Source organism: Gavia stellata, chromosome 20, assembly GCF_030936135.1.
Source record: "Gavia stellata isolate bGavSte3 chromosome 20, bGavSte3.hap2, whole genome shotgun sequence".
Lineage (NCBI taxonomy): Eukaryota > Metazoa > Chordata > Aves > Gaviiformes > Gaviidae > Gavia > Gavia stellata.
In genome coordinates, this window is record NC_082613.1 from 16,460,587 (window position 1) to 16,529,863 (window position 69,277).

Consider the following 69,277-nt stretch of genomic DNA (forward strand, 5'->3'; position numbering starts at 1 on the left):
GACCATGGCAATGGGGCTGTGGATATGGGGTGGGGACCACTGGGCGATAGGAGCATCTGTATGGCATGGGCGGGGGGCATGAGGGTATGGCTATGGGTTGGGGACCATGGCAATGGGGCTGTGGATATGGGGTGGGGACCACTGGGCGATAGGAGCATCTGTATGGCATGGGCGGGGGGCATGAGGGTATGGCTATGGGTTGGGGACCATGGCAATGGGGCTGTGGATATGGGGTGGGGACTACTGGGCGATAGGAGCATCTGTATGGCATGGGTGGGGGGCATGAGGGTATGGCTATGGGTTGGGGACCATGGCAATGGGGCTGTGGATATGGGGTGGGGACCATTGGGCGATAGGAGCATCTGTATGGCATGGGCGGGGGGCATGAGGGTATGGCTATGGGTTGGGGACCATGGCAATGGGGCTGTGGATATGGGGTGGGGACCACTGGGCGATAGGAGCATCTGTATGGCATGGGCAGGGGGCATGAGGGTATGGCTATGGGTTGGGGACCATGGCAATGGGGCTGTGGATATGGGGTGGGGACCACTGGGCGATAGGAGCATCTGTATGGCATGGGCAGGGGGCATGAGGGTATGGCTATGGGTTGGGGACCATGGCAATGGGGCTGTGGATATGGGGTGGGGACCACTGGGCGATAGGAGCATCTGTATGGCATGGGCAGGGGGCATGAGGGTATGGCTATGGGTTGGGGACCATGGCAATGGGGCTGTGGATATGGGGTGGGGACCACTGGGCGATAGGAGCATCTGTATGGCATGGGCGGGGGGCATGAGGGTATGGCTATGGGTTGGGGACCATGGCAATGGGGCTGTGGATATGGGGTGGGGACCATTGGGCGATAGGAGCATCTGTATAGCATGGGCGGGGGGCATGAGGGTATGGCTATGGGTTGGGGACCATGGCAATGGGGCTGTGGATATGGGGTGGGGACCATTGGGCGATAGGAGCATCTGTATGGCATGGGCAGGGGGCATGAGGGTATGGCTATGGGTTGGGGACCATGGCAATGGGGCTGTGGATATGGGGTGGGGACCATTGGGTGATAGGAGCATCTGTATGGCATGGGCGGGGGGCATGAGGGTATGGCTATGGGTTGGGGACCATGGCAATGGGGCTGTGGATATGGGGTGGGGACCACTGGGCGATAGGAGCATCTGTATGGCATGGGCAGGGGGCATGAGGGTATGGCTATGGGTTGGGGACCATGGCAATGGGGCTGTGGATATGGGGTGGGGACCACTGGGCGATAGGAGCATCTGTATGGCATGGGCGGGGGGCATGAGGGTATGGCTATGGGTTGGGGACCATGGCAATGGGGCTGTGGATATGGGGTGGGGACCATTGGGCGATAGGAGCATCTGTATGGCATGGGCGGGGGGCATGAGGGTATGGCTATGGGTTGGGGACCATGGCAATGGGGCTGTGGATATGGGGTGGGGACCACTGGGCGATAGGAGCATCTGTATGGCATGGGCGGGGGGCATGAGGGTATGGCTATGGGTTGGGGACCATGGCAATGGGGCAGGGGGGGCATGGGGATATGGCTATAGGGATGGGGCCCCTGGGGTATGGTAATGGGTCAGAGATACATGGGAATACGGCTATGGGGCAGAGTACCTTGGGACTATGGCTATGGGGCTGGGGCCATGGCCATGGGACAAGGGCCTTGGGGCTGTGGCTGTGGGGCAGGGGCCATAGGGATATGGCTATGGGTCAGGGCCTGCAAGACCATGGCAGTGGGATGGGGTCTATGGGGGTATGGCAGTGGGACAAGGGCCATGGGGATATGGCTATGGGGCAGGTAGCCATGGGGCCATGGCAATGGGGTGGGAGCCATAGGTATACAGCTATGGGGTGATGGAGTTACATGGGACATAGCTATGAGGTGGGATTGCTGTGAGCAGAGACACATCACTATGGCATGTGGGGACATAGGTGTGGGGTGGAATTGCTGTGGGTCAGGGACACATTGGGATGTGGCTAGGGGCATGAAGGACATGGCAGTGGAGTAGGGAGAACATGGAGACCTGGAAACGGGGTAGGAAGGATGTGGAGCATGTATACAGAGTGATGGGTACATGTGGGACATAGCTATGGGGTAAGGGGGTACTTTGGGACATGTCTGTGGGATGGGATTGCTGTGGGGTCGGGGGGACATGGCCATGGGTTGAAGGGCTGTGGTGGGATTGATTAGAGGGAAGGCTTAGCAGGTCTCTTCCAACTCCCCATGCCCCTGGTCAAAAGGAGACTCTGGGTGACCATGAGCACACCTGACTCCTTCAGAAAGGTCACCTCTTAGAGGGGTGTCCCTGCCTGGTGGACGTGGTAGATCCCATGCGGCACGTCCCCGTGGACAGGCAGCCGAGGACATCCCCCAGTCATAAGAACTGTGTGGGGATAGAGGGAATGGGAGGATACGAGGACCTGGAGGGCACTGAGAAAGACATCTCCAGGGACATGGGGAACAAAGGACATGGGCTGTCCCTGTCCTGCAGAGTCCCTGAGCCCAGGGATGGTCAGGGACAGAGGGCCTGGTGAGGTATGGGGCCAGCAAGGATCCATGTTGTGGACTCATCTGGGCACAGACTTGGACCTATGGCCATCCATAGGGGTTTCTGGGGTGAGGTAGGACCAGGACATGTGTCCAGGTGGGGAATATGGGACAATACGTGTGTTAAGGGTGGGGAGGAGCCAAGACATATCTGGGGGCAACACGTGGGAGCCAGACATGCATCCAGGAAGATGTGGGACCAGGATGTGCATTTGTGGAGGGCAACTATTGCAGACCAGGGCCTCACAGACCCTCTTTGTCCGTCCGTCCATCCATCCATCCATCCATCCATCCATCCATCCATCCATCTGTCTCTCTGTCTCTTACCATCTCACTACAGGGTGCTGGCTGCTCAGGCAGGGCAGCACACCAGTGAGTGTCCACAGATTCCTTGGGGAGAGGTTACAGGGGGACATCAGTGCTAAGGACAAGGCTGGGAGGGAGGGACAGGGACCCCAGAGGGGCTAGTTTCTGGTCTCCTGCCCATGACTGGCCTTCAGAATCATCTGAACTGTCCTGGTTGAAGGGGCTGTATCAAATGGATCATGGGGATCATATGGAGATCACTTGCACTGTATAGATCACATGAGACCAATTTAGACCACATGGACTGTTACAGACCATGTGGAGACCGCAGGAAATGACATGGCCTGCATAGACCACATCAGAACAAGGACACCACGGACTACAGATGACATAGACTGTATGAAGACCACAAAGACATGGAGACCACTTTGAACATGTGAGATAAGAACACCTGTAGGACACGCTGCCTTGGGGCGAGTGTAGGACAAATTTCAGGGGATGCAGTGGGACGCCTCTTCAGGAAAGCTTCCTCACCTTCTTCCTTCTGTCACCTTGCTCCTGACCACAATGGTGTGCAGGTCATTGTTTCATGGCTTCACTCCCTCTCCATGCAGATTCACAGTCTCCCAAGTTCTTCATCCCTGTGAGCCTCAGAGCTGTGGTGGGACTGGGGACAGCCATGAGCATCTGCTACACGTGCCAGTGCTGGGATGTGATGTTCCTCCTCTGCAGGGATGGAGATGGGGGCCCCCAGCAGTGCCAGGACCCACTGGCCAGCCAGGTGGACAGTGGGCCACATGCCTGCTGCTGCAGCAGAAAGATGGAGCCAGCTGTCCCACTGGAGTCCAATGGCCCCTAGAACTGGCAATCGTTACGTTATGTGATAAAAAGCTCATCTGCAGACACATGGAGCATAGACAAACCATGGCAGGTGAAGGTGCAACTGCTCAGCGATGGTAATTTGTGACTAAGGAATGATCTGGCATGGAAGGTGAGGATGCCCAACTGCAGAAAGGGTTAAAGTGGCTGGGAGCAGGAATGCTGGGGACACTGACTCCTGTCAGGGAGTGAAATTTCCCTTGCTGATGAGGTAAGGAGTGCAGCAGCTTTGTCTTGTAGCCATCATGCAATGCAGTTGCTGAGGGGCCACCTTTGGCCAGCGGAGCTGACGCTGGGGGATGAACCTGCGCTTACAGGATTGGTGCTTCGGTGCTGGTGCAAGTGTGTGTAAGGGACTGGCTCATGCCACATCTCTTCAGACTCCTTGTAGAACTACTTATGGTGGTAGGACTCTGCCCAATGAATTGCTCATTAAAGCTTTTTATATTTAAGGTCAAATTCGGCTCAAGTGGTACAATAAGGGGTACATCCTGATCAGCCAGAGAGGGGAGCAGGATGAGGCTGGTGGTGCTGTTTGTTCGTGTGAGTGCTCTGCGTGCCTGCATTGATCTGTATGGCTGACCATATATATGTGTGCATGCATGTATCGTATAAGCGTGCCTGCGCATCTGCCTGCTGGAAATACACACCGTCGGCTCCACAGTTGGTTGGACCTGGGGGTGTGGAGCCGTGGCAGCCTTGTCTCTCTCAGGCTGCTGGATGCAGCAACCCCTAACAGTGGTGACGGAGGGCAAAGCTCTTCCCATGGTCCCACGCCATGGACTTGCACCCAGAGGTAGGTCTCCAGCTGGGGGATGTGAGAAAAGGCTCTGCAAAGGAGGGCCCAGGAGTCCAACGCGCCCATGGATGGGTCCGGTGGCAATGCCACCAGCTCTGTCCTGCGTTGCGTCAGCCCGGGCAGAGCCAGCAGGGTGAGCCCAGGGTTGGTCTCCGCTGGGCACTGGGGGGGCCAGAGCGGTTTGGTGTCCCTCGGTCCAGTGAGGACAGTGGAGGCTGTAGAGATGAATGGGCCTGAAGGGAGGCTGTCCAAGGAGATGCCGAGAATTGGTCGAGCCTGGGGGAGGCAAAGGGGCGGTTAGACAGGAGATGGGGCCAGAAGAGGTGCACCAAAAAAGGAGAAGGCCATAGGGCACCCTGCCGCAAAACTTCTCCTACCCCATGATATCGCCAAGGGAGACCAAAAGGGCTGAACGGGGAAGAAAGAAAAGGATAGAGAGGGTCTAGGGGGGACCACATGGGGCAGCCGGGAGCCCTGGAGGAGTCCAGCGGCCGCTTTGCCTTTTCCCCCTAGATTACAGCCATCTGCCTAGCCCTGAGCACTGCGGTTTTGTTCCTGCTGGGGCCAACTGTGGTGGAGACTGTGCGCAGTCCGAGGAGGGCAGGACGTGCCTGCCTGCAGCTTGCAGGAGGGCAGGGAGCTACAGATGCTGCAGCCTTCAGCAGCGTGGGATCCCTGGACAAGCTGCCACCCATCCTACACAGCTCCAGTCCCGCAATCCATCCTTTTCCTGCTCTCCTCCATCCCACATCGCCCAAAGGTGCAAGCAACTTCCCCTCTTTAATTAACCCTTCGTTATCACCAAAGGGAGCTCTGTCTGCATCACTGGCCGACCCAGATTAGATGGCAGCTTCAGGAGGCTGGAGGCCGGGCTCCAGGTGTGGTGGGAGTGAGCAGTTATTTGGAGTAAGGACCTTGCTGTTGCTCCAGCATAAGACAGGGGAGGCCTGGACGGCTAAGGAACGGGGCCAGCCCTGCGTGGTGGATCCAGACCTACAGGTAGGAGATATTGCTGTCCCTCCACCAGTGAAAGACACTATAGGCCAGATGGGACAAAACAGCCCCGCAGGAGACCAAAAGGGAAGCCAAGTTACTTCCCTCCTATTCCACTCTGTGGAGCCACCAAACCTGCCCCGCAGCCGTGGGGAAGAGCACCGCCTGGACAAAGCCTATGGCTGGACCCAGCGTCCTTTCCCCCTCCACCACCCGGTCTGCACAGCAGCGGGGGCCACCGTGCAGGGTTTCTGGGCGTGACAAGGGGGCATGACGTGGTGCAGAGGTCTTCCCGGACCTCGGTGACAAAGGCCTGACAACAAATGGAGTAATAAAATATCTGTTTTAATGGCATAGAATAAAAAAGAGGAGTATAGATCACAAGTAAATCTTAGCACCTCTTCAGATGCTGGGCACATTCTCACAGATGGGATTTGCGCAGCATGCCGAGGGAAAAATCTATCCGGGGTTCATCAATGCTGCAGGAAAATGGGGTGCCCTGCCCCCGAAGGGATGTAAGGTTTACTTGCTATCTATAGTCCCCTTTTTATTCTGTCTTGTTAAAACAGTTATTTTATGATGCCACTTGTTGGAGCTTTCTCACCAAGATTCAGAAAAAGTCCTGGGCTGCCTCTTTTCCCCGCCCCGGTTGCAGAATATCACCCTATTTCGCAAGGGCTGAGAGGAAGTCATTTCCCCATCAAGTGACCAGAGCCAAGAAAGAAACCAAAAGCCCTCATAGTGTCTCTCCTAATGTCCACAGGGACTTAAGACCAGATCATCACGGGTGCCCAGCCCTGAGCAGGTGACTGGGACATTTCTGGTTTCAGTTCAACCACCCCAGCCCCGCGATTGTCTCTGCAGAAACCCAAGCCGTGGGACAGAAGGTGGCTTGTGGCAAGGAGGGCGTATCAGGATCCACAGGAAGCCACAATTGTTCAGTGCCTCCGGCCAAAGCATTCCTCTGAAGCAGCCCTGCTTGAGCAGAGGACGGAGGAAGCCAAGAGGGACATGATGCTGCCTGTGACCCTTGTGCTAGCCTTGGGTGAGTGCCAGGGGCTGTGTGGGCTCCCAGAAGACGACATGAGGCATCCGGAGACTCCACAGAGATGTTACATGGCTGTTTCTTTTGCAGGTGCTTGGCTGGTGGCACAGAGCAAGGCTACACCAAGTGAGTATCACGAGGAGGTAGACGGGGAGTTTGGACACACGTCTGTCTGGTCCCCCACGCATCTCCCAGGGCTCTTCCCCAGCCCCACAGAACAAAACTCGCCCTTGTGTGGAGATGGGGCCTGGAGCCAGCTCCGGGCTCACCGCAGGGCAGCCAGGCGCTGGGGACTCCCTGTCTGTCTGGCAGCATCTCTCTCCCTGTGCAGGTGCCCCCACAATCTCCATCTTCCTGAAGCCGCCTGGGGTGATCCCACCAGGAGGCTCCACCACCATCTGCTGCAGTTGCCAGTGTGACAATGGGAACTTCGTGCTGTACAAGAAAGGCCTCCCGCTCCCTATCGTGGGGCAGCGTGGCAGCAGGGCCGAGTTCTCCATCTCTAATGCCACCCAAGAGGACACAGGTCCCTACAGCTGCCATTACCTGGATGGAGGCACTGTGCTGGCTCGCAGTGAAACCCTGGATGTCATGGTGCAAGGTGAGGGATGTGCTTTTACACCTTTGCATGCGGTCCGGCACCACATGGGCAGACCGGGATGCACGTAAACACTTGGCTTCCCCATCTACATGATGGGCAGGGTTTTTCCCCTCTTCCCTGGCTTGGAGAGGTGGGGACCACTTCACTTCTGCCTGAGCCAAGTGGTGGGGTCATGGAGATCCTAGTGGCTCCCAGCACCGTGTCAAAGCCCTGCACAACTTCTCATGCCCTCTCCTCTCCCCACAGAGTTCCGTCTCCCCAGACCTGTCCTCTCTGTCCTACCTGGGCGTGAGGTAGCTGCAGGAGCGTACGTGATTTTCCGTTGCACCATCGCAAACTCCAGTGCTGCCTGTTTCCTGTACCTGGAGGGCCGGCTCAACACCCTCGACTTACTCACAAACGAACAAGATGATTTCAGCCTCTCCCATGTGCATAAAGGCGATGGGGGCCGCTACAGCTGCCAGTGTTTCACCAGGGGTTCTCCATTCGCATGGTCTGCTGTCAGCAAGAGCCTGGATTTGGTGGTGCGAGGTGAGACATCCCCCCAGCCACATCCTACTCTTCACTTCCTCCCCCCGTGGCATCTGCCACGTCCTGGGGGAATTAGAAAAGAGGATGTACAGGAAGAAAGCAGGAATTACAGCTTCCTACAGCTTCCTCCTGTGTTTGAACCTTGCCAGCTCCTGAGAGACCCTGCAGATGACCTGTAGACCCTGTAGGGTTGCTAGGCTACTAGTTGGGGTGGCAAGCATCAGGGGACACCTTTGCCTGCACCTACCAGCCCCAGGGACAGTCATCCGGCTCGTCGCAGCCCAGTGGCACCATCCAGCTGGCAGTGGCAAGTGAGGGCCAGCTCCATGTCCCTGCTTTGGTGTCGCTGGGCGGGGTGACAGGTCAGAGACTGTGGGTCGGGGTGTCCCGGGGGCAGGGATGTGGAGGTAGGGCCGACAGGAGCCCTTGGGGCTCCCTTCCCTTTATCCCTCTTTAGCCCAGGAGCTCCCCAGTGTGTCCCCTTGTCCCCATGTGTCTGTTTGCCTTAGGAGCCCCGTGTGTACCCCTTCTGTCCCCTTGGGTCCCCTGGTGTCCCCATGGGAGTCCTTTGGTCTGGGAGCTCCCGGGGGGGGGGGTGTCCTCCCAGGGGCCCCCAGTCACTGTCCCTTCCTGTCCCCTGCAGATTACACCAGGAGCAACGCGATACGCCTAGCCCTGGGGGCCGGCGTCCTGGTCCTGCTGGGGCTGATCGTGGCGGAGGCCACGTACAGCCACCGGCGCGGGCCGAAGCCCCGCTAGGACGGGGTGCAGTCCCCTCTGCCCCTGCGGGAGGGACGGCCCTGCCGCCCCAGCCACCGGAGGGGCCAGCACGCTCCCGGCAGGCAGAGCTCCCCGGGACCGGGACCGGGACCGGGACCGGGACCAGTAAGGGAACACTGGGATTCCCCTCCAGCACCTCACAGTGGGATAAATAAACCGCCTCCCCCCGCCATCCGGCTGCCTGCGGAGTCACTGTGCGGCACGGGCGGGGACCGGGGGGGCTCCGGGCGGGGACCGGGAGGCTCCGGGAACTGCATGGCCCGCTGCCCGCCGTGGCAGGGGCGGGGCTCCAGGCTGCGGGTGGGGCCCCGGCGGGGGGCGGAGCGCCGAGCTGGGGCGGGGCCTACAGAAGGGACAGGGCTCTGGGGTGGGGCCCTGGGGAAGGGGCGGGGCCTACAGAAGGGACTGGGCTCTGGGGTGGGGCCCGGGGGAAGGGGCGGGGCCTACAGAAGGGACAGGGCTCTGGGGTGGGGCCGTGGGGAAGGGGCGGGGCCTACAGAAGGGACAGGGCTCTGGGGTGGGGCCGTGGGGAAGGGGCGGGGCCTACAGAAGGGACAGGGCTCTGGGGTGGGGCCCGGGGGAAGGGGCGGGGCCTACAGAAGGGACAGGGCTCTGGGGTGGGGCCCGGGGGAAGGGGCGGGGCCTACAGAAGGGACAGGGCTCTGGGGTGGGGCCCGGGGGAAGGGGCGGGGCCTACAGAAGGGACAGGGCTCTGGGGTGGGGCCGTGGGGAAGGGGCGGGGCCTACAGAAGGGACAGGGCTCTGGGGTGGGGCCGTGGGGAAGGGGCGGGGCCTACAGAAGGGACTGGGCCCTGGGGAAGGGGCGGGGCTCTGGCCGGGGGGCGGGGCCCGGGGCACAGCAGCCCGCCCCCGCCGTGTCTGTGTGTCCCGCGTGGGGACAAGCGCCTTTCCCAGGGAGGCAGCAGGGCTGAATAACCGGTCTCCAGCTGCACAGACTTCCACTGCTCACATTCGTTTATTATTTTAAAACACTGACGAAACACACCACACCATGATCTATATATATAAATTTACTTTTATAGAGATATAAATTTATATATATAGGACCTTTAAACCTCTCTATACTCAGGACACAAAGTTCCAGAATAGCTTCACTGGCTACAACAGAAGTATTTTTGTTATGAAAACACAAAGAGGAGGTGCGAATATCAAAAACGCGGAAAAAAAGAAATTAAAAACAAGTGCAAAATGAATGAAAGTGCAAAAAAGCTGCCATCATCATAATCGCCCTCCTTCCAAAATACGCCCCCTCCTTCCAAGGAGGAGCGAGCCTCTGGCCCCAGAGGGAAGGGGCGGATTGGAGGAAGGGAGCTAGGCTGCAGCCCTCCCATCTTGCCCTCTCTGCACCCAGGGGTCCCCTCCCAGAGGTTAAGGAGGGAGGAACAGAGGAGCAGAAGCAGCCAAGTCCCATCCCTCGCACGGCTCCCTCTTCTCCAAGGCCCCTCACTGCCTCTGCAGGCGGCAGCTGCCCTCAGCCCTCAGAGATGATTTGGAGGGTTTCTTTCTTTCCTAAAAGTGCTTGTGATTGACATGGACATCACTGGAGGAAGGCAGAGGCAGGCAGCCATGCTCTGGGGAGGGAGGCATGGCCACCCTCCTCCCCGAGCTTCAGGCTGGCTGATCTCACGGAACTGGAGACCTCGGCCTCGCACCGTCATGATGCTGTCCATTTCCATGAGGTGGGAGAAACACCTTCCTGAGAGGCTCCAACTGCTCCCACGCACCCGGAGTCACCTGCAGACCAGCCGCCCCAGAAGACACCCTGTGCCCAAGGCTGGAGCACGTGGTGGAACATCTCCCATAGCTCCAGCTGAGCCCTGCCAACACAATCAGCTGCAGCAGCAGGGCAGGAATGCCAGGAGCACAGGCTTGGGAGCCTCCACTCAAAAAAAACCATTTGACTTCAAAAATTCTTCATTCACTTAGAAATTTTGGCTGCAGTCACATCTCTCAGAAAGACCCCAGAGAGGAACCTGTGGGCCAGACTCAGCCCCATTGTCCTCTCCGGCTCCTTAGTGACACGGCAGTGGACATCCCTGTGAGCAGTTTGGTCAGGCAACAGGGGAAGGATGAAAAACTTTGGTGCTTCTGCCTTGGTCACAGCTGCCCTTGATGCTCCCCAAGGGGGGACTCCCAATCACTGCTCTGCGGAGATGGAGGACCTGCCAAGGCCAGGGGTGCAGCAAACCTTCCTTCTCCTGGCTTCCCTGCTGGGACCAGAGACAACTTCTGCTCATGGAGGACACATCGCCCGAGACCCTGGGACCAGAGCCTGCCACCTCCACAGCCACAGAGACCACCACATTAAAACAGCGACACACCAACAGTAGGGGAAATGGCATCGTGGTACTTCCACAAACACCCATCCACACATACACACACAATGCTTTGGGTTTGGTTGTAAAGGAAACAAGAAGAAAGTTGTAAGTTTTAACAGTAAATAGCCCTTGACCACCTACAAACCCTGTAACTCTCTCACCCAGATGAATCCAGAGGCTTTGTACCCAAACAGGCTGATGAACTGATGCTCCAGACAGCAGGTAGGTGTGTGTGACACAGACCCTCGTGTCTCACATCACCCTTCTAGTGGGGCTGGTTTCCCTGGCAGCTGCTCCCCACGCAGAGCTCAGACCCAGCAGAGACCTGGGGTCCAGCTGCACAGCCAGACCCCACAGCCAAGGAGGAGCACCTTGGCACTCCTGTCCAGTTTGCATCTGCTCTCTTAGAGGGACGTCAAAAGAGCCCAGGTAAGGCAGTACCCCGTGGGCACAGCATCCTGCTGATGCCCAAGGCTGGCATGGTCTGGAGCACGCACCTCTGCCTATTTTGCTGGAGCCCAGGCAGAGCATGGCTTGATTGCGCCCAACAGCAGAACACGAGTTGATGGTGTTGGTTGTACCGTCTCGTGGGCCAGGCATGACTTGGCTCATGGCTCCTCTTCCTCTTCAGCAGGGATCTTCTGAGCTCACCACCACCTCTGCTCTCCCGGGCAGCCCTGTGAGAGGCAAGGCTCTCCATCCTTCATGCTAGTTTCAGATCTGACACCTCGGTAGCAACTCCTCTCCCAGCACCCAGGAACAGTGCTTAGTCCCTTCCCCAACAGGAGGAATGACAGCATGAGGGAATGGAGCAGATGAAAATAGGATGCTTTCATAAGATGTTTCCTTATAAGCTCAATAACCATGTCCTGTACAAGGGAGCTGTTCTGTTCCAGATCACACCTGGAGAGGTCTCAGCGCTGTTCGCACAGTGAGTCCCACAGCTGAAGGTCCCAGGGCTCCTCTTCTCCCCAGCATACAGCGGCCCAGAAAGAGACTCCCCATCAACTGAAGAGACCAACTTCAGGACCATTTACTGCGGATCATGGGTGATTTGAGGCATGACTATGGGACCCATGGACGCGGTTGGTCGTTTCCACTCCCCCTCTCTCCACAGCTGGCCACACCGCAGTGCTTGAAGAGATGGAAGAAAATAAAAAAGGAAAGGAAAGGGAGAGCTGCCTAAATCAAACCCAAGCATTGACAAAACAAATACACGGACCAGTTGCAAGCCCTGCGTGAAGAGCAAGCAGCAGACGTTTCAAGAGCAGGTCAAATGTGACCCCAACTATTCAATAACAAAGAGTCAAAATGCTACATTTCCATGGGAAGCCTAGAACAGATTAACCCAGGTGTGACAGCGGCTCCCAAGGCAGCGCTGCTCCAAGACACATTGCTGGTGCGCTTGCTAAGATCCCTTCATCCCTGTCTTTGGGCACTGGGAAAGAGGGAAAAATTGTTTTGCTACTGATATGTCATTCTTGGGAATGGGAAAGAAAGTGGACGTGGGACTCGGGTAACATCACTGCGGACTATGGAGAGCCCTTGGGGCAGGTGGCCGCCCTCCAGCCCTGCACTGCCACACCACTGCTCCAACAGCACCCACAGCAGGCGCGCGCAGGATGACAGACCACAGCGAGAGCAGCGTGGGTGCTGCCAGGGGACACAGGGACTATCAGAAGCTGCCTGGGACTCTGCCAGGACCCCCCGGGCATGCTGGCTTTCCTGGCTCTGGAGTCCTAGCCTACTCAGCTTCTCCTCCATCACAAGGGACAGTGTTACATGGGCATTCCCAAAGTGCCTGCACCCTTATTGAAAAGGTGCTATGTTACTAAAAGGACAGAAAAAAACCACTTAACTGCTGAATTTCTTTTAGCTCTGCAGGTATGGAATCCAGAGACAGCAGAAGATCCTGCTCTTAACACAGCAAAACCTGGGGGCCTCGCGAGGGCATAAAAGGGGGAGAAGGCAACTTGGCAAGACTGAGTCAGCCAACTCGGGAACACCTTCAGAAGCCAGCCGTGGATCTGCATACAGAGGAATGGATGCTTCTTGTCCTTGGCAGCTGTCTCCACTCTAGGAAGGGCCTTGCTCCTAATATGTGGACCAAAGAGGGCCTGACTCTCCTTTGCAGAGGATTTTTTAATTGCTACAAGGGGAACAAGTTAACCAAGCATCCTTTCACCCAGAGTCGTGCTGGCCAAGACAGCCTGAAGCGCAAGAGGAAATGGAGCTTGTTCTGCACCCACCCAGCCCTGGCCCGTGGGGCCCTGGGGCTGCTGTGTTACAGTAAAGAGGAATAAAACACAGACGCTGGTCGTGTGCAGAGCAGCAGCCAGGACACACTGCTCCCTGAAAGGGGCAAGAGGTGAGCCACTGGTTCCCAGTGTGGTGAAGCTGCAAAGCAAAGTCATCATCTGGCCTTAAAAGGGAAAGTCAAAGGAATTCAGAGAAAAGTGAGCAGAAGCTCCTTGAGAGCGTCCCTTGGAAATGATGTTAGCACAAGCCCCCCCAGAGGAACACATTGGGGGGGGGGGGGCGGGGGGGGAATCTCTCTCAGCTGCTGAGCAAAGCTAAGACCAGCCTTTGAACGGGTGCAAGCACGTATGCAGGCAGTCAGTCCCTTCCTTTATCTGGGTGACTTGAGTAGCGGTGTCAGCCTCCAGCTGCTACACCCTCTGCACTGATCCCCCGTCCCTCAACACACCCCTCCCTGAATCGGTGCAGTCACAGCAGGACGTGGGGGGCAGCTGTCACGCTAAGACAGGCTAGTCCCACATCCACCCTCCGTCCCTGCAGCCGCCCCCGAGGCTTGGGGTCAGTCTGTACCCAGCGCTGGAGGAGAAAGGCAGTGTGGAGTGGATGGGAGAGGATGGGAGATGGACTGGTGGGAAAGTGGAGATGCAGCATCCGAGAGGACATGAGCAGGACATGACAAGCTGCGGTCAGTCGGGGGGAATCTCTGTCCTGACCAGACAGTTTGGCAGCACCGGTGCTGAGGGAGGGTCCTGATCGGGCCAAGAAAAGTCACTTTAAGGTGTCATCAGCGTTCTTGAACATGAGGATGGCATTGTAGATCTTGAGTGCTGGGCCCAGCTTGACACTCATAATCTTGACGATGTCAGCCTGCGTCAGCAAGAGGAACGCCTCGCCATCGATCATCTGAAGAGGAGAGCAGGGACAAAGGCACTCACCGAAAACCCAGGCTGTGACTTCCTAGGGACAGCCAGCACGGGCACGACCTGGGGACGTGCACAGTCACACTCACCCTCAGCCAGGTGCCACAGACGATCCCCAGGGAGTAGGGCAGGGGCCACCCACAGCACTCCCACGCTGTCCCAGATAAGCCAGAGCTGGGAGCTCGTGCACCCAGGAACACGAAGGAGAGGGGGAAAGGCCCTTCCAGGGGCCGCCCCAGGAGGTCACACTGCAGCCAGCCCAGGCTTCTGCGCCAGAGTGCAACGGGCACAGCACACAGCTGGCAGGCAACCTGCTCTGGGCAAACACCCGTCCATCCACGCATGGAGGCTGCCCCCAGCTCAGCTTTGCGTGCCTGAGCACCCTTAAAGCACAGGGGCCATTTACTAGCAGGCTGGGACACTTGCTGTACCCAGCACGTCCAGGATCAGCCTGCCCTGGGTGTACCGCGCATGCCGGAAAGCGGCCCCTCTGCACATCTGTCCACAGAGGGGTCTAAAAACGATGAACCTGGCTGACAGACAGCAAGGCCACTGAACTGCTGTGCTGGTGAGAGGATGCAGGTGGGAAAGGATGAATGGGTGAGGAGTAAGCAGCTTCCCACAGGAGGTGATGGTACTATTAAGGCTGCACCATCCTCCTTCTGCTCCCCCATCCTAGCCTCCTCAGAGGGGCCCTCCCTCACCCATGCTGTGAGAACAAGGCAGCACAGCTCCTTTGGGGGTCAGCATCTCCCCTCCTGCCCCCGTATCTGCATGGGCAGACAGCTGCAAACTTGAATGCAGTGGGGCTGCTGTCCCCAGGGCTGCAGGGTGGGATCACTGCCAGGTGCTGGATGTGCTCTCAGCATTCAGCAGCAATCCGTTGCAGGAAAGCCACTGACCAATTCCTCCCTGCCCTGTTGGCAAACAGCTGTCCTTGGCCACCTGCACTCATCCTCCAGCCCTTCTCACCTCATCCTTGAAGAGCTTGGCTTGGTCCTCGCAACCCGTCAGAGTCTGAACAAAGCTAAAGACCTTGGAATAAAAGAGAAAAATGTCAAGACAGAAGCAATGTTTCTGGCTGGAGACCCTCCATGAGCCCACATCCTGACTTCTGCAGCTGCAGCATCCTCCCATACCTAGAGATCACCCTTGGACCGGGGCACAGGTGCCAGCCTCCTCCAGCCCCAAAGTAGCAAATGCTACAGCAGCTTCATCCCCAACAACATCCCCATCTGCAGCACAGCGAGACGATTCCCACTGAGGGGTGGGGGCAGGAGAGGGGCACACAGGAAGGTAATGGGGAAATCAGGCAGGGCTGGCTGCTGGGGCTGGTGCCAGAGTTCCAGCTACCCAGGCCTTAAGAGGGGCCACCGCAGATGCCCAAGAAAGTGAATGAAGGTGACGATGAAGCATCTGCAGTTAAGATTTCTTTTTCAGAGAAACAGGGAAGTGACTTCTTATCTGCAGTCTGTTGTTTAATTTATTAACTTGGTAAAGATGAAACTAATTTCTTTGGAAAACTGTAACACGCTAAATGAAGAGACTGCTGTTTGCCTCCACCTGCCTGCCCTGGACTAGTGTCACATTCAAGCCAAGTGAGAGGCTGGTAGTCCTGCATGTGCTTCCCAGAAGCTGCCATCGGGGCTCATGTATGGCAGTTGTCCACACAGTACCCCACACATGTGTCCAGTGGACTGCTTTCTCACTAGCCTGGGGAAGTGGCTGCTGAAGCACCTCTGTGCCTGGTGCATGTACCATGGTGCTGCACAGCCAGGTAGAGTGCTCCCAGCCATGCCAGTGGGTTAGAAGCCAGCATGCAGACTCCAAAACCATCTTACCTCATCAATGGTCCACTTGGCCACTGTAGTTGCTGTGATGCCAGCCACCCCCGGCAGGAGTTTGCAGTGCTGCTCCCAGCAGAGTGACAGGGAGCGGTCGGGGTGGGCAGACAGGGCAGACATGAAGAGCGACTGGTGCATATTGTCTGAAGATATAGCTGGCAATAAAAATGCAAGATGTGGTACAAGGTAGAAGGATGAGAACATCCCATCCCATCCTATCCTACAAGCCTTGGGGAGGGCCCTGTTCAGGGGCAGGCCCAGGGCTGGCAGCAGATGGTCTCATGGATCCAGGTGTCAAGAGCTAGTGGTTGTCCCTTGAATTAATAGGATATCAGTGTATCCAAGTGTTCAGTTTGGTGGGATTGGGATGGTGGGGGAAGAAGTTTAAAAGACAAGCTTGGCTTTGCCTTGTTCTCACCACCTTCAATCATTAATTTTCCATACTGAACTAGATGTCAAATTTCACACCAGAATGCCATCCCATATCATTCAGTTCATTTTACGTTTTTAACAAAGCTTTTCCCTTGCTCTCTGCTCCCAAGGAGCCAAGGATGGCTCCCAAGAAGAGATCTTCTTCATTCACCCCCAGCACTAGGGTAGGCAGCAGGACAGCCCATGGTAAAATGGATACTTGCTGGAATAAATGTCAGTCATTGTCTTATGTTAGTCATCACAACTAAATGCCAAGCAAAGTGTTCAGCATCAGTTTCTGTGCTACAGCAGTAATTTGGCACTTCACAACCACACTGATATTTTGGGGTATGGCAGCCACAGGATGAAGGCACAGCATCCCTGTCTGAAGAGGACAAAGCGCCGGGGAAAATGCATTGCCATAGAAAGAGGATCCTAATTCCCCGCCCTAAAACACTCAAAGATTCACATACATAAACCAAGAGACATAACGAGGGACCTAGCAGAGCTCTGGTAAGAGGCAGGGACACTCCTTGTCAGATGGTCAACTTTGGCAGACAAGCTCCTTTGACCACAAGCTCCTCGCTGGCGCTGACCTGCGTGAGGTCTGACTGAGTGAGCCAAGGGACACCCGCCTCCAACAGCCACCACCCCAGCTCCTCGAGCCTTGCCCCTGCGATGACACCATGGCAGAGGATGGCACTTACTCTGGAAGTCTTCCTGCTGGATCTTCCGGTACTTTGGAGGTCGCCCTCTAAAGAGACAGGAAGACTGATTTCCAACTGGGTTGGGACTGGCCCAAGGGCCCTCCTCCACACCACACAGAGCAATGCCTTGGCAGTGGGAGCAAGGATTACCTCTTGGACCCTGACCCAAAGGGTTGACAGCTAAAGACACAAAACGTGGGAACAAAAACCAAGAGAGGTGCCCAACAGAGCTGGAAGGACAAACGCCAGCTGCCAGCAACCATGCTCCCCCGCGGTCAAGGAGCCTCTCCGGCTTGGCCATCCCCTCTCAGGGATGGCAGTCGTGGCACAGTGGCCCTGCACTGCTGCACGGGGCTCACCGGACTTGCCCGTACCTCCCGTGGTGCCGAGATTTCTTTCGCTGAGGGAAGCCAATCAGGTTCCTCTTGCGACTTGAAGCCTCGGTGTCGGACAAGTCTGCCTTAAGCCTGCCCTGGTTCTTCTCTGCCAGCGGGCACCCTGAGAGGCAGTAATGGGCTGTGAATCTCCCAGTCACGTGTCCTGACCCGTCGCAACCCGGCGTGGGGCACTTCCTAGAGAACAGAGGGGAGGCAAGCGTTGGACCGGGCTCACAGCAGCATGGGGGGGCAAGCCAGCAGGGCCGCCCCTCCGCCCCCAAGCATGGGAAGCTGTAGCCCTGGCCATGGAAAGCAGAGTAAAGACATGCCGAACAAATTCCCGGGGGGAGGGCGCTGGGTGCACGGGCAGGGCACACCCAGTCCCTCCAGGTACAAACACCGGCCCCACCTTCTCCGCTGCTGTCACAGTGACCCTGTGCAAGTCACCACAGTGCTGATCAAGCAGGTCATTGCGGTTCACAGAGTCTCCATCTTCCCTTTCTTGCCCCCACAGGCATCCAGACTAGCCTCACAGTGAGGAGGAAGGAAGTGTCACAAGTGTGACAAGTAAATAAACCCCTGGGAGCCAGATCTGCCTTCCCCATCCTCACAGATGCTCCATCATACTCGCTTCTCTTGACGCCAGCCTGCCATGCTGGGGTCAGCACTACACCGTGCCTGGTTTCCCCTGGAAAAGGTCATGCAAGCGACTGACTGAGCTGAAGGAGATGCACTGTTCCTTCTCAGGACTTCCCAGCTCACAACCTCACAGTGAAAGGCATCCATGAGGGGCGGGAGGAACATCATCCTCGAAGCTGGTATCAGTGAACAGCATCTTAGAGGCACTGTCCCCTATGTAGCCCATACATCCCCACAGGTAGATGGGCATGTAGGGCACCCCCAGGGGCTCTGGGTGCCGCAGAACAGGCGCAGAGTAGGAGCTCACAGGAGTTAGACTAACTGCGGGCTCCGGGCTGCCTTGGGGCCTGGCCTGGGCAGAGCAGGAGCTGCCCCTAAGCAGGAGGCAGAGCCAGAGGTAGAGTGGGTGCAGGAAAGGGCTTGTTGCTGGTGCAGGTGCGGAGGAGCGGAGAAAGGGCCGGTGCAGGCCGGCAGGTAAGCTGTGCTCCACTGAGGTGCGCTGGGGAACTCACCTGTGGTGAAAGCTGTACTTGGAGCTCTTGGTGTGAGGGATGCTCTTGCAGCCCAGGGTTGGGCAGCCCCCGTGGGCAGAGGAGGCTGGTTCCTTTGGCCCTAGACCAGGAGGAGAAACAGGAGAGAGACTGTCACAGCTGCAGCCCCAGGCAGAGCCAGGGCTCTGGGTTCCCTGCCTGCGCCAAACAGGAAGGACTTTTCCAACTGACATCTCCATGGAAAAGCCCTTCTTCCCTGCCATCCTCAGCCAGCACCTGCCCTCCCATTTCTGTGCATGGGCAGGTGGCGATGACAGTGGGGATCTGGCACGCTTGGGCCCTGGTATGAGGGACTGACCCAGGCACAGGACTTACTGAGAGGAGGCTGCAGCGGGTGTCCAGTTTTTGAGCACCAGCCTATGGGGTGGATGTCCGGATGATCTGCATCAATCCAGAAATCATAGATGTGGCTCCAGCCATCAAAATGGATCTGGGGAGACAAGTAGAGAAGTCACCCTTCAAACTTCAGGGCACCTCCCTGAGGAGCTCTGGAGCCCTCCTAGCTGACAGCAAGCAGCAGGGTGGAGCTGAACTGCAGCACAAGGCTCTCCTCCACTCCTGGAGCCAGGCACTGGGACCTGCCATCTTCCACATGGTGTGCTTCCACAGACCTCCGCACACTTTGCCACTGCAACTAGCAGAGTTGGGAAGGACAGGAGCAAGCCAACATAGCGCCTGGACACAGGCTCAGCACCAAGACTCCAGCACCCACCTTTATCCTGTGATCTTCCACGTCCTCCACAGTGGCCACTCGGATGAAGGAAGGAGTCCTCCTGTCCACTGCCTCCAGCTTCATGTTGACCAGGAAGCCGTGGGGTGGGCGCTGGGGCCAGGAAGAACCCAGGTCAGCGGGGAGCAGGGCCGTGCTTCGGGCTCCCGCGCCCCTCGGCAGCTTTCCCAGCAGCGTGCAGCTCCTCAAGCCCAGCTCCCAGCCCTGGCCTGTCCAGGTAAGAGCCATCCCAGCTCACAGTAGCAACTGGAGAGAGTGGGGACAGGCCTCTCGGATCTGAGCTGTGTTTTAACAAGACGGGAAAGCTGTGCCCAAAGGAAGAAGGTCTCTAAGAGACACATTTTGGGGATCTGTATTGCAGCCACACATGGCTGGACACAGCTGCTCTTGCTGCAGCTGGAGACAACTATCAAGCAAGCCTAAACGATTTCCCATCACCCGGCTCCTGTCTAGCCGAGGGGATGGTCATACTTCCCATTTTTTCCCAGTTTTGAACTATTTGCCAAAGATAGCCCTGACTTCTGAACCTTGAGTGTAGATCTGAACCCCAGGTCTGTGGCAGGAGCATACTGAACATCACTTGAGTTTTCATAAAAGCAAAGACCTGACAATGGAGAAAACCCAAATTCCTGCCCAGGCACAGTGGAACAGATGATGTGGCACTCACCACTTTAAAGGCCCAAGCTGGGACAGCAGATGCTCCGGTTTCCTTTAAGTACTTTTCCCAGGTGAAGTTGTCAGGGTCAGGATAATCTAGAAGGGGGAAGATGCAGAAGGTGAGACATGCCTGCAGGAAGACAGCAAGTACCCCAGAATGTCCTACTGCCTTGAAGGACCAACCAAATCTGTGCCAGGCACACGGGAACCTGAAAGGTATCAAGAAGTGCTACTATTTTCTCATGGACCATGAAATCCAGGGTACAAGGAAGCAGAAACGTCTGGGCCTGCACAGACAGCTTGGGTCCTCCTCATGTCTCCACTCGGCCGGACACAACCACCATGCTGCACCTGAACACGTGAACAGGAGCCTTGGCAGGAGCACGCCATCTCCCTGGCTGTGGCCTTGCTAAAGGAAACTGCCTGTGCCTGCAGACAAGCAAGGGCCATGGGGTTTGCACCCCCAGGCTCCCCATGCCACCCTAGGAAGCCTGTCCCCGGAGGGATGCGCCACGGAAGGCTGTGCTCCCGGGCCACTGACTCACCTTGAGGAGGTGTGAGGGGTTTGCCATGCTCCTGACACCATCCAACTGGGTGGATGTATGGACTGCTGGGGTCACACCTAGAAAACACACCCAAACTTTTACACAGGACTGAGATAACCAGCTTATCACCACCAGACAGCATGGGCTGCAGGGGCTCAGGACAGGCCACTTGGTGGCACACCCCAGGCCTGCAACACCAGCAAAAGTCCCTGCAGAAGCCGATGTCTTCTACAGCACCCTTGTCCCTGAGTGATCCAGGGAACCACGCGTCCTGGCAAGGCAAGGGCTAGAGCAAGGGGACTCCAGCTCAGAGGGACAGGACACAAACACGCGCCGGGTGCAAGCCCTGCTGCAGACCTGCCCAGGGAACAGCAACCCTTTGCTGCGAGCGGGGAGACAGGCCATGCCTTTCAGAGCAGTGAGACCTGAGCAATCGGGGGGGCTCATGTCCTGGTCATGGCTCCCAGTACGTCACAGCACACTCAGGTGCTGCTGCTCGCAGGTCTGCCCTGGGACAGAGCAGGTAGTTGCCCAGCACCAGCGAGTGAGGAGCAGCCAGGGACAGAAACCACTGCAGCCCCATGGCTCCTTGGGGCGAGAAGTAAGAGACGGTCAGAGAGATCCAGCCACAAAGGAAACAGAGTTGCTTTCAGGACCCTAATTGTGCTAACTGGTCATTTTAATTGGCCTTAACCAGCTTCAGCTGGGACACTTCCCTGCCCCGACCACAACCCCTGCCTACAGACGCGGGAGCTCCTTTTAAGACCAGGCCTTCAGTCTCTGCATTGCAGGTGGCCCCATCTCCCAAGTGGGTTTCAAGGCAAGCCCACAGCATATGATCACGCCTGTCTTTGCGCCACATTATCTACAGGGCCATGGCAATGTCCCAGGAGGTGACATGGAACAGGTAAACGTTTGTCCCCCAGCACAGGGGGGTGAGCCTCTGCCTCACTGGACCACTGGTGGCCTGTCTGCAGCAGCGTGCTGGGATTGTCCCACGCTTTCCCGAGCACCTCGTCACTCTTGCTGAAGCGGTGGCAGGGTGTCTCCCCAACACTGGCACCCCAGGAACCTCTGTGCACTTACCAGTAGTCATAAGTATCATCCCAGTTGTCAAAGTGCACCAAAAAGCGATTGTCCACCACGTCAGTCACTGTGGCAACACAGATCAGGGAAGGGTTCATGCGGTCCACAGCTTCAAGCTTCATGCCCACCTCGAAGCCCGGAGAAGCCTCGTGCTGGGAGGAGAGAGGGGCAGGATTCTTTCAGAGCCACGGTCCCAGCGCCCTCCTCACCACTTCCCTTGCCTGCTGCAAGGAGGCACCTGCCCAAACCCTCCCAAAACCAGACCCTCCCTGGCCTCCAGGCAGGCCCAGGAGCACTCAGGATCCCAGAAGGGCAGTGCCCTGCTGTGCGTGCAAGAAAAGAGGCAGAGGGTAAGTAACTCAGCTTGGCCACACAAAGAAAGAGGAAAAGAAATCTTCAGACCCTCAGGATCTTCTATAAGCAGTAACCTCCAAGAGAAACACAGCCTCCAGCTTACACCGATTCAGATTTTGTCACAAAACACTTGTTTGCGGTCACGCTCCTCCAGTGTTAGCAGTGACCAATGCCCTAGGCTTGGCAGGAGGAGCCGGGACAGGGCCCTTCATCCTATCTTGCCTTTATTTCTTGGATCCAAAATCTGTGCAAAATGCTGTGTCACACATGCTATTGCAATTGTTGCAGCAATGAGCAGGAGGGTTTAGACACAATAAATAACTTGGAAAGGCTGATTTATCAGTAGGTTGAGTTTCCTCTGCAGCTGACAAAGGAATCATCAGCATTTTGCACTCCACTATATTCCCACTTTCCCTACCCAAGCTGCCATATGAAAAATAAAGGCAGAGACAGAAACAACGAAGACACAAAACAGAGACAAAAGAATTATACTTATGAAACATTATGAAACTGAGGGGTTTTGGCAAAATAATTGTTGACAGTAGCGGTTACTTCTCCTCACCAGTACTTTTGCAATAGATTTAACTCTCCCTGAGACTGACCTGGATGAAACAGTGAATCAGACCAACATCAATTTTGGGCACACCAAACTAGTGTCCAAGCTACAGATCCTCAGCAGCAAAGTGTGCCACATCTCATTAAGCAACACAGCCGTACACTCTCTTGGCCCTCTGCACTGTGGGCTTGAAAAGCGTGGGGTGAGCAGAGAAAAGCCCAGCACTGGCAGAGGCATTCTGCTCAGCTAGAGGGGAAGAAGTCACACCTGAACCTGCAGGCTCTGGCAGGAAGGAGAAGCTGCTACTCACAGTGTCTCGGACCATGAAGAGGTGCTTAGGAGCTGCCTGAGCCTTTGTTATCTTCAGGTAGTTTGTCCAGCTGAATTCTTCTTCCTTATAACCTACAACCCCTCAGGAAGAGAAATGAGAGCAGCAAGTTCACAGAGAGCAGCCAAGAGGTCGTGAGGCCAAGCCCGGCCAGCCCCGACCAGCCCTCACCCTGCCAGGCATGCCCTGCTGTGGGCAGATGGGGTCTACAGCAGCCCTGGGAAACCCAAAACCTGTAACTTAGGCCCAGTGGCTGATTTTGAAGGGGTGCTAGGAAACGTTAGCAGTGGAGTGGAAATCCAGAGCTCAGCTCCCCCGCAGAAAGCATCAGTCCCACCTGCCCTGGGGCACAGCTGCTGGCTTCAGCTTGGCACTGGGACATCCAGGGTGACAGGGTTCTGCCCCAAAATGGGATCGAGCAGAGATCTTTAGCATGATGGGTGCCTGAAAGGTTGTCCTGTGGAACCCTCCCAGCACAGCAGCATCCCTTCCTGGGCCCCATGGAGCCACCCTGTCCCCATCTCCAGTTCTACATTTGGGGGCCCACTACTTGTCCCCCTCCTTCAACAGGACCCAACAACTGAGATTCACTAACTCCTTACCTTTCGGGGGCTGGAGTTTGTGCCCCGTCTCCTCAAACCAGCCAGCGGGGTGGATGTCGGGGGAGTCAGCATTCAGCCAGAAATCATGGCACTCAGAGTAGCCATCAAAGTGGAGGCGCATCCGATAACCACACACCTACCAGCAGGAAGGGCAGGAAAAGGAAAGGACCATGGAAACCTCCTCCTGTCCCCGGCTGAGCATCGCACACACCTCCCCTCCTGCACGCAATCTCAGCATATCACTTAGGGAAACCAAGCGTTGATCATAGGCCAGTGCCCAAATTGGGAAGCACATGCCAGTCCCAAAAGGTGTCCAGCACGGAACAAGGTAAGTGCAAGGCCACCAAGAAGGGAGGTTCAGGCTGGTACATGAGATGCCATGGTGGGGCACCTTGCTGGGTCCAGTAAGTGGAAGGATTCCCTTTTCTGCACCCAGGAGAGATGCTGGCACAGGGATTTTGGCCAAATGCCACGCTGCTTTGGTGAACTCTCTCCAGCAGCAAGAACAGCAGCCACTGTTGTATGGCTATCTCCCTGGCTGCCTGGGGAGCACTGCGAGGCAAGGCCAGTTTGGCTGCCACATGGCTGAGCGGAGGGCCCCACAGACAGCAGGCCTCCATGCACACGAGGAAGAGCAATGGGATGTGTCCACACCCTCCGTCTCAAGGGCTCAGACCTGTCTGAGGGGCATAAGCTCGAAGATAAGAAGCTGTTGTCATCACCACAGTCTCTCCCCGCATGGCAGTGCTGTGTCAAGGTGATGGAGAGACCAGCTAGACTGGGGCATGACAGCTGCTCTGCAGCACTGTCTTCTGCCTCTACAATCTGGAAGGAAACTCCCCATTTGCTTGACCGAGGTGCTGGAGCACTAGCTCATCTCATGCAGTGACATGCAGGTGAGGGCCCAAAGCCTGTCTCCTCCCCGGGCCAGCCGGCAGCACCTCCCCTCCCACAGAGCCTCCCACTGCGCGGGTGCGAGGAGGAACCAAGGAACATGGGAACCGGAGGCGCCTTACCTCAGCCACCGTCAGGATAAAGTACATAGATGGGTGCTGCGGATCGATCCCCTCCAGCTTCATCCCCACTTTAAAGCCATTCTTGTGCTGGGAAGCTACTTGGTACTGGAAACAAAAAATGAAACTACAATGTAAAAAACGACACAGGTAGTTGGGTCTAGAACCATCCCAAGGAGCAACCATCAGGCAATGCGAGCTGCTGGGACCAGGAGATTGTGGGCCACAGGTTATGTTGTCGTCCAAATTTTAATTCTTTTCCCGTAGAAAAACACATTCTTCCACCTCCTTGTGGGTTTGCATCTCTTGCTACTGGCAGGGCAGGGTGTCCCTGGGCTAACAACTGCAGCCAGGGAGAGTAGGGCATGGGCCTGGATGCTCTTGCACCCTGGCAATCGGACGCGTGGGAGAAGGGGTGCAGCGCAGCAGCGTGGCCTCAGGAGAGCCCACACCTGGCTTCAAGGAAGGGCTGGAAAGGCTCCACCAGCCTGCTAGAGCCACCGGGATGTCCTAGGCAAATGTGGGGTGCTTGGGATGGGGGACAGCACCCTGCTGGGGAGTGGGACTCGGGGCAAATCAAAACTGGAGGCTGACTGGTCACCTCCAGGTGAAGATGGGAGCTTGCTTATCGCTCAGAGTCCCGCAAAATAGGGAAGCAAGGAAGAGAGGAGAAGGAGGAGGGGTGGGAAAAAAAAGGGAAAGAAAAGAGAAGATGAAAGAGGGAAAAAGACAGGAAAATCCCAACTCACATCCTGGAAGAGATCTAAAGGGGCAGCGACAGCTTTCTGCTCCTCCAAGTAGGACGCCCAAGACCAGCCTTCTTTCTTCTCCTCACTGGCACCTGAGCGCAGCACAAACGCACACACAAGAGGCGCTGCTGAGGGTCCGCTCCAGCCTCCGTCCCTGCCTGCCTCGGGGCAGTGCGGAGAGCAGGCCAGCGCCTGGGTCCCGCTGGGGCTGCATCCCGCTCTCACGCACAGTCCTGCATCCCTGCAAAGCTCAGCACCATCCTACCAGAGCCCCTCCTCCAGTAAACCTGGCCGGCTGTCCGAGAAGAGACAGAGCTAAAAGTGCCCTTCTCACACAGGTCCCCACGACCCAAATGTCCTCTGTCGCTGTACAATGCTCTAGTAAGGCACCTAAGGAGCCTGAGGGACAAGCCGTCCTGTGCAAAGCATCGGGACACCTCTGCAACCAGTCCTCCTCCAGCCAGTACATCTGAAATGGCCACAGCACTGATGGATTTGGGACAGCCAGCAAGATCAATCCAGAGGTCTGGGAATCACTCCCAGCTGCAAGGGGCTCCCAGCCACTCAAACCAGCAGCAGGCTCACCTCCCGCCGCTGCTCCAAAGGCAGCAGCTCTGCTATCCTCTGCTCTGAGACAACCACCTGAGGCCCCTTGGCACACCAGGGCCACCCTGATGCCCTAGAGATGCATTTACCCTTATGGTATTCGCGAAAAGACGACAGCATCATCTCTTCATAGGCAGGGAGGTGATCCTTCATGCCTTCGACCCCTTTGGGAAGGCCACAAAGGCCTTGCTCAAGGCACACGAGACACAACCCAAGTCTCTTGCTCTCCAGCCACTTTCTCTCCCTGCTTCGTAGCACCTGAAGGGACTCCAGGAGTGCTGTACCTATTGCAGCACTGAGTAATTCACAACTACAGGTCAGCCATGGCAGATAGCCTTGGGTAGGGCAGGCCAGAAGTGCAGGAGACAAACAGACCAACTCCTTCCTCCCTTGGGCTTAGGGGAGGTGGAGATGGAAAAAATAGGAACTTGTGGAAGAAATTAAAGCTGAGCTTCAGTAAGCAAGGTTACTAACCTAGATGCTTCGCTAATAGTTAAGAGTGACGAACACCTTTATTATTCTTTAGGACATAGAAAAAAGTGGCAGGCACGTTTGGGGAATCTCTAAGTACAAGCTCTGCACTTCTGGAGAACAACAAATACACCTGGAGACAGAGCATACACCAACTCTGCTGCACTGAAGCATCCAGGTGTGTATTTTGTTTGCTGATGTACTTCTAAAATAAGAGAAAATAAAATGCTGAAATAACAAGGCTCAGCACTGCTAACTTGTATGCAGCAGGGAAGGCTACACGCTCAGGGCTCAGACTGTAGAGAAAAGGACCTGGCAAGCAAGTATGAGATCCTTTTTTAATAGTGGTTAACTCAGAGTAACATCAGGGGTTAATGACATCTGGCCCCTGCTACTGTCCCTACATTCGGCTATGGAGAGGAGTATGAAGCTGGAATAGTTTAATTTTAAAATTACTTTGAGCATGACCTTTCACTATTCAAAGACAAAAGGTTTCCCATAAAGTTTATTTTCAGTATTTTCCCAAGTTTTCCTTCCCCCTCGCCCCCAATGGCACTGCAGGGAAAAAAACAAACAAGCAAACACTGCATCCCTCAGCTTGTCTCCCTTCCCTCTGTGTCGACAGCTCTGCGTTTGAGATCTCCTCTGATATGGTCCAGGAATAGATCCCCACAAGATGAGACAACCCCAAATCATCTGGCTTCAGCAGCACCAAACCTACAGGAGCAGCTCCCAAACTTGTGAGCTTCCAATCACGTGAGTGAAGCTCCCCATAAGACCGTCCAAAGTGGGGGGCAAACCCAGACATGGGGCAGAGTCATGTTATTGCTCAGGATAGTGCCTCTCGGAGCAAACACGGTATCCAAGAGCAAGTAATAAATTCAGCTCCCAAGGGGAGGGACCAGAAAGCACTTGTACAGTACAGCCCAATGCCTGAAGAAGACACAGCCGTATCTGTAAGGGTGCACCCTTCCCGTGGAGAGAGAGAGAGGAAAGGAGAGAAATGGAAAGAGACAGAGAGAGCAGGATCAAGCAAGCAGAGGAGCTTACAAGCCTTCAGGAACATGTACCAGCACGTTGCACTGGGTTTTTGACTCTGCTGGAGCACCAAAATGCTAGCCCAGCCCCCGCAGCACTGCAGCGGGACCCCACAGCCGTGGCGGGAGCGCTCACCCCACCACCCGCCCGGCCCTCCATACCGTGCTGGCTCCCGTTCCACACATCAGCCTCTGGATTGCTGATGGCAGAATCTCCCGCAGAGTTTTTCCTCTCTTCCTGCTTTTCCTCCTAGACATGAGAGCAGACAAAACAGAAATCCACCATGTTGGAGGTCTGCACAGATGTTTATGCTGTGTGTTGTACCCTCATACCGGTGCCAAGGGCCATACTGTGCCTCTGCAACATCCATGATTTGACTGATGCTTGGCCCGGAAATGGGTGGCTAAGAGGATCTGATGATGGGAGCCTGAGGGGGATTTTGGTGCTGAGTGGCAGCAATCACACCTGGAGTGGATTTGCTACAGTCAGGGCTGGCAAGCAGAGCTTCCTTGCCTTGTCAAAGTCACTCTCCCTTCCCCAGGATACACATCACGCAGATAGACACTCTCTTAATTCAACACTTAAGTTTGGCAGCCCAGACTCAAGAAAGCAGTTGAGAGTGCTTGATACCTACAGCCCAATCAGGACGTGTCTAGCACTGCCAAATCCAAGGTGCTCCGCATGCCAAACAGCCAGACAAAGCATCTAGAAGCCCTGATGCTCCACGCATTCAAGTCTTTTTGGCATTAACAGCCAACAGTTTACCCCTTTGACATATAGCTGACACAACACTGGAAAGCACCGATGAGAACTGCACACACCTGCAGTGCAATCAGGGGTGGCCCATGGCCCACCCCTGACATCAGCACACGTGCACACACGCCCTCCCTACCATTTGTTCAGATTCATATTCTTCCTCTGAAGGGCTCTGGTAGTCCTTCCTCTTTCGTTTCTTCACCGGCTTGAGGATTTCGGTGGCATTGGTGCTGCTGGCAGAGTTTTCCACAATAACGGACCTGCATGGAGGAAGGGAGAATAAACCACTGCGGCACGGTACGTCACAATGGCTGGGGTGTCGGTAAGGGAGTGGCTGCTGGAGAATCACTGTCACCACTTTTCTTACTCACACATGCTCCCATCCCTCCTGACTAATGTATGCGCTCTTCTTAGTGCACAAGTTGGCAAGAGGTTAGAAGCAGGGTACAGACCAGAATCACCCTCACACACTTGGGTATCAGAAGCCTGAACCCAGGGATGGATCAAAAGCAATCTAGTTTTGTAGCAGGGCTCTAAGCTGCATCAGAGTCACACAGAGATCCTGGAAAACAAGTCCCAGGAGTCACACACTAATAAGCAGAGGAGCTGGAAATGCCCTTGTGACCCACGCCTCCCACTGCTGCTCAGCCTGGAAGCACCCACTGCAGCAACCTCCTGCTGCAGCCCTGCTCCAGCAGATATGTGTTCATGAGGCCACAAATTGGGCAGGAGAAAATCTGGCTCCTGTGCTTCCTGCCATCCCCTGGGACAAGTCTTCATCCCCCCACACTGCAGCCAGGGCACTCTGCCTACAGGAAAGAGGGAAACAAGTGGGGTCTCCAGCACCTCCCAGAGACAGATCCACTTGCATCCCTTGCTGGAGTATGTGGACCAGGGGAGGGAGGGCAGACAGACAGATGGATATAGCTCTGCAGTGAGCAGACTCCCCTTCCTTTACCTTTCTTTGAACTGCTGGTGACAGTGCTCACTGCAGAAGCCCCTGCCTTCCCGGGCTCCGTCCGACACGTGTCTCCGGCCACAGGTATCACAGTGGCACATGCTTTCTGCTGTTGGCAGCTTGGTCTGCTCCGGTGCATCTGAGTCAGAGAGAAGAGGAGGAGTGAGGCACAAGCTGCAGCAACGGAAGGAGAGCAGGAAGCAGGAGACATTTGCCTCGCTCAGGGCCTACGCCAGACAGCACCTGCTGATTGATGGTACCCACCCCAGATGTGCCACCATGGTTCCCTTACCCTGAGCCACAGTAGGATTGTCCCTGCTGGCGGGTGAAACCTCTGAGTCCCCATCTTTCTCTGTGTGACCCTCCTTTATAGCTTCCACTGGAGGCATCTTATCAGCACTCACCACCTTCAGCGTCCCATACTCATTTATTCGAAACTATGTCATTGAACCAAAAACAAGGAAAAATAGTTAACATGGAGGATAGAAATGTAACTTGATAGCTAATGGGTGCATGTGAGCTCTGAGAATGAGAGGGACATGGTTCGGTCATTAGTGCGTCCAACAAGAGGACAGCTTTTCCGATGCTAAAGGTGAGCATAGCACCAAAGTCACCTGTCCTGCTGCCCCTCCCTGCAGTCTGTGCTGGCCGCTGAGCCTGCCAGGGCAAGCACGCTGCCTGCACTTGGGTGACACCAGCACCAGCTGGCAGCACGAGGGACAGGGTGATGGCTGGAGGATGTGGTGCCCTGAGGCTGAGTACCAGCTGAGAAACTGCATTTTGTGCAAGCTATTTCATGTACCGAGGGGTACACTTAAAGGCACCCACTGTCTGATGAGTGCGAGGCCACCATTTCCAGGGTGAGCGCAGGAGTTTGGCGAGAACCAACTCCACGGCACAGCTTAGAAAGGAAAGATGCCCTCCACAGCACGTAGCATCCCTCTGCCTCCCTGTGCAGGGCAGACCTGCTGCAGCCCCCCAGGCACCATGTGTGTGCTCTCTCTACTAAGGTGACAAGATGGGAGGGGCACAGGGATGGGGCACAAGAAGAGCCTTGCAGAGCCGAAACAGCCGAGGGATCCTCCAGCTGGCGTGCGGGTACTGCCAGGGACCATGTCACATCCCGGTGGGCCCTGCCTGGCACAGGCTGGGGGACTGCCACTTACAAGGGCAAGCAGCTGCGGAGAGTGGCGGGGCGGGGGCAAACACGGTGGCCCAGGGCTACACTTACCCGCAGGTTACTCCCAGGCAAAGTAGCCACCCCATCTTTCCACTCCAGCACACGGACTGTGCTGCAGGTCTGCACCCCACTGATCTGGGGAATGACAGTAGCTGTGATGGGCTCAGTCCCTGCTCCCCTCTCTGGCCTCTCGGCCCCTGTGCTTCTCTGTGGTTCCCGGGGGAATCGCTGAATTTCTAAGGTGCTCGTGGGAAGGTTGATGGTAGTGGCATTTGCTTGAGAAGGGAAGAAAGGAAACAAACAACCAGAGGCATACACAGAACACTTAACTGATGCAAACAAGGCTCAAAGGCAGCACAAAATGACAGAGAGGACATAGTCTCCCAGGCAAGGGCTCAGGGCTGTGGGCTAAAGCACCCACAAGCAGGCAGCGTGACCCAACAAGATCCGCAGCCAGCAATGGCTTGTGCTGGGAGGTGGCACGGACACTATCCACATCCAAGGGTTCCTACTTCAGCCTAACCTCAGACTGTTCCCATGACCAGGATGCCCTGATGTGGCAGGATTGTGCTGGCGAGCTCCTGGACTGTATCTTCCAGTTTAGTTTCATTTCAAAGGAACACACTGTGCAGCCTAGGGCCCCTCCACAATGGGAACTGAGGCACCGGGAACAGGAAAAATGATGAGATTTGGTTCTAAAGAACACCCCTGATCTCACCTAACACACATCCTTGCTTTGCTCGCACACCTCCTGAAAGACACTGGTCAGCTGAGCTGAAAATTGTTGTTCCAATTTTCAAGAAGGGTAAGAAGGACGACTCTGGTAATTACAGGCCTGTCAGTCTCACTTCAGTGCCTGGTAAAATTATGGAGAAGGTTATTTTGGGAGTTATTGAAAAATACCTGAGAGACAATGCAGTCATTGGTCATAGCCAACACAGGTTCACGAGGGGAAAGTCCTGCTTAACTAAATTTCCTTTTACGAAAAGGTAACCTATCAAGTTGACCAAGGGAAGTCAGAATATGTGGTTTTTTTGGATTTTAGCAAAGCTTTTGGACAAAAGGTCCAGCACACAGCTAGACAAGTCCATAATGCGTTGGATGAACAATTGGCTGACGGGTTGGGCTCAAAGACTTACAGTAAATGGGGTTACATCAGGCTGGTGGACAGTCACCAGTGGGGTTCCACAGGGCTCAATTTTAGGGCCAGTGCTCTTGAATGTTTTTATAAATGATTTGGATGCAGGAGTCGAATGTACATTAAGTTTGCCGACGACACTAAATTAGGAGGAGCTGTGGACTCCTTTGAGGATAGAGAGGTCTTACAGAGAGATCTGGATAAGCTAGAGAGGTGGGCAGTCACCAACTGTATGAAATTTAACAAGAGCAAGTGTCGGATTCTGCACCTGGGACAGGGTAATCCTGGTTATACGTACAAACTGAGGGACGAGAGGCTGCAGAGCAGCCCCTCGGAAAGAGATCTGGGGGTTGGGTTGATGGCAAGTGGAATGTGAGTCAACAGTGAGCCCTGGCAGCCAAAAGGGCCAGCCGTGACCTCGGGTGCGTCAAGCACAGCATCGCTAGCCGGTCGAGGGAGGTGATTGTCCCACCCTACACTGCACTGGTGCGGCCCCACCTCGAGTACTGGGTGCAGTTTTGGGCGCCTCGATATACGAAGGACATCAGACTATGAGAGTGTGTCCAGAGGAGGGTGACCAAGATGGTGAAGGGTCTCGAGGGCAAGACTTACGAGGAGCGGCTGAGGTCACTTGGCTTGTTGAGCTTGGAGAAGAGAAGGCTGAGGGGTGACCTCATCGCAGTCTACACCTTCCTCAAGGGGGGCCGCGGAGGGGGAGGTGCTGATCTCCTCTCTCTGGTGACCAGCGATAGGACACGAGGAAATGGAATGAAGCTGCGTCAGGGGAAGTTCAGATTGGACATTAGGAAAAGGTTCTTCACTGAGAGGGTGGTGGGTCCCTGGAACAGGCTCCCCAGGGAGGTGGTCACGGCACCAAGCCTGTCAGAGTTCAAGGGGCGTCTGGACGACGCTCTTAGTCATACGATTTAGTTTTAGGCAGTCCTGCGAAGAGCAGGGAGTTGGACTCGATGATCCTTATGGGTCCCTTCCAACTTGATATATTCCATGATTCTATGATAACGCAGCAACGCAGGAGCCCACATGCCCTGCAGAGGAGGCACCCAGCACATTGTGCTGCACTGGCACAGGGCCCCAGACATCAGGGCTTTGGTTTAAAACTCAAGAGGTTTTGATCGGCCACAAATTGTCCAAGTGATGTGGGATAGCCACACAGAACCTCTAAGATGGCAACAGCAGCACGGCTTTGCCTCACAAGGTTTGGGAGGAACACAGATATACAAGGAGTGTGAGGTATCAACGTGGGGGGAGAAGGCTGGGGAGGCACCAGTTAGAGAGGACAGTTCCGCATACCTGGTATGATGAAGGCAGTTGTTGGCAGGTGGGTGCTCTGCACAGTGCTCTCGGTGGTGACCACGTGGACGCTGACCTCCCCAGCGGCATTCCCCTTCGTGCTTCTCACAACCTCCATCTCTGCTCTGCTGTCCATCACCTTGCGTGGCCACAGAGCGAGACAGTGGAAGACAGCAAGAAAGAAATTGAGTTGGGTACAAGTACAAACACTACAAAGGAGTGAGAAAAAGAAAGAGACCGATGGTCCCTCCCTTTCCACCACCTCCCAGCAGACACCCCTGTAAGACATACTAAAGGCCCATTGAACCCAACAGAGAACAGCATGAAGGCCACAGCTGGTACCAACACGACCTAGCAAACCCCCTGTTGCGAGATCCCAGCTCAGAGTCTGCAAACGCCAAGGGTTTTTTCTCACCTGGCACCACCATAAGATGGTGTGAGCACAGCAGGTCCACCACAAGCTATGGCTGCTCCTGGCTCCCACTGGGGCCTACACCACTCTGATGCAGACTGTGACTGAGGGTTGGCAAATCCTACCCTGGAGAAGACAGAGGTCCCTGAAGTTCCCCTTCCAGTTGTCCCGTTGGGCAGTCACCCTTGATCTTCTAACTGGCTGTAAGAGAGAATTTCACAGTGACAGGAGTTAACTGGAGGGATGCGGGGGCAGAGAACATGAAGTCCACTGCACGCAGCTGAGCTTCTCACAGGACTGGTGATGTTCAACCCATTTAGCCATGAATTTCAAGGTGGAGGCAAGGTGTCAGGACCCTGAGGGCACTACTGGGCCTTACTGGCCCTGACCAGCCTCCCCTGAGACCCCCACCCATGGGCCCAGGGGCTCCACATCAGCCCACCCTCAGCCTGTCTATGCCGCACTGCAGCAGTACTGGTCTCCAGCTGCTCTCTGGCAGCAGCAGGACCTGACCTGCTGGCTGTCATCTTGGCTTGACCTCAGACCTTGCCTAGTGACCTAAGCTCTGAGCTGGACCTGGCCACAGTGGCCCTGCCAGCTGCCTTCCTCGGTTCCCTGTCCCTGGAGCAGCAGCTGGCCCCTGCTGTGCCCCAGCAGGCAGGACGGTGCCTACACCAGGATGTCCCCAGACCAGGACCTGCCTGCAAGCCGGAGGGGAGGAACAGCGGTGCCTCCCAGTGCCCAGGGCACCTCGGGGAGAGAGGGCTCTCAGTGCTGCTCCTGCCCTAGTGAAAAATGCAATGGACACACAGAGCTAAGCAGAAAACCAGCAGTACCATCGGATGCGCTCAGGGAAGGCGGATCTCTCCATGCCTACTGAAAATGATGGTCTGAGTGTCCCAGAGACTGCTGGAGTCTAAGGACACTGGGCTGGAGAAGGATTTTGGACCTGCCCTGTTTCCCACACCCTCTTCAAAGCACTTGCTGCTAGGATGGAGGCAGGGCTGCTATGGGGCTAAGTAGGGGATCATGCTCGTGTCTCGGTTGCTTTTGATGCAACCTGAATTTGAAAGAGAAGACAGCCATTGGGAAAACAGGATGATCATTTCAGTGAAGCACAGTTAAATAAGAATTTGGCTACAAAGGGCAAAGGGTGGAATTTTAAAACGTGAGACATTAAGATAAAGGTGTTACAACCAGAAGGTAAAAAGTGGGATGGTGTGCTCACGTTAGGGGAAGATCTAGTTCTTCCTCTCTCTTGCAGTGCCGTCAGGTTTGCGATCAGAAATACCTGATGTTCAACTGACAGGTGGTACGGACCTTTAAGGCCCTCCGGGTGCAACATCAGAAAAACACTGTTAAGTGTCAGGAGAACTGAAGGAACACCGGACTCCAACTGAAAGCCAAAATGAATTTAGCAGCCAACCTGTCTTGGTGCTTCCTAATACCCACTAGGAACCTATCTGCTTTCTTAGCACTGAAATCTGATATTTATCCTTGATTCATCGCTTGGGTCAAATGTTTCAAGGACAACTCCCCGTTTTGGGTGAGCTGTTGGATTTTTTTTTTTATTTAAACAGAACTTGGGACTGGAAATGCCTAGAAAGGAAGAGAAATAACTAGATCCAGTGCCCAAGCTGGGTGATGCTCAAACTCATCTCTGTACAGCAGTCTATGATGTGAACACAATAGCAAATAATTGCACAGGAAATAACCAGCAGTAATTATCACGTGTCAAACACTCTCCAAATCCTTGCAGGGCTGCCTGCTGACGCCTTCGAGGCTGGTTCTCCTGTGCCTTATGAGTTCAGGGTGAACAGAATGAATTTGAATTATAGATTGTGCCACTATTCCTTAAACGAGAAGAACTAAATAACTGAGATTTAGGACTTAACCTCCAGACAATCCCTCCTTCAACAACCTCCTGGGAAAGGCCTCGCTGCAGCAAAGGGCACGTTCCCCCATGGCACCACAGCTGGGCAGCCCAGCTCAGGGGGTCAGGAGCCCTCCAAGGAGCTTGAGGGAGGCAGTGGAGCCCATGCAGCCCACAGCCCTGCCCTACAACAAACTGTCACTCCTGTTCCTCCTATCTGCCCCTCAGCAGCGGTATCCATGCTTCCCCCAGCACCTCTGGCCAGAGCAACCTCTTGTTGGCGGAAACCTTTCCCTAACATCTTGCCCCAGCTCCTGCCCTTCAAGCACATGTGGAGCACAAATTCTGTAATGAACTCCCCCAGCACGTCTCCTGCTCCATCCCGCAGGGGAGCAAAGACTTTGGTGTCCTGGACACCACAAAACCTTATGCTTACAGATGTCTCAAGCCATGTTTCTTTCCTTTTAAGATCCATGGGGGGAGACAGGCCCAAAGCTATTCCAAGGCCACACAGGAGCAGCAAGAACATTGTTGGTGTGAACTTGTAAGCACATCGTTGCCACAGCTGAAACCCAGCGACTCCCAGGGCTCTCCCACCTCTTGTGGCTTGGGCTTCCATAGTGTTAGACAACAATTTACCACCAACACTGCCCACATCAACCATAGCACACATTGTTAAACTTTTAATTCAGGATTTCTGAGATAAGCCCTACACAAACAGTCCCAAGCCCCAGAGCACTGCTCTGGACCACTGCCCCGCAATCTTTGGAGCCTTGCTGGTGGGATGGGTGTGGGCATGACATGACACCCGGGCTGCAGAGCTCCATCCCAAACCCGGAGGAGTGAGAATCAGGATTGGAGACATTGTTTGCAGCTCAGTTTTCAAAACCCTGGCAGAAAAAACCCTGGAAACCTGCTGTGAAGTATCTCAGGTCAGGAACAGCACATGAGGAAAAGGGGAGAAGAGAAGAAGCATCTCTGTAACGGAGCACAGCCACAGCTATGATCTGCCCTAGCATCACTGTCACAGCAGGCAAAAGGCACTGGCATGCATCCCTTTGGACAACCCTGCTCCCTGAGAGCAGGACCTCTGACAGATGTCAGGGAGAGGATGCCCACAGCTGAGAAAAGTCTGGTGGCTTCCGCGCATGGAGCCAGAGCCCAGGCAGGTATCACCACCCCAGAGATCACTTCAAGGGATCTCCTGCAAGCCCTGGTATGACCCATCAAGGATCGCAGGATAATTCAGGCTGGGAGGAACCTTAGGAGGTCTCTAGTCCAACCTCCTGCTCACAGCAGCGTCAGCTATGGGATCAGACCAGGTTGCTCAGGGCTTTATCCAGTCTGGTCTTGAAAACCTCCCAGGATGGAAACCATACTTCCTGCAAATTAGCAAAACAAACTAACAAGTTCCCTTTCTGGTGACTGCTCTAGACGATGAACAAAAGGTTTATTTATTTTCTAAATTCTGTATTTAGTTGGGATCTGAAAAAGCTTTTGGCCTACATGTGCCCCAGTGACGACTGATAAAACTCTGCCCGCCCCGACAAGGACCAGAATTAGGCCAACATGTAGCAGCTTTCAAAAATTTTAAAATAGCAAGAAATTGTAGAGGTGAAAGCTATTTTGGACTTACCAGTGAGGCCCCAAGTTCTCCATTTTTCCTGGTATTGAGTGTAACTCTGTATGTCTTACAGAGGGTGTAGGTCAGCCCCACTCCCCAGCAAGCCTAAAACTCTGCACACCCACTCCTCTCTTCTGCCTTCTGCTAAGGGCTGTCCCTTGGACTTCGGGCTCCCACTCTGGAGAAGCCAGAAAGGAGAAAAGTCACCCTAGGAAACCCTGGCCACACATACACGCTGACCTGTGGTCCCTCCAGAGACCACCACAACATGCCGGCTGGAAGGAAGAATTTTTCAAGACAACTTTCATCCAGAAGCGCTCTCTTTCTTGGCCTGCTTTGCTCCTGTAACGCAGTTCTTGTCATCACGTTCTCCATATATGAGTGCGTACGTGCATATGGCCGTCTGTCTGCAGTCAGACCCCACCAGCCTATTTCAACCAGTTTTGACAGCAAGATTAGATGTCTCTGTAACAGTGGTCTCTACCAGAGTAAAACCTTCAAGTTTGGGAAACCAAGCATCTGCACAGAGAACAGGGTCTCTGCATGGCCCCTCACCTCGCAGGGGAGGGCATCAGCGCGGAGCACGGGCTGAACTTCCTGAGCACCAGAGTGGCTGGGGACAGCTGATCTGTGCACACATATTCAGATGTGCAGAGGAAACTGGCCACAAAACACACATTTTAAGGCAAAAAGGCTTCACTTGTTCTGCTGCTCACAGAGTTTCTAGCTCATCAAACAAGAAACATTGGGTGTTGTCACACCAGCACTCTGGACCAGCAACACAGGGGCTTGGAAAGCAAGTATTTCTATGGTTGCTATACACACGAGCCTCCAACTCTGCCACAGTCTCACACCCGCCCTCTCGCAAAACCATGGCAAAGCCAGGGAATGATCTGTTGTTTGGAAAGAGGAGGGATATGCTGTGTGCAACAGGCCATAGAGGAGCATGGAGAAAAGCAGCTCCCAGCACAGAGGTGCTGCACAGCCCTGTCAGCACTTTATAAAGTACAGTCTGGTCAAAAGACATGTTTCTTTTCATCACAAAATTGGCTTAAAATAACTGTATTTCAAACAATATTAACATGTTTATTGGCTTTGTGGCATCTCAGATTTTTAAATATTCCTGAAATTGGCACTGGTATATGCTGGGGGCCACCCAGCTGGGAAGCTAAAGCTTGACAGAAAAGGCCCTGGGCGTCCTGGTGCACACCAGGGTGACCATGACCTGGCAATGTGCCCTTGCAGCAAAGGTGGCCAACAGTATCCTGGGCTGCATTAGGGTGTCACAGCAGGTGGAAGGAGGTGACCCTTCCCCTCTGCTCAGCACTGGTGAGGCCACCCCTGCAGTGCTTGGCCCAGTGCTGCGCTCCCCAGTACAAGTGAGACGGGGACATACTGGAGAGAGTCCAGCGAAGGGCCATGAAGGTGATGAAGGGACTGGAGCATCTCTGCTATGAGGAAAGGCTGAGAGAGCTGGGACTGTTCAGCCTGGAGCAGAGCAGGCTCAGGGAGATCTCATCAGCGTGTATAAATACCTGGAGGGGGGTACAGAGAGGACAGAGCCAGGTTCTTCTCAGCGGTGCCCGGGGAAAGGACCAGAGGCCGTGGGCACAAACTGGAACACAGGAGGGTCCCTTAGAATGTCAGGAAACACTTTTCTGCTGTGAGGGTGACCGAGCACTGGCACAGGCTGCCCGGGGAGGTGGTGGAGTCTCCATCCGTGGAGATACTCCAAAGCCACCGGGACACGATCCTGGGCAACTGGCTCTGGGTGGCCCTGATGGAGCAGGAGGTTGGCCAAAGTGACCTCCAGAAGTGCCTCCAACCTCAACCAGCCTGTGATTCTGTGAATTATTTTTTCAGGAATTTCCTCAGCCATAACAGAGAACTTCCCCATCCTTAAGAACAGCTGAGGTATGGATTATTAATTACCTCCCAGTGGCAAAATTGAGCCTTTAAGAAAAAGCAGCAGCTGGGATCATGCTAAAACTGCAAGTGGTACACCAGTCCACTGCAGAGACATGGTGGGCTGGGAGCTGCTGCCTTGGATCTTCCCCCCTCTTCTGGCATTGCCCAGGCAGGCGTTTAAGAGACTAACGGCACAGCAGAAAGTATTTGCTCCACATACACACAGGAGCACACTCAGTAACACCCTCTGCGCAGGCAGGTGGCCCAGCGGAGAAAGGCAAACACACACTCCTCTTCCCCACCAAATCTGACTGTTGCTTTAAACCCAGCAGGCAATGCCTCCTCTGGAAGAAACCAGGGGCCACAACGTCCTCCTAGGTTCTGCTGCAGTATGGGTTGAGGTTTGGAATGGACCATGGTATTTATCAACATCTCAAAACAGGATGAAATGTCCTTCCGTGCAGTAAGAGGCTGTTCGTCTTGCACATTTTGAAATAGCAAATAGATTCTGTGAAGGTACAGATCGGAGGGAGAAGGGCAAGAGAGCAGCAAGCTGCCTTCAGCTTTAGGTTCAGACACAGCTAACAAAGCAGAGACACTTGGGCTGCGTGTCACCTGCTGTCCCCAGGAGTGTCACTGCCACTGGAACTAGCTCTTGGGCCTGCGGATCTGCTCAGACCCACAGGAGGGGAGAATGAGCAGTTACCAGTGATCTCATGTGCCACCCCAAAGGGCTCAAGGTGACACCATCCAAGCTCAATGCTGAGGCCAGAAGGCAGCCTGAAGCCTGGGCAGCTCCGACTGGGCGCAGACCCCCAGCCACCGCTGTGATAGGCACAAAGGGGACACCCGCATCCCCATCTTCCACTCTGCTGCCGCACGCCACTGCCTACTGATAGCGCCAGCCCTGCTGCAGCATCCAGCCCTGCGCAGAGTTAGGGCGTAACACAGGATATTTTTCCACAAGTACAAGTTACACTTATAAGCATGTAGAAACATCCAAAGAGGATCGATACATGATCCTGAAATATTTCAGAATGTCCAGTCTTTTACCTTCTTTTGTAACTAGTAAAGAAATGAACCCAGAACCTGTCCTAGACCACGTGGAGCATCCACTCGGTAGCCTGGGCTGTTTGCTCTGTGTCCTGCTAGGCTGGACCAATGCCCTCCTCGCTGCTGGGCCCTTTCAAGGACCGCAGCGGTATCATTTCAGGCTCCAAGACAGCTTGGGCTCATGCGGTGTTTGAGAACCACAAGAAGGAACACGGTCAAGCGTCCACCCTAGAAGGGGCTTCCAACCTCCATGTGTCCCAGAGAGGATCCCTTGGGAAAGCCTGGGATGAACAGTCCCATTCCCTGTCTCTCCTGGAGACCGCTGGCTCACTCCTGGGCAGCGCCTGGCACCACAGACGCCCAGCTGGGATCAGTCAGCCCAGTGGGCCCTGCAGCCGCACCAGTACAGAACTCGTCCGAAGGACGGAAGCACCTGCGCGTCCTTTTTTTTATTGTTTTGGTAAGATACGCCCCACTGCTGGGTGCAGCGGCTCGCCTCGAGAAAAAAAGACTTCGCTGCACATAAACGTTGCAGGCCTAAAACGACCCACACCGGGCCCGCCGGCCCCCAAAGGGGCGCGGGGCGGGCAGCCCCCGGCCCGCTCTGCTCCCGGCCGCCCCCGCCGCGGCCCGGCCGGCGCCGTCCCCCCGCCGCCCCCCTCGGCCGGGACGCGGCGCCGCCGCCAGGCCCGGCCCGCCCCGCCCGCCCGGGGGGGCTTTGGTAAAAGGCGGCAATGGCGGAGCGTCCCTCGCCCGCCGGGCCCGCGGCCGCCCCGGCTGCAGGGGGCGGCGCGGAGCGGGCCCGGCCCCACCACCCCGGCGCCGGCAGGCCCCGGCCCCGCTCGCCCGGGCAGGGCCTCGCCTGCGGGTGAAGTCAAAGGCGGCCCCCGCGGCCGCGCTCCTTACCTCCACGGCGGGGCCCGGCGGCCGGGGCCCGGCCAGGGCGCTGCTCCGAGCCGCAGCGGGACTGCCCGTCGCGGCGTGCGCTGCGCAGAGCCGCCTTACCGCTGGGCCGCCGCCGCGGCGCCCGCACGGCCCGGCCCGGCCCGGCCGGGGGCTGCGAGCGGGGCCGCAGCGGGCGCGGGGCGGGGGGGCGCGGGCGGCGGAGCCCGTGGCGGGAGGGGCGGCGGGCCGGGCCGCGCGTGAGCGTGACTGCGCGTGAGGGTGTGCGCGGGGGGGAGGGGGCGGTAATTGGGCAGGTTGCAAATGCATGCACTTAATGAGCGCCGTCGCCACGGCAACCCGGCTATTCCTCCACGCCGCAGTGGCAGTGTTTAATCCCGCCGCAGGATTTCGGGGAGCTGCCTGGCGGCGCGCGAGGGGAAGGTCGCCATGGCAACGCCCGAGTCGCGGAGCCCCCCCAGGCCGGGACGGGCGCCCCAGGGCCGCCACCCCCCCGCTCCTCCGCCCCTTCCCGGGGCCGCGGCGGGCGGGCGCGGAGCCGCTTGTGCCTGCGGTGCTGAGAAGCCCGAAGGTGGCACCGGGCACCTTACGGCAAACGTTGAGCTCCGGGGTCCCCGCGCCACCCAGCCTCACCTTGCACGGGGGCTGCGAGGTGGCTGAAACACCACTTTGCACTGGTTTTCTCTTGCGTTGGATGGGCCGGGGGGGCTTGAAAGCCAGAAGCTGCTTTTTCTCTAAGTCACTAATATTAACCGAACCACGCTCGGAGAGCAGTCGGACGACATCGCTGATGGTAACGTGTCCTCCTCTCACCGGCAGCCGAGAGGCCCCAAGACCAAACTGGTTCCCCGGGCCTTGTCTGACGCAGACAGCCATGGGCTGCCCCAGCGAAGCGGGGAAAGCCTCTCCCCCTCCTCGGCACTCGTGCCACCGGCTCGACAAATAACCGGGGAATGTTGACACGAAATCCCCAAGATCACTGGGAAGCGAAAGCGTGGCTCGAACTAGTTCTCTGGAGGCAACGCAGGACTTGGTCTTGCACAGCGCTGAGTAGTGCTTCCTAAGTGCTCTGGTCAAAAACCAGGGCAGCTTCCCTGCTCACCCTTCGGTATTCCATGGCCACACAAGAATTGTGCCGGTTAGACACTTACACAATGTCTGTCCCACTTATCCGCAGAAGGGGAGAGTGGAAGGAACCAAGACTGGAAGCACAAGGACCAAAATGCCCAAAAAGTGGCTGAGAATGGCGCTCAATGCGTGTTGGACCGGCCGGGGAGAGGCGACTGCCTGCTCATGCCGCAGGCCAGCTCCTGCCATACCGAAGCCAAGGCACGTGTGTTCTTGCTCACTTCGGGGAGGGCGGGAACAAACACTTTGTTTCTAGTGTGAGTATCTGCCACTTTTTTATCACCTTGAGTTTTATACTCTGACATTTTTAATGCATTAAAAAAGATGAAGTCAAAGACCCTGATGAAGCAATTGGATCCTGAAAATCAGGAAGTAACAGGTATTTATTTCCTTCGCTGCTACTGCCTTCTTCCCCCTTTTCAAATAAACCTTCAGTGGCACAGCACAGAGAAAGGCCTTCCCATATAAATCCTTTTATGCTGCAGTGGGAGGTTCAAATAGATTCCAATCAGGAGCAGAGTGAAACTCAGTCACTTGAAAAGCAACCCAGCATTCACCTTCCCCAATGGGTCCCGGTTCCTGGCTATGCTTGCCATAAAAAAAATCAGGAATTCAGAATGATGAATTCCTGGGAAACAGCTGCTTTAGGCAAAAAAGAGGCGGCATCCCTGGATTCCCAGTGAGCCCTCTGGCTGATGTAATACCGGACTATGTCTCCCTCCTCTGCCTCAACTTCTGTTTCCGTGATCTCAGTTGTAAAGGAACTTATACATACAAACTGAGGGACGAGAGGCTGCAGAGCAGCCCCTCGGAAAGAGATCTGGGGGTTGGGGTGATGGCAAGTGGAATGTGAGTCAACAGTGAGCCCTGGCAGTCAAAAGGGCCAGCCGTGACCTCGGGTGCGTCAAGCACAGCATCGCTAGCCAGTCGAGGGAGGTGATTGTCCCACCCTACACTGCACTGGTGCGGCCCCACCTCGAGTACTGGGTGCAGTTTTGGGCGCCTCGATATACGAAGGACATCAGACTATGAGAGTGTGTCCAGAGGAGGGTGACCAAGATGGTGAAGGGTCTCGAGGGCAAGACTTACGAGGAGCGGCTGAGGTCACTTGGCTTGTTGAGCTTGGAGAAGAGAAGGCTGAGGGGTGACCTCGTCGCAGTCTACACCTTCCTCAAGGGGGGCCGCGGAGGGGGAGGTGCTGATCTCCTCTCTCTGGTGACCAGCGATAGGACACGAGGAAATGGAATGAAGCTGCGTCAGGGGAAGTTCAGATTGGACATTAGGAAAAGGTTCTTCACTGAGAGGGTGGTGGGTCCCTGGAACAGGCTCCCCAGGGAGGTGGTCACAGCACCAAGCCTGTCTAACCAACACTTTTAGTCATAGGGTTTAATTTTAGGCAGTCCTGTGAAGAGCAGGGAGTTGGACTCGAAGATCCTTATGGGTCCTTCCAACTTGAGATCTTCTGTGATTCTATGAACTTCTGTTTATTTAAACTTAGCTCTTAGTAATGCTTTTGTTATTTAATTTATTCTGACATGGCTTATCAGACTTTGCTATGACATTAATACTGCTAGACCTAACTAGGGCAGACTGCAGCAGGGCTCTACGTAACACGAGATGCTCTGGGACACGTTAGGCCAGGATTCATCCCCACGCATTCAGCTATTCACAGGATCTGCAGGTGGTTGTGCCTGCCACTCCTGTCCTCACCCACAGTCACGTTCCACACTCGTTTGACTCAAAAGCCTGATAGAGACCTTACAAAACACGAAGCAACAGGAGTACGTTTGAGGTACAAACTGGCATCCATAGCTTTTATTCCCACTGGGCAGGTCACTGCAATTCTGTGCCTGTTTCATGCTCTCTAGGGGGATTTTATGTATGAAGAATTACAAAATAATTCTGCTCTGGGTTGTCAAATGTACATAGGTGACACCTAAATGATGGCAAATGGTGGATTACACTTTCAGCTCACAGAGCAACAATTTTTAATTGTAAGCACATAGACCCAGACGAGGTAAGGCGAGAGGCTCTTTCAAAATGTTTTCTCCTGTCTCCCCAGTTACTGTCAGCACTTAGTCCATGCTGAGTGGCACGCTTGTACCAGGGAGTAGAGCAGAACAGGAGATATCACCCCAGGGCAGCTGTTGCACCCCACCATTCCCCCCCAGGTTAATTGTACAGCATCACTGTTGTGCCACTGTGATCACAAGAGACTTATTTGCTGTATCATTTTCCTCTCATGTTGGTGCTGAGCAAGGATGCTGACAGCTGATACTGAGCAGAACAAGGAACACAAGCACTGCGCAGGGGAAAGCTTTTTGCACTTCACCCATTTCTAGGAGAAACGTTGCTCTTCGACTGTCAGATTGACTGGGTGCAACTGTACATTGTAATTATACCAAGCAGATGAGACGTGATCTGTTTAAGACCTACTGACTTAACGGCACTAACTTTTCTTATTCACATTTACAGGATAATCCTGTTCCAGCAGTGGCACACACCAGTAATAAATTTGCCCAAGTAATTCCCCCCACAAGTCCATCCATGTGACAGCACAGGCTGCACCTTCCAGTCGCCTCCAACCCTGGCGTCACCCACAGAGCTTTCCCTCCGCTATTTTCAGTTTTAGATTGAAATCATTGTACTCAGTTCTTGCCCAAAGGCAAAACATTGGAGAAAAACTTAAGCTGTTGCTTTTAAAGCAAGTAAAAATACTAATTTTTAAAAGTATTTGAGATATTTTAATTAAACCACCCTGCAGAAGTCACTTTCTGTGAACAAGAGGAAGAGGATGTAGCTCTTGAGTCAGAGAATCACCCAGAATCATGTCCAAAACTTGAGGATTAGTATGAGCCGTTGTGCGGTACATCCCAAAGCATGCATTAGCTGTAGACGTCTTCCTATTGCCACTGCTTTTTCAGTGGTACGGATCATACCAACTGCTGTGATCCCTTCCTTCTCATATAGGAGTGCCCCTTTGTTCATCCAACCAACTTAAAACGTGTTACTGACAGATGTAGCTAAAAGGGTAGAAGTTTATGAGCCACTTCAGAGCAGTTTGTGTATTTCAATTTTTTATTGGATTGTGAAACTGGAACTTCCCCTCCAACATCTACATACACATTTAGCAAAAATAATAACGCATGAAGAAGCTTTGAGAGTTAAGAGCCCACATTCTGCTATTCGATTCTTTCCACTGCACCACAAAACAAAACATGGGGGAAAAGGGCTGATCACGTTAACAGATACCGTTATGAGCCCAAGAACAGATAGTTATAATTCTTGAACAGTTAATAGCTGCCACTACGCAAAGCAGTATTTGTATTAGTTTTGCTTCTCACCTTTTCAAGTAACACGTTCCTATTCACATGAAACAGACGTTACAAATTGCACAAGAAACACAGCAAAGATCCGCTAATTGTGTCACAGGAACTTTACCTTCTGATCAACAACATTTGAACTATGCATCTTTTAAATGATCCCAGCATTTTGTGTCATTTCTCAAGGACATACCAAATATCAGCTCAGCTAAATTTTTGGGATTTCCAGGCCCCTGAGCCAAATTCCTACTTTCCCAGCTTTTGCTTTTTGACTTAAGTAATTGCTCTGTGGATGTTACAGCACCAACCTGATCTAGATTTAAGTAGGAATTGGAAACAGTTCAAGTTATTCCATGTGTAAATAATAAATCCAGCAATCAGGTTTTAAATGCCCCTCCCCATTGCTCATGCAAAGACAGTTACAATCTTGTTTGGGATGGAATAACCTTCCAATTGTGAATGGACTCTAAAACCACAAAACTCAGAGGTAGAAACGTTATAGGAGGAAAAAGGAGCGTCACCTATTCTAGCCACACACAGTTTTACTCCAAGCACAGTAATATTGCTAGGTGAGATACTTACTTTGCTGCAAGTCAAACACAAAAGGTGTGCTCTTCCTTACAGAAAGGCAATGTACTGTACCTGTTTTCTCTTAGCAATGTAAACAGCCATTTCAAAGGGTATGTTTTGTGACAGCACATTCTAAATCCTCTTGTTCTCAGTCCATCTCCTGCTCTTTGTTAAGCAATGATTTGTGAACACTTGGCATGAAACAGGCCTGTATGTCTGCCTGTTAAAGCATACTGCATTCTTTCTCATGGTGGCACAGGGACTCACTGAAGCAGAACCACTTGCGTGGACTCGAATAGTAGCGTTATCAGCTTCTGAAAATCACGTGGTTGTAAAGGCAAAGGTAAGCCTCTCTGGGCCTCAGCATCAAAGACGAAGTAAGCACCTCTATTCATCTGCCCCCTTCACTGGCTTTGGGGACAATCAAATTACCTTCCTTGCCAGCTAGATGCTCACCATAGTCCCCAAACCCTGAAGCACTGCCTCATTCCATGCCTTCAGGACTGGAGTCGGTCACCTATCTAGAGCAGGAATAATCACATTTTGCAGCTTGCTTCCTCACCAGAGCAGGTGCATTAGGGATTTGTTCTCTTCTCCATCAAAGCAGTGAGCTAGAAGCCAAAGCATGGAAAAAAAGACCTTTTTGAGCTGTGAAAAAGAATTTTCTTTTATGACCTCCTGACACGGCCAGTCAAGGAGATTAAGTTCAAAGCACAGAAATGACGGGTCACCTGGAAACTCTGAGCAAGAATGAGTTTTAATACCCAATTTCCCCATTTGTGCATGACAGCCAGTGCCACTGCTGTCCAAAGAAGATTTCGATTCACTTCCAAGACTACAGGCGGCTTAAAAGGAGCACCCTGACTCCAACTCACCACCTACACGAAATAGAAACACTTCCCTACGATCCACCAAGGTTTCAGTGAGACACTCTAAAGGGGAGAGGTGTTCTCACCATCTAACTTTAAAGCAGGTAGTTTACATCACATGAATCACTGATTTAAGGACGGAACTTGCATTTATGTCAAACACCAAAATACAGGGAGGGATGCTTTTCTAAATAGAGGGAAAGGCTAGGGACAGACTCCAAGTACAGCCCCAGAGTCTAAGTTTCACTTGTTTTTTTAATGGTAGAGTGTTGATTTCTCCTTCACCATTTGCTATAGGACACTAACATTTTAAGTCAATCCTGCACTCCACATTTGATGAGAAGGGATGTTTCTCTTACCTTTTTAAGAAGAAATTTGTATTGGTTATACCAAATGCAGAAAAAGAGTCAGGATACCTAATACTAAAGCACATCCCTGAAAAGATGGCTCCACAGGTAGGTCGAGAACTGAGATACGAGCAACACCAGATGGTTTTGCCATCGACTCTTGCTACTGCTGCAAGCCAACGCAAAGCACATGCTGCAGCTGCAAAACACAGCAAGCATGCAAATCTTCTGTGGTCTTTTAGTCTTCTGGGAAGTTTAAGACATTTCTCCAAACCACGCTTTTGTAACACCTACAAGAGATCTCGGAAATAATCATACTTGTCAGCACAAATACACACCAGAGTCCTCCACTCCTACAAAAAACGGTGCTGAGAGAGCTAGAGGGATTCCGCTGTTTGGGTTTTGTCAGTGGGATCTTTAAAGAGTCATCACAAGCCTTGCACTTAACCGCACTGTTTCAGTATCTGGCACTGCTGAAATCCTTCTAGCTTTCCAGAGGAAACAAATCCAGGATGCAAATCATGCCAAGGAATTCCTGCTTCATTTGCACAGCAAAGGGCCGTTTCTCCTCTTCTCTTTTGCGTAGCAGCCAAGGGAGACATCGCATGTGGCTCCAGTAACAGAAAAAGAAATCTTCAATATTTAAAGGAGTTACAGGCAAATTGGTTGAATCCAACCCAGGCCCTCACTGTAATTCATGAATAAAGATGACTTCAAACATAACCATTGTCATAACAACCTCATTTCAGAAAGCTAAGAATATAGCTGGTAAAAGCCACTGCTATGCATCGTTAAGCAAGACTGGGGTGCTAATGCTACTGTAAGGCCAAGACATTCTCATGCTGGCACTGGAAATCAGTTTTAGAAACAAGCTGTTACTAATACCTACAAGCATGTGCAAGAAAGTGATCGCTAACATCTTGGTTTATTACCGTAAAGACACACAGAGACACTGAAAATACACGTATATCCCTTTTAATCTACTGAGCTCTGAGCTCAATTCTTGTTTTGAGGAGCACGCCATGTATTTTACTGCAGAGCCCTGGAGGCTAATCAAAGAGGAGCAGTCCTCCATGAAGTTTGACCTACTCCATGATCAACATAAATAAAATCATGGGGGCATAATGCTTTTATGTCAACAAGTTTAAGGAAGGCAAGTACTTCCACAAGTGCAGCTTCGGGCTGTAAACCTGCATTAAACTATTATTGCAGAGTCTGACTTCTGTAGAAAGTCCCCAGTACGCCCCCACATCTGAAATTCAATGCAGAGAAGGCATTACCTGCAGTGATCAGAGCTACAGCACGTGATTTTTCTAGTCGTTATGCTAAAATACAGCTTAAGTAAAACAGCTTCAATTTAAAAAAAACCCCTGCTTATCACAAATTAGTAAGTAAATTAAATTAATAAGTAAACACAGGAGTCACCTCATTCCAGGTACAGAGAATAAAACTTAGTACTAAACACACTCTGCAGAAGCGTGGGTTTAGTCATGCAGAATTATCTGTAAGACTTCATGGTTATATGAACAATCATGAGGAAGCTTGGCTCAGCAGCCCAAACACAGCTGCTTTTCCATGCTTGGGATAGAAACAGCATGGAAAAGTGTACAATATAAAAGCAAGAGTAACCTGGTCTCATGGCAGGACAAGCCATGTATCGCTTCCATCCAGGCTCCATTAGGAATGTGAGCTGATCAGGCAACACTAACTTCACTCACCCTGGGATCCCTTCTTGTACCAGCACGGCTACTCGGAGGCAACGGGCAAAAGCTCAAGCTTTACCAGGAAATGGTGAGAAACCGAGTATCAATTTTCAAGAGAATTGTTTAGATCATAAAGCAATTCCAGGAAGGAAAAGTTGACATCAAGTTGCATTTGAACATGCACTTGATGTGCTCCTTGTGCCTCATCCATGTACAACTCTGACCGGTCAGAGGTGCTGCATTCACATCCAGTCACGCATGCAGGAAGGACTGCGTACTGGGACAAACAGTGCTGGGCTGGCTAGCTGGTCTCAAGCACAAACCAAGCGCATTTCAAGAGCTCCCAAGTCTCTTCCTAAAATAAAGCAGTTACTCCAGCAAAAGAGGTAAGTAGGATGAATTGTGATTTCCCCAGCATGAGAGGCAGAAAAAGAGTCCCATTACACTGCAATGAACACAAGAGTTTGAGTCACCAATTTAATTTTATAGAAGTCAAACTACACATTGTATAAAGAGTACAAGGCAGTTCTAATGTTTGCTATTGCATGTTACAAAAATCAATTTAGCTATAAAGGGGAATTTTTGGGATGAGTCCTATTCCACAATTTAAGTGAATTGGCAACTGTGGTTTAACAAAGCCTTTGTTAAGACTAGAACTCTAGCTCAAAGATATTACATTTCCAATAAAGTTCACTTACACACAACAGGATTATAGTTCTCCTAGTCTGAAGCAAAATGTTAACATAAATGAGTCAAAAGGGAAGGAAGACGGCTTTATTTTCCTAGTTTTCATATCCAATAGGTATTTAGAGGCTGACAAACCATACAACATACCAGTGACTTGGACCACATCCAAGAGACACGTTAGTCTCTGACAACTGAGTCACCACAGATATTCAAGCAAAAAAAGTCAGAAAGCTTTCATTCTTTCAAGTTTGAAACGTAGGATTTTTCAGCAATACTGTACGATACAAGTTCCAGAGTGCCCCTATTACCTTTAATACAGTTACAGTGTGCGGGGGGAATGTTCTTTTGGCAAGTTAAGATACAACACAAATGCTCCAACTTGAGTTTATTGCTGGTCTAAAAATCTTCCTACCATTGTTACCGGTTTATATAGTTTGCAGCCTGCTTCCACAAATTAAGATAAACCAGAGAATTGTCTGACCTGCCCAGCAAGGCAATCCTGCCTTTGGTAGCAAGCTGTAACCTATTAAGCTAATGATACCCACCAGTTCTAAAACCATGAAAAAAAATAGGAAAAAATGATACTTTCAAAAAAGCCCAGATTTAAGCCTGTTTATAATCAGTTTATTTTTAATATAAAAACCACTTTGCACTTAAGAGTAGTTAAGTTACTCCTGCGGAAATGCTATAAAATCAAACTTTTAGCTGAATTTCTACAAAAGGGGAACTTCCCCTGCTTTGTACCACCATCTGATCTCGTATTTTCAAATTTGGGATACAAATTAAACCTTTATGCCTCATGACTTAGTTCTTAGGCCATTCACTCCTGCAAGAGAAAAAACCAACTTCTGAAGTACTAACATAACACTAATGGCCTGACAAGTAGGAAAATGTTCCGTAATAGTGTGCAATGTAAGAGGAGAGTTCTAGTCTTAATCTCTTGAACTAGATCTTGATCGTGAGCGAGATTTTGAACGAGATCTGGAGCGGGACCTCGATGCAGCTCTTTTGGGTGGTGACTCTGAACGAGCCTTGGCAGATGGCTGCTGCTGCGGAGAATTGGAACGAGACCTACTCCTTGACCTGGACTTGGACTTAGCATCTCCTTTACCATTTTCTTTGGGAGATCGAGACCTGGACCTGGATCTGGACCGAGACTTCTCAGACTTCTCCTTGGATCTGCTGTGAGAGCGTGAACCCCTGTCAGACTTGGGTTTCGATTTGCTCTTTGATCTAGACTTCCTGCTTTTAGATCTGGAACGTGAGCGGTCTTTGCTTCGTGACCTGGATTTAGATCTTTCAAAAAGAGACAGAGTTTATTCTGAAGTGCAGAACTGCATGAACTCAAGTGTACTTACAGCAGTTGTTAATATTTAGCAATTAGTAAGTAGCAATTCCTGTACTAAGAGAAAACAATGTATCACTTACCGTGAACGGCTTTTGGACACACTACGGGACCTGCTGCGGCTGCTCCTACTTCTACGACTTCTGCTTCTAGACCGTCTTCTAGATCGTGACCTAGAAACATTCAAAACATAATTTGTCTCTTATTCTCTGTCTGGTGTGCCCTGCTACGCTATCTAACAGAGAAAAGCTTCTAAAGAACTTCTCAAAAAGGACCGTGGCCACATCAAGATGTACTATTAATCCACCTAGATTCAATGTACTGTCAAATGAATTACGTGTGATGTTTCATGTGTAAAGAACTCTCAAACATGGCTTTGCTGTATTAGGTAAAATAAGTCCTTCTACATTCCCAACCATCATCCTATTCCTAAAATATCAACAGAAGGTAACTACTGCAGGCAGGGCTACCTATACCCCTTCTTAGTGTAAGTAGTCTTGATGCAGAGACTGACACGTCCCAGAAGTTACCTTGACCTGCTGCCAGAGTAAGATCGCCTATGGCTTGAGCGTGGCTTGTCTTCAACCAGCCTGATCTTCCTTCCATTTATCTCTGTGCCATCCAGTTTGTCCAGAGCACGCTTCATGTCCGAGTAAGATCGGAACTCAATCACTCCTTCATTTGTACGTTCTTTGTGAGCATCTGCATAGGTTACCTCACCAGCTTGCCTCATGAAATCCTTTAGGGAGTAGATGAAGAATTACGTAACCATTCCACATGCTTACGCTCCGCAAGTACATTAGCTCAAGACAAGCCTGAGCACATGCAAGAAGCATTAATTGCGTGTAAACATTCATGCACAAATACTTCTCAATTACTTCTACCTAAATCAAAATGAACATTGATGTTAAAGGAAGTTATTGCTTCCTGCGAGTCACAACAGGCTCTATGATAGAACATTAATACATACTTTCAAATCCTGCCAACTACAGCGACTGGAAAGGTTTTCAACAATCAGTCTGTACTCTGTACGAACAGGCGGTCCGTATTTATCTCTTCCAGATTGTCTCCGACTGCTATATCCGCCACCACCCCCACCTTTATTGTACAAAGAAATAAAGTTAGATTGTCTCCTAGCATGAAAAAAACTAAATGTTCTGAAAAAGTTAGTTAAACAGTTATATTTACTGGAGTAGGACTTTATTTCTCTAAGCCTCCAATAAACTTTGCAATTTTGCCATAATCCGTATTAATGGCAAATCAAACAGACTAAAATCCTACAAGTCTGTGCTCCTAAGATCTGTTAGAGAGTGACTGCTCCTTATTAGATTCACCTTGCTAAGTTTTATTTTACAGAACATTGTAAAATATAAAACTTAACTGATTACATGCATTTCTACATTTTACAAAAACGTTTACTAGTTACACTAAGTACTTACATCACAGTATGAGGTTTTTGGTGGTGGTTTGGCCACAAAACACGCAAGGTAACAGTCACCTAGTTCAGTTTAACCAGTTTTGTCTAACCCTTGGAATCCTCACCATCACCCTGCGTCTAATGGCAAAAGGCTGCTGTCGTCATGGCTTCCGGTAAGGTCAGCCAAAGGGTCATAGGGCAAGGGTCACACAATGTATGGAAAAGCCATGGCCAATCAGGAAAGGCAGTCATCTTAGCCTCAGTGGACACAGCCTCAGCCCCACTGGTCACTTTTAAATTGAAACATCAAGGACTTGTTAAAAAGCTTGAATTGAACATGCAACAATTTTAAACAACATACATTTGATTCTTTTTAAAAAAGACAGATACCCACCCCCCCAAATACCAAGCTTCTAGAGATTACCGCAAGACGAACCTCAGTACTTTCAATTACAGTACTAGGCCAGTTACGTTCTATATAGCTCAGCTCAAGAAGCTATACCAGTTAGCTGAACATGTAAATATTTACAATATCCCCACTTAGTACAACAGATTCCTGCTTGAAAACCTCCCCCCCACCCCTTCTATATATTCAACTGAAACATTCACACGAAAGTTTACAGCTGAGTGCTTCTACCCCACTTATGCAACGGTATTTATTCATTAACATTAGTGATGCAACATCACTGTTTCATCTAAACGCTCCCAAGAACACCGGAGCCCTTAAATTAGGGGAGCATACCGTTTCTCATTAACACGAAACCCTTTCTAAAAGGCCACAATTTTGCAGCCAGAATCGCTTCACGTATTTGCCCTCCTAAGTTTCTTGGGGGATATCTGAGCGCGATGCTGGTGCCAGGAAAGGTCGGCAGCGCTAAGTCAGCAGACAGCTTGCTCCCAGCGACGCGCCAGCTATCCCCCGCCAGCGTGCTCGCGGAGACAGCGACACCCCACGCCCTCAGCCCCACGGGACTCGGTCCCATCCGCTCAATCACCCCCGGCTCTGCCCTGCCAACACAGCCGAGCCTCCCCTCGCCTCCCGCCCCTTGCCCGAAGCAGCCCTATAACCACGCAGAAAGATGGGCCCGTACTCACTGCGACTACTGTAGCTGTACCCGTCCCTGTCGCGGCGGGGGCCGCGGGCGTGCTCCACGATCACACGCTCCCCGCACAGATCCTTGCCGTTCAGCTCGTAAACGGCATCGTCGGCGTCTCGGGAGTCCTCGAACTCCACGAAGCCGTAACTGGGGGGAGAAGAACGGCCCCGTCAGCCGCCCGCCCGGCCCCGCCCGCGACTCCCGGGGCAGGGGGCCGCGCGAGCCGAGCCGGGACAATGGGAGCCGGCCCCGCCGCAGCGCCCCCGCTCCCCCCGCGCCGCCGCCATCTTGAGCCGGGCGCCACGCGGCAGCGCGGGCGGGAGCGGCCGACAACATGGGGGAGGGCGAAGGGAGGGGGGCGGCGGGCGCGGCCCGCCCGGCCCCGGGGGCGGCAAGGCGGGGGGGGGGGGCGGGGGGGCGCGGGGAGTCCGCCGGGCGGGGCCGGCCCCTAGGTCGCGGGTCGGCGCTCACCCGTTTTTGAGGTCGACCTCGAGCAGGCGGCCATAGCCGCTGAAGAAGCGCTGGATGTCCTTCTCCCGGACGTGGTAGCTCAGGCGGCCGATATAGACGCGCGGCATGTCCGCGGCGGGGGGGGAGGGGGAAGGGGAGGGAGAGGAGCAGAAAGAGAAAGCGGGGGGGGGGTGGGGAGAGAGACAGAGAGAGAGAGGGAGGGAGAAAGTGAGGGAGAGAGCCAGAGAGAGGCGGCGAGAGGGGCGCGGGGAGCGGCGCTACCAGGCCCGCACGCTGCCACAGCCGCGGCCTGCTCCGCAGCACAATGGCGCCCGCCGCCCGCCGCCGCTTTTATAGTGGGGGGCGGGGCCCGGTGCGGACGTTACGGCGCAGGCCAGGAGGGGAAGGGGAACGCGGCGCAGACGTCATCACGCTCCCGCGAGCAGGCGATGGCGCGGCGGGGGAGGGAGGGTGGACGGGTGGCTAGGCGCATGCGCGGAGCTCCGTGCGTGCGCTCGCGAGGTGACAGCCCGCGCTGCGCACGCGCTGGGCGGTGGCGGGCTGCGGCGAGTGGGGCGAGCTGCGCTGTTCTGCGCATGCGCAACAGTCCTTGCGGTGGGCGGGTAGGCCAGGCCCGGCCCGGCCCTGCCCGGCGCCGGACGGGCGGAGGGGGCCTGCGGGCCCGCGCCTTCCCCGCACTCCTCAGCCCCGCGGGGCCCGGCGGCCGCACCGCTGTGCTGTGCTGTGGTGCCCCCTTCATCGCCGCTGAGGTGGCTGCTGCCCCCGCTGCCGCCTCCCCCCCATCCGCGCCCGCGTGGTTACAGTCCAGAGCCCCTCAGCCGCAGCCCGCCGGGTGGCGGCTGAGCCGAGAGGCGAGGCGGTCCGGCTTTGTCAGTCAGCTCCGAGCGGGCCCGCTTCACCCAGGCCTGCGGGACGGCTGGGTGGGACCGGGCTCCGGCAGGGAAGGCGGGCCGTAAGCCGGGGTCGGTGAGAGCAGAGCCCTGGGACCGGAGAGCTCCGCCGCTGCCGGCCTTAGGCGCCTGGCGGGTCCCTCACAGGCCGGCCAGCCCAGAGGCCGCTGTCTGTGGAGCTGCTTTCTAGGCGCGATTACCTGGGAGCGACCCCTAACACCAGCTCAAAGTTCCGTGTCCTGGTTTCCCTTTACTACATGTCCTGAATTAGAAAAATCCTCCCAATATGTTAATAGAACCACTGTTTCAGTCTGCTGGGCTCTACATTGTAACACTATTTCATAGTCTATACTATGATTTGTATATTTGATATAAATGTTTATTATATTCTAATACATATAACATTTTTATGTTGTATACTATACAATTTAATACTGAAGGTGAAAAGGCCACATGTGCTCCTACTCCTGGATTTTTCCCAGCTGCCTGTAAAGCAGCTCGTGTTCACCTAATGCTTCAATACTGTGAGCATCAACGTCAGGGATGCAACCCACCAGAGACACCACGATTGCCTTCAGTTTTCAGGATGTTGCCCTGAGTTAATCTGGAACAAAGCAACTGCTGCGTTTGAGTTAAAATAGTGGGGGAAATCTCTTGCATCTCATTTTTTTCCTCATTTAATAAAAGCTTGATTCATATGGTACAACAGACAATGAGTGACCTCTTTCTCTTCCGCTCTAGTGGACAGTCCTTGGAAGATTTCATGAGTTCATCGAGTGTTTTCTGTCTACTTTAGAAAGACTTACACAGCTAAGTCCCTAATTTACAGGCCTGCTGTAGTTTTTTCATACAATATCACCAGGAGATATTTTGACTTGTGGGTACATTTAACCATTAGCCAGGCTGTAGTGTTTGTCAGCTCTCTGTAGAGAATTCATAAGGCTTTCTTTTAGTCCTGAATAGCCTGGCACAGAGGGGAACAGCACAAGATACGCTGTGCCTTGCCCTGAGCCTACTGAAATAAAAGCTCTCCTGGAAGAGTTGGGATGTATCTCACACTCATGGTCTTCAGCTTTCAGCTGTTCTGTTTAGAGAACAAGCTCTGAAGCACCAGTGCTTTCTCAGAAATAGGTAAGTGGCAAAAGTATTGTGGCTATGTATTGCTAAAATGTGATAGTATCTCTGAGCCTCTCCCATGGACAGCAATACTATTGCATTGAGTGTTGTATACACAGAACTAAAGGATGGCTTCTCCCACCAAAAACTGATGATAGAAAAAAATTCATTTGTTTAAGTCATTTGTGTCTTCTTTGACATAACTGCAGGGTATAAGGTCTGATATAAAGGTCCTCTTCCCCACTACAGCTATATTCTGTTATTTTCCACTGCTGTTTTCATAAGAGGATAATGATTCACTGGCCCAAATTTTAAAAACCTTGGATATAAGCATTCCTCTGAAATGGTCTGTGCTGGCACCTATGGAGTAGGAGAGCTGCATGCTAAGGCTCGTTGGAAACAACCCAGTTAGATCTTGCTAAAACATCCTGCGCTCGGTTGAAGATAGTGTGTAAGCCTGTACTGAAGTTCAAGGATAAGAAGGAAAGCTAAGCCTGTTCTTAAGGGCTTCCCTGCAAGTGGATGCTCTTCAGGATCAGAGCCTTAAATAACTGCCTTTCCTGAGAGATCTGTACTTCTGTACTTTCCTCACAGCCCATAAAAGCTGCTCTCTCATAGGTGATGACACTAATTTCAACATCTCTGCCTCTCAGTATAAGGAATTTCTCTCCCCCTTCCAACAGGGAAAAATAAATTCTTCATGACAAAAGCACTGCCCATGCATCCACTGAGCTCTGAGACCTCAGCTGGTGTTTATATCACTGCCTTTTCTTGGGAGAATATCCCCACACAATGCCCTAAAAACGGATGAAAAACAGTCTGTTCAGCTAAGGGCCATATGGAGCATGAATGAGCACAGGCAGTCCCTCCATTTTCTGGCCTGTTTTTACGCGTGCAAAGAACTGAGCTTGGGACCTACCCATCCTCAGCGCTGGGATGTCAAGCAGCAGCAAACAAAAGCAAACAAGTGAGTCGGTCCTCCTGTAATGAGACAGTCAGACAAACCCACTCCCAAAAGCAATATCAGGTTGGAAAAAATCCCAAAACAAGTACGCGACAAAGCAGCGTAGAAGAGAGAGGGGTCAGGAAAGGGACAAATGGCACAAGGAATACATTTGCTGGGTCAAGAGGGTGTCTAGGAAGGGAAAGGAGAGACGGTTGCCCGATTCCGTCTCTGCTCGATCTGGCTTATTACTAGCAAGAAACATCCTGTTGATGAGGCAAGCAGAGCTGCCTGGGCCCGAGGCACTGGGGACCTGCCCAGTTCTGGACCAGTGAAGCACACATGCAGAACAGCTCTCCATTGTACATGCGCTGAGCACATCCAGTGACAGAGGAGCCGTGTGGGCATCTCCACATGCGCAGTGCCCCTTTCTCCAAAGAAGTATCGGTGCCTGCGCCCCGTATGCTTTTTAGAAGTATACAGAGGATGTGACCATATAGGATGCGAAGCCCCATGTTCCAAGGGATACTGATACACTAGCGCTGGCTGATGTGTCTTTCAGGCTTCCAAGGGCCCCTGTTATATGCTGGCCCTCTCTGGGAGGACATCTCAAAGCTCTTGGCAGGTGGCAACGGAGAGAGATTTGCTGAGGCCACATGGAAAGTGAGGGAGGATCCACATCAGGATCTTGCAGCCCTGTTTTGTTTTTCTGTTCCTGTACTTGAGGCGGGATAAAGGGTCTTCAAGGTGCCTCCTCACCGGGTGCTATGCTCTGTGTCCCCCTCCAGTGCCCCCTCACGCCGTTTTCAAATCCTTGCTTCTCACACCCCTGCCCTTTTTTCACTGTTTGTCTCCCATAATCAGTTACCTGCTTTTCACATTGTTTCTTCTTTCTCTAGCCTTCTCCCACCTTGGGGGGCTTGACGGCTGGGTGAGGACCAGCCTGGTGCCTAGAGGGAGAATGACAAAAACTCCCCCTATTCGAAGGCCTTTTAGGGACCTATCTGACCGGCCTTGACTGTAATTAGAATGGCCTCAGTCCTGTGCTGTGTTATGCCTTCTCTTATGGGCTGTTGGTAACCCTGGAAGGCAAGAAGCGGCTGTAAAACAGTGACACAGTGACCAGAGATGATCCTCACCTCTTACACAGTCCAGGCAGGCTGGTGGATGTTGCTCAAAGGAGATGCAGATAAGATCCAATTATCTTCCTCATCCTTCCAGATCGGTGGTCCCAGGCCGTTTCCCTGACCTATCTCTGTTGTCTCCTATTATTTTTACACCCTTGACTTAACAGTCCTGTTCCTGACGTACATGAGCACAGGCAGCAGCAGGTTCAGCCTTTGAATCAATAGCCTTTCTCACACCCAGAGGGAGGTGTGTTCCTCACCCCCAGGAACCCAGGATAAACGTCTCAAATGCATTAGTGTTATGGCCTGATCCGCCAAATCAACCGGCCCCGCCGAACTGGAAATTGCAACTCTGTAGTTCAAACCTTTGGTGCTTTTTCCTGGGCACTTAAGACAAAGAGAGAAATGGAGAACGATAAGTATTACAGTCTTTTCATACCACTTCCACAGTGGAAGGTGGGAGGTGTGTCATAAGAAGAAATTACAATTCATCTTATTTCCTCCTAAGGGCGAAAGGCTCTAATCTCTTGGTACAAAGGCTTGAAGTCTGTACTTAATCATAATCTGTGAGACAAGAAGCAGAGCTCTGGTAACCTTTTACAGGTCTTTTAGTGTTACTCCAATAAAAAGTATCACATGTAATTTGTCTGTCTTGTTGAGGGCTAATATTTGGCTAGTGATTATTTCTTATAATCTGTTGTCAGAGGAGCCCTCGGTGTGAAATTCATGTTCTTTTTCCAGTCTTGCCAGCAGCGGGATGGCCATATGCAAGTGTCTCATGAAAACAGTATAAAATATGCATATCATGAATTTATTATACACCAGCTGTTTGTTGCAAGACTGGCGTCTCAGGATGCTGCTGTCAAGCGTCTGACTGTTTCTGTTACACTTCCCTCTCCCATCACCTCGTCCTCGGCACGTCTCTCTGACGGAGAACCCAGTCCTGAACCTGGGTGCTGCTCAAGAGGCAAAATGGGCAGGTTGGCAGGTTGGCTGGTTTCCTCACGTTTTCCAGTAGCTCCTTTGTGTGAATTCCATAGGCGCTGACACTGGAGGGCAAGTCTAGATTCACATGCAAAACGCAGGAAAATTCCATTCAGGTGTTGGGCAGGTGTATCTGGGTAAAGTGATCATTGGGTATTTCGCTGCTGTGATCATACCCGTCATCATTGGGTATTACACTGCGGACGTACCTGCAGCTTCATTCTGTTTGTGGGGAACAGAGGCTTAGGGAGACCGGAGGGCATGAGGTGTCCCCGTGGCTGTCTGGCAGGCCCTGCCAACAAGGGTCCCTTCTTCTTGCATGTGGCTCCTCCTCCCCAAAATTCAGGGTCAAGGAGCATTGCAGGGGATAAGTTCTCTTCCATAGGATGGGGGAAAGAAAGCACACTGACAAAGAAGTGCTGTCTCAGAGACAGGCCATTGCAAATCAGCGTGCTTTAAATGGATGATTTCCTATGGATTTTTAGTCCTCCAGCTGCACCAATCTGTTAAAACATGAGAGCGCCAAAAGCCATCATCATCCAGTCACGGCACAAACTAAAAGATGTCTCTAAGTGAGCTGAGGCACGGGAGATGTTAATAGCTCCCACAAGCTGTTGTTCAAGCAGCTCATTCATCTGCTGTGCCTTAGCAGCTCCCTCAGAGCCACCACGCTAGGTCAGCCCAGCCACTGACTCATGAGCATCAGTCTGGGCTTTGGACCAAAATGGGACCTCCCGACACATATGTAGAGAACTGCTGAACTGACCGTGACTGTTCCTGTGCCTTAGTGGCTAGGATGTGACTTTTTTCTACTGCTTTTTTTGCAATATGTGAGTGAATGTCCTTATATGCATTGTGAGTCCCCTCTGGACATAGTCTTTGAAGCGCCCAGTTCAGGACAGCAGCCAAGCACAGACGCACGTGGGCTTTAGTGGCTTTCAGTCTCTTGCTCTCTCTTCTGCACATGGCTTTCATTCCCCCATGGACCCTCCATCTGAGCAGGGGCACCCAACATGGGTGTGAATGGGTGTTTTTACAGCTAGGGCTTACACAAACAGGGAGAAATGGATATCCTTGGGCTGTGAAAGTGTTTGTTCTTCTCCCCAGTAGCACTGGCTGATGTTAAGTGGACTATTGCATCTCCTACATGGTCATAGACTCCAGCAAGAATTCCCTCTCCACTCCAGGTGGAGGTCCTGCCTGCCAGTGAGGAAGGTCACAGGAGGAATGCCATCCATTCTGTGCCCAGACAAAGCACTAATTACACTCTGAACCCAAACTTCTTGTATTATTCCAGTTGGGGACTGTGTATAAAGGCCTGTCATTTCAGCTCATCCTATGTGTATAAAATCAATTGATCTATCTATACGAAGTGCCTAGATATAGCTGGCACGCTGCTGGGTTAATAACACATTGCGCTGGTTTTGGCTGGGATAGAGTTAATTTTCTTCATAGTAGCTAGTATGGGGCTGAGTTTTGGATTTGTGCTGAAAACAGTGTTGATAATACCGAGATGTTTTCGTCACTGCTGAGCAGCGCTCACGCAGCCTCAAGGCCTTTTCTGCTCCTCACCCCACCCCAGCAGCGAGTGGGCTGGGGGTGCACGAGGAGTTGGGAGGGGACACAGCCGGGACAGCTGACCCCGACTGACCGAGGGGATATTCCAGACCGTAGGACGTCATGCTCAGCAACAGAACTAGGGGGAAAGCTGGCCGGGAGACGGCTGCTTGGGGACGGGCTGGGCATCGGTCGGAGGGCGGTGAGCAATTGTTTTCATTTGCGTCACTTGTCTTTCTTGGGTTTTGCTTGTCGTCATTGCCGTTGTGGTTGGGATTTTTATCATCATCATTATTATTATTATTATTATTATTATTATTATTATTATTATTATTATTTTATTTTGTTTCCTTTATTAAACTGATCTCCTCTCAACCCATGAGCTCTCTCACGTTCATGTTTCCGACTCTCTCCCCCATCCCGCTGGGGCGGGGGGTGAGCGAGCGGCTGGGTGGGCCTTAGTTGCCGGCCGGGGTTAAACCACGACACGTGTGTCACAGAATGCATGTGAAACCTTTGGCTGAGCTTAGACTAAAAAACCTCTGATCTGGGATGTCTCCAAGCCTGAATCCCCAACCTGTGCTGCCTTACAAGAATATAAAAGATGAGTGATTTTTTTGTTTTATATGCCTCCTATCCAGATACCTAGAAAAGCAGGGCAAGGATTCCCAGCTTATTTTTCTTCCAGTGATTCTGCTGATGAAAATCTCCGATTTGATCCCGTCCCCCCCCAGGGAGAACAGGACCGGGGGACGTTAGCACGGGCTCCCGTTTGGCTGGCCGTAGGGCCGGTGCAGATCTTCCACATGGGGAAATTTTGATTAAGTTATTTTTCTTTCACTGGCATTTTCATTTTGAAAACGTGTTGGGTTTTTTTTGTTTGTTTTCTTTCCTGCCAGCCCTCGTTCCTGCCCACCGCGCCAGTTCTCTGCCACGTTATTTAGCCACATTATTTAGCAGTTGTACTGACTTCCCGGCAGAGGGGTGTAGAAACCAGTGTACAGGCAGCAAACTCCCTCCCATTTCCCCCATTTTCCCATCCTGTTCCCCGGCAGGCAGCTCCTGCCCTCCTGTCAGCGTCCTGAGCCATGGCAGCCTCAGGGCTGAGGACCACCGAGTCGCAGGACCCCGGGGGCCCGTCCGCTGGGCCGCAGTGCGGGAGCCGGTGCTGCTGCCCCTGAGCAGCCGTGGGGCCGGCATGGGGGTGGCACGGAAAGAGAGAAGGCAGGGAACGGAGGGTGAGGGAGGAGATGAGAAGAAGCCTGCCAGGCCACCCCGAAGCTTGCGGTGCTGTGGCTCAGTACCACTGACCTGCCCTGGGCACGGCGCTGGGGATGTGCCTTGCCCATCGCTCCCGTGCCCGCGGGCAGCGCACGGACAAGACGCCAGCCTGGCGTCTGCCAGCACGAGGGTTTCTGGCCGAGAGCGTGAGGTAAAGGAAACCCCCAGGAGCGCCCTGCTGCTGCGTGAGGTCAGGGCAGGCCGTTCCAGCGGCTGACAGAGGTCCCAGCCTTTCCTGGCTTCGTTTGCTTGGAGGGGTGTGGGCTGGACGCCATCTCTGTCCACACCTGGGCAGGCCAGCAAGCTTGAGGCGAGGTGTGTGGTATCTCTCAGGAGCTCCGGCTGTCCTTCAACCCCACTGGTGACCGGAGCGGGTCGTGACTGGCTCATGAGTGGTAGCGGTGCTTTACGTCCTCTTGCATCCTCTCCTTTCCACCTTTACATTCATGGCTGGCTGCAGGCCGGTCTGCCGCTCAGACAGCTGCCCGTGATGTGTGTTTCCCTAACGAGACACTTCGGGGCCTTCAAATTATGTCCAAATTTCCTTCTCTCCATCTGGTTTCCAGCCTCTCTCCACCTGCTCTCAGTTTGCGTCAGGCCTGGCTGAAATCTGTCACGGCAGGATGGCTCTTCGGAGGCGCAGCGCAAGAAGCCCGCTGGGACGCCCTGATAAACGCTCACCTGCCCAACCCCAACGCTGCCGGTGCCGCCTGCCAGACCCGTGGCCAGGATGGCTGTCACCGCCTGGCCACCGCCACGCAGGCAGGGTCTGCCCACACCCAGCCCTGCCCGTCCCCGCAGGCAGTCCCTGTGTCCCCGTCCTTGAGACGCGGGCAGCACTGCAGCCCCGTGGAAGGGCTCGTGCCCTGCTTTCCCAGCCTTCCTCGTACACGGCAGAGATAAGGATGCGGCGGCCGGCATGGAGGGATCTCGGGGTAGGGGGTGGGAAGAGCCTGGTGTAGGCATAGGTTTGCAGGAGGATGGGGCTGGGGCTCCAAAACCTCAAGTCAGGTGTGAGAATGGTGATTTGCTGCATCCCTTTGCATGCCATCCTGGGGGGCTTTTATCCCCTTCTCCAGCAATTCTCCTTCCCCCTGTGGTTCAGCACTTTTTATTCTGCATAAAAAGCAGAAATTCTCTGGACTCCAGGAGCTGAATGAGTGGAGGGACTGTGGCAGAAGTGTTGACTCATTAAACTGACGTCACAGAAAATGCTCTTTGCATTAAGGAGATTAATCACAGCTCTTTTTTTTTTTTAAAAAAAAGAACCTCTTTAACTTCTGTGAATCCTTCCTGTGAATCCTCTCTATGCTGCCTGTGATACTTGGCCTCCTTGGCTCAGGCTGAAACCTATTTAGCATTAAAAATCCCACTGCCAACAGTATTAACAAAACCTAAACCCTTATGGGCTGGAAATTCAGAGATGATCTCCCTAAGAGAAGCAACCTGTCAGAGCTCCTTCCAAACCCCAGGGAAGGAGAAGGGTTTGCGACAGGGGGAGCATGAATAAAAATGTTGCTGGAAGGAAGTGGAGGGTTAAGGCTTGACAGCAAAACGCCTGAGCTGCTAGTGCAGCTCTCATGGAACTGGTGGCATGTGGAGGTTGCGCACATGCCCTTCGGTCTGCGAAATTGTGCTGGTCTGGTGGGTGGAAGGGTCTCCCTGGGATGCCGGCAGGGATTTCAGCTGGAGCACCATGATGAAGCCAAGCAGGAGAGTGGGACCCTGCTGTCAGAGGCTCTGGAGAAGTATGGAGGAGTCCCAGCTCCAGGAGATCTGGTGAGCAGAGCAGAGGTGATGGGGAAGAGCAGGCAGGAAATGCGATGGTGGTGGATGAGGTGATGCTACCCCTCCGGGACAGGGCTGGTGGGCAAACGGAGGCATCCTGGCACAGGGGAGCGGGACTGGGCTCGGCAACGGCTTTTAGGCAATGGCCCTTTACTGTTCAGGGAGGGGAAAAGTAATTCATTCACGCTGGTAGGACCTCAGAACATTTCTATTGAGTCAAGAGACCAGCAGCCAGTCCTCATCCGCTTATCCTGAAAGCCAAACATCTAATGAATGATATAAGACTTTCACACATGTTGCAAGGATAAACATTATCAAATAATTTATTCTTAGATCTTTATACATGAGCAGAGAGAGAGATTTATTCTCAGCAGTGCAAACTGCTTTCCATGAAGGTTATATCTTTGGGCTTTGAATTAAGATGTCTTGAGTTTATTTTTCTCTGTCACAGCTTTATGTGATCAGACTTCAGAATTAACCTGGTAAATCCAGCAAAACATCTCTGGGCTATGCCATGTGTGTAAGAGAAAGAGATTTAATGCCGCACATAACTAAATGGAAGAATGACTCTGGTGCAGGTAACTGCTTGCACAATTGGGCCGTCTTTTGTGTTGTGCTTACAGAGCCCGGCATGGAAGGTGCTACTGAAATTAGAATATTTTTGCACCTTTCAAATGACACAGAGTAAGAGATCAGCGAATTTTTCAAGAAAGGGCAACCCCTGTAAGAATAGTTCATTAATTTGCCTCTCCCCAGATTTTATTGAGTTGATGGTTTTTTAGTTTCCTTCCATTTTAAAGGCATTACAGATTTTCATGTTAAAAAAAGATTTTCATTCATGGCTTAATTTTATGCTTTTCCCACTAGTCGCTGCATGCTGATAAGTCTGTTTATAAGAATGGTTTAGATTTCACTGAGTACAAACCTAAGTAGAAGATTGTTTGGGAGTCGTTTAATGAGCTTGCTTTTTTTTTTTTTCATTTCAGTAAAACCTAAAATGCATCCATTGTTCCAGAAAAATAAAAACCGGGTTATCAGCTATGCGTGTAGCATTTGCCACGGGGTATGAAGATACTGGAGCTGGCTACACTCCTGGCACCTCGGTGGTGCCTGCGTACAGTGGCGCAGAGAGCTTGCCCAGGCTCCTCGGGGCCACGGGCAGCAGATCTGTGGGTTTCAGCTGAAACCAGGTGTGGATCTGAGATTTTCCATGACACCACACAGAGGATCTTGAAAGGCTCTTGCTATCACTACGGTCACCTTACCACGTGTTCTATCTGCGGTGGCATGGGTGATGTGCAGGAATTTTCCCACTGCCTCCAGCATCCGATCCTGCTCCAACAGGGAGCTGTCGTAAGCTGGGCTGAGCCCTGGAGCAAGGTATCCCACAGCCCTCTCAATGGGGGCACTGTGTTGGTGATCACCGCGAGAGCCCCAGGAAAGGCCTGATTACCAGGGGCAGAGACACAGCCTTTTTAAAGAAGTCGGGAATCTTTATCAGGGAATTGACCCACCGACCACTTCTGAAAGCTTCTTAAATGGCTTGTTTTCCACTGTGGTAGTCCTTGGGAATGAAGCCTTGAGCAGCTAACAAGAGATTTAGGTGTAACTTGGCCAGGTGAATCTGAGCCTTCAAGTCCTTATAGCAAGTCCAACCTCCCAGGATGCACTTAAAGTTGCCCTAGGCCAGACCTTAATGTAGCCCTGGCTTATAATCCCTGTATGAAACACTCTGCAGAGGTGGATACAGCCAGGCAGATACAGGGACGTAAGGAGAGAAGGAGAGGGCGCAGGGTGAGAAGTGATGGCATTAGAGCTGAAGACACATTAAGCTGTCTGTAGGGACTGCGGGGAAGAAAAGCTGAATTTCTTTCAGCAATACAGGTGCTGGAGTGGCGTGGGTGCATTTCAACCTGTGCTCCCATGCCTAGCCAGGGAGAGCCGTGGGAAGGCAAGTCAGAAACTGGCCTGGACCCCGCCTATCATGTGCCCTCCCCAGGATAAGATATCCCTGAGGTGTACATAAGGGTAAGGTTCAGCCCAGAGGGTGACACTTCACAAGGAAAATGCTTCACTTGGCACTATGAAAAAGCAATCAACCTGTCTCGCATGTGATTACCAGTGACCTTCCCATGCTGCTCCTCTGCTCTTGTTTATCAATCTGGAGACATCAGCACCTTCTAATAATGCTGGAGCTGCTGGGATGGGATGGAATATAGATTGTTTGACCTGACACTGCCCCATTTGCAAGCGTTTAGCCGCCTCCTCTGAGTCCTCCTGCAGGCACAAGGGAACTGGGCCAGCAGTGACTGAAATCTGTGCTGCTCCTGGTACGTTGGGCTTCCTCCCAGCAGCAGCCCATGTTGCAGGACTGGACCACTTTGAGACAGGCAGTAGTGCAAAAGAATTCACTTTTGCAGATCTTGTCTGCGCTCCCTCTGCGTTCCCTGGATGCTGGCAGCATGCTGGAAGACCAGACATGGGCTGGGACTTTGTAGTCCACAGTGCTATACAACCACAGAACAAAAAGATGTTTTCTGGGCAAGACAAGTAGGAGAAACCTGACAGTCAGCCGGCAAACCTGAGCTCTCTCCTCCAAGGGATAATATAAGGGCTTTCTTCAAATCCTTTTGCTAGCAAAAGGTTTTCTCTGTCTGGGACTGGGCCCTTTGTATTAGAGGGTTCGGGCTCTTCCCAAACTCTCTTTGGAGATCTCTTTGGAGTTCTTCTGTCCAAATAATTGTTGGCTGCTGAATCGGCCTCTGATTTAACCAGCTCACATGGGCTTTTCTCTTTCCATCCCCACTGCTCTCTTTTGCAATGGGCTTGGAGCAGCAACCACAGCATTATCTCTGAAGCAATTTGCATATCTTAGATTCTCCAAGAGCATCTCCCCGGGGACATGGTTTGCTGACAGTGAACAGCATTGATTTCCCCAGGTGACTGAAAAAAGCAGCGAGACCAGAGTAGCTCCAGTGCTCATGTCCTCAGTACCAAGCAGACAGACCTGTTAGAGGAGCCTGTGGTCCCTCCAGCCACCAGCCGGCTGGTGCTGACCTCAGAACATCTCAAAGTCTTTGAGGTAGCAGCACATGTTAGAGAAGCACGTTTCTCATAAATAAAAAGAAAGCAAGACAGGGTAACAGCCAGAAGAGGTGACAGTCTAGGAGTTCTCCTGTTCAAGATTCATGGATCGCCAGGCTTGTGACCTCCTGAGCATCTTTCCTACGTCTTTTCCCCTGAGGTTTGTGCTGAGGGGAGGAGGAGATGTTGGACAGTCCACTGGTGAGCATGATGGGCATGGAAGGCCACTGCCATGCAGAGCTTCCCATGGGACTGGGGGGACTGTAGCATCCCAAACCCCACTGGCTGGAGCTCCAGCAAGGAGCAGGGATGAGTACCAGACACAGATACAAAGGGCACAAAGGAGGAATTTGCCTTTTCCACAAACAAGGCAGGAGAATGAGAACCAGGGAAATAAATACTTTCCCCTCATCCAGGAAAAGGGACAAAACTTTATGCATTTCTGCCTGCCATGTGCTTTAGGAGCCTCTGATGGCATATCCCTGTGAGTGGGGTTTGCTCTTGCTCTGAAGGTCTGCAGGTTGAAAAGAGCATCCTGGCTCACTGGGACTAGGGCATAGTCAACAGGCCTCATTAATAAAACAAGGATGGTGGAAGGAGAGAGAGCTGTAAGTGGTGGGAGAGAGGATAGGTGGCATGTGGGTGCCGCGTGGCATCTGGTGGAATGGGATCAGCCAAGCAATCACTCCTGATCTCACCCCAGACACTGCCGACTCCACTCCAGGTGATGCAGAAGGTCCTGTTGGGTCTGTGCTGGGGGCACTGAGATGGGGCCAGAGGGAGAGAGAAGTCCAGACACCCCAGCAAGACCCCAGGTTCTCATCTGGGTGTCAACAAAGTCTGGTGCTAATGATCCCTTTGCCTTCCTGCAGCAGAAGTGGACTCAGCCGGCTCGGTGCCAGCAGTGGACAGTGGATTGTGCAGCAGAGAGCTCTTAGCACAGCACCCTGGGTCTTGTGCCTCCATGCACACGTGTGTGAGTGCTTTTCCTGCTGCAGAGAGTAGGTCTAGGATCCCTTCTTGACCTGGATGTGTCTTAGCCTCCCTCTGTGGGCACCCTTGGGATGAGGTTTAAAGGTTGGTCAGACAGCAGGTGTGGGGTGTGCTGAGTAGGGTAGGGCTCTGCTACCCTGCCCTGAACTGTTGGTCAGCCATTGCTGGGGCACTGCAGTCTCCTCCTCTGCACTCTTCTCCTTTGTATCGCCCAAAACTTCTGTGCTGTTCCCAACAGGGCTGAGGGACTGGTTTGGGAGCAGTTTCCCTGCAGTGGGAGAGGAAGCTGTCCTCCTCTCCCAAGTGGCTCCATTCCCAGCGGATGGAAAGAAGCCTGTGGTGTGCTCCAGGCACGCTTACCCACTCCGGCTGGCTGCCACATGCAGGAGAAGCAAGCAGGCTCCCAGGCTATCCAGGGATGGAGATAACATCTTTCTTATGAGGAAAGGCTTGAGGGACTTGGGTCTTTTTAGTCTGGAGAAGACTGAAGGGGGATCTTATTAATGCTTATAAATACTTAAGGGGTGGGTGCCAGGAGGATGGGGCCAGTCTTTCTTCAGCTGTGCCCAGTGACAGGACGAGAGGTAATGGACACAAACTTGGTCATAGGAAGTTCCATCTAAACATGAGGAGGAACTTCTTCACTTTGAGGGTGGCAGAGCACTGGAACAAGCTGCCCAGAGAGGCTGTGGACTCTCCTTCTCTGGAGATATTCAAAACTCGCCTGGACGCATTCCTGTGCAACCTGCTCCAGGTGAACCTGCTCTGGTGGGGGGGTTGGACTAGGTGATCTCCAGAGGTCCCTTCCAACCCCCATCATTCTGTGATTCTGTGATAAGCCCAGTACACCGCATATGCTCTGACAAGCTGCCGTGTGTTTTCCATTCCTCAGGGAGGCTGCACCCCAGTCCTGCCTGGGCTGTCACTTGCCTTTGCTCCCTGGACCAGTCACAAGCCTGAGAGCTCACGGCTGAATGCAACCCCTCTCCGACAGCAGCGGCTCAATAAAGCTCTTTGCTCAGGGATGAGCACCCACGTAACATCTCACAAGCTGCCCCTGCTGCCACCCTTGGGACCTGGAGGTGCCCGAGTGCAGCGCTGGGCAGCAGGCAGCTCCCCACCATCCCGCGGGCACACCACAGGGTGAGAGTCCCCAGGGAAGGAAAACCCCCGTAGCCCAGGGTCCTGCGGGTACCAGAAGCAGTGGGCTGCCTTTGCAGCCAAGTGGATGGGCCAAGGAGAGAGGGGTGCTGGGGCGGGAGGCGCTCACAGGGAAGGTGAAGGGGGGCATAACACTGCTCCTAACCTTCAGAAATGTCGGTATCAATTCCCTGCTGCAGTGACTGCCAAACAAAGAAAGCAGGAAGAATTAATTGCTGTGTTGTTATCTGAGCTGCAGTAAATTTTCCCTGTGTAGAGACAAAGAGGAGAAATAAACCATTAGCTCACTCTGTCCCGTCCCATTAACACATTCAGTCCCCGCTGTTGTAGCCTGCAGATCCACTCTCTAAATGGCTGATCACAGTCCAGGGGATTTCCCTGTGTTTATTCTTGTGGATGGATCACTGGAGATGTCAACTTCTTTGGGAGTGATTTGGGGTCAGGGTAGTTTTTCCAGTCTGCTTTTTTCCTTTCCACACCAAAGAGCTTGTCTGGTTGCTAATATTAGCCTGGCTCTGTATAATCAGCTCTTACCAGAGACCCAGAAGTGCTCATCTGACATCTCACATTCAGCAGCACTTGACATGACAGCGAGGCTGTCATCTGGGAGCATCCTCAGATGAGCCACTTCTCATCGGGCAGAGGGACGAGGACATGCCCTGCTCAGACTCCCCTTTGCCTCTCACCCCTGGATGCATCTAAACCTGCTTCCACAAATCTGGCTAGGACTTGATTCAAAGCACCATTTCCACCGAGCTTGCTGTAGCCAAGGGCAGGTCAACCAACAGCCTCCAGCCCCATGTGTGGGGTGGACGAAGCCGGGTGCAGCCAGGCGGCACTCGGTGTGCGGCGGGTGGCTCAGCTGGTGTCCCAGCGCTGCAGGGCCAGCTGCAGGCGTGCCATCGGACATCTTGTAAGAGCATGATTTGGAATTTGAATCATCTCTCTGTAATGTAAAGCCTCAGATAAACTTTGGTATATTGCAAACA

The 69,277-nt window shown here is 53.1% G+C and overlaps 3 protein-coding genes across 4 annotated transcripts; 1 reads left to right on the forward strand and 2 right to left on the reverse strand.

The window, feature by feature from the left end:
* Nucleotides 1–6,488: 6,488 nt before the first annotated feature.
* On the forward strand, nt 6,489–8,488 carry LOC104256925 (immunoglobulin superfamily member 1). The gene is made up of 5 exons (XM_059827431.1): nt 6,489–6,597; nt 6,688–6,723; nt 6,929–7,198; nt 7,445–7,729; nt 8,373–8,488. The coding sequence occupies exons 1-5, from the start codon at nt 6,564–6,566 to the stop codon at nt 8,486–8,488; spliced, it is 741 nt and encodes a 246-aa protein (XP_059683414.1). The 5' UTR covers nt 6,489–6,563.
* Nucleotides 8,489–13,508: 5,020 nt separating this feature from the next.
* L3MBTL1 (L3MBTL histone methyl-lysine binding protein 1) lies at nt 13,509–33,077 on the reverse strand. Its single transcript, XM_059827379.1, has 22 exons — nt 33,050–33,077; nt 32,635–32,773; nt 30,237–30,460; nt 29,298–29,442; nt 29,006–29,144; nt 28,184–28,307; nt 27,453–27,540; nt 25,177–25,268; nt 24,431–24,535; nt 23,415–23,550; nt 22,795–22,895; nt 21,575–21,726; nt 20,489–20,565; nt 19,954–20,039; nt 19,269–19,379; nt 18,872–18,986; nt 18,518–18,617; nt 17,364–17,561; nt 16,990–17,036; nt 15,869–16,026; nt 15,000–15,062; nt 13,509–14,010 (listed from the first exon to the last, which is right to left on the reverse strand). The coding sequence occupies exons 2-22, from the start codon at nt 32,768–32,770 to the stop codon at nt 13,876–13,878; spliced, it is 2,532 nt and encodes an 843-aa protein (XP_059683362.1). The 5' UTR covers nt 32,771–32,773; nt 33,050–33,077; the 3' UTR covers nt 13,509–13,875.
* Nucleotides 33,078–48,793: 15,716 nt separating this feature from the next.
* Nucleotides 48,794–53,633, reverse strand: SRSF6 (serine and arginine rich splicing factor 6). 2 transcript variants are annotated; one of them, XM_059827037.1, is made up of 6 exons: nt 53,365–53,633; nt 52,895–53,040; nt 51,350–51,477; nt 50,910–51,118; nt 50,463–50,552; nt 48,794–50,330 (listed from the first exon to the last, which is right to left on the reverse strand). In XM_059827037.1, exons 1-6 carry the CDS (start codon nt 53,469–53,471, stop codon nt 49,967–49,969), a joined length of 1,044 nt encoding a protein of 347 aa, XP_059683020.1. In that variant the 5' UTR covers nt 53,472–53,633; the 3' UTR covers nt 48,794–49,966. The 2 variants fall into 2 exon arrangements, with proteins under 2 accessions (XP_059683020.1, XP_059683019.1); XM_059827036.1 differs by having other exon boundaries at nt 52,892–53,040.
* Nucleotides 53,634–69,277: the final 15,644 nt, after the last annotated feature.

What these genes read in the sequence shown, in the direction of transcription:
- LOC104256925 (XM_059827431.1), top strand. Translation starts at nt 6,564, where the DNA reads ATGATGCTGCCTGTGACCCTTGTGCTAGCCTTGG. An exon ending in GACCCTTGTGCTAGCCTTGG is followed by an intron (nt 6,598 to 6,687) that starts GTGAGTGCCAGG and finishes TTTCTTTTGCAG; the next exon opens with GTGCTTGGCTGGTGGCACAG. An exon ending in CCTGGATGTCATGGTGCAAG is followed by an intron (nt 7,199 to 7,444) that starts GTGAGGGATGTG and finishes CTCTCCCCACAG; the next exon opens with AGTTCCGTCTCCCCAGACCT.
- L3MBTL1 (XM_059827379.1), bottom strand. Translation starts at nt 32,770, where the DNA reads ATGGACAGCAGAGCAGAGATGGAGGTTGTGAGAAGCACGAAGGGGAAT. An exon ending in GTGGAACGGGAGCCAGCACG is followed by an intron (nt 25,269 to 27,452) that starts GTATGGAGGGCC and finishes TGCTGCGCTCAG; the next exon opens with GTGCCAGTGAGGAGAAGAAA. An exon ending in ACCCCTCACACCTCCTCAAG is followed by an intron (nt 20,040 to 20,488) that starts GTGAGTCAGTGG and finishes TCCCCCTTCTAG; the next exon opens with ATTATCCTGACCCTGACAAC.
- SRSF6 (XM_059827036.1), bottom strand. Translation starts at nt 53,471, where the DNA reads ATGCCGCGCGTCTATATCGGCCGCCTGAGCTACCACGTCCGGGAGAAG. An exon ending in GAGGTCGACCTCAAAAACGG is followed by an intron (nt 53,041 to 53,364) that starts GTGAGCGCCGAC and finishes TTCTCCCCCCAG; the next exon opens with TTACGGCTTCGTGGAGTTCG. An exon ending in TACTCTGGCAGCAGGTCAAG is followed by an intron (nt 50,553 to 50,909) that starts GTAACTTCTGGG and finishes GAATGTTTCTAG; the next exon opens with GTCACGATCTAGAAGACGGT.